This window comes from Cannabis sativa, chromosome 9 (assembly GCF_029168945.1).
Source record: "Cannabis sativa cultivar Pink pepper isolate KNU-18-1 chromosome 9, ASM2916894v1, whole genome shotgun sequence".
Lineage (NCBI taxonomy): Eukaryota > Viridiplantae > Streptophyta > Magnoliopsida > Rosales > Cannabaceae > Cannabis > Cannabis sativa.
Genome location: NC_083609.1, coordinates 12,481,096 through 12,553,184, shown reverse-complemented (window position 1 = coordinate 12,553,184; position 72,089 = coordinate 12,481,096). Strand labels below are relative to the sequence as shown.

The 72,089-nt window shown below is 37.1% G+C and overlaps 3 protein-coding genes across 3 annotated transcripts; 1 reads left to right on the top strand and 2 right to left on the bottom strand.

Moving 5' to 3' along the window:
- Window positions 1–31,518: 31,518 nt before the first annotated feature.
- LOC115722555 (proliferating cell nuclear antigen) lies at window positions 31,519–33,312 on the bottom strand. Its single transcript, XM_030651797.2, has 4 exons — window positions 32,859–33,312; window positions 32,261–32,413; window positions 32,054–32,151; window positions 31,519–31,944 (listed from the first exon to the last, which is right to left on the bottom strand). Exons 1-4 carry the CDS (start codon window positions 33,175–33,177, stop codon window positions 31,720–31,722), a joined length of 795 nt encoding a protein of 264 aa, XP_030507657.2. The 5' UTR covers window positions 33,178–33,312; the 3' UTR covers window positions 31,519–31,719.
- Window positions 33,313–33,465: 153 nt separating this feature from the next.
- Window positions 33,466–38,756, top strand: LOC115722556 (photosynthetic NDH subunit of lumenal location 3, chloroplastic). Its single transcript, XM_030651798.2, has 3 exons — window positions 33,466–33,748; window positions 38,123–38,409; window positions 38,519–38,756. The coding sequence occupies exons 1-3, from the start codon at window positions 33,466–33,468 to the stop codon at window positions 38,615–38,617; spliced, it is 669 nt and encodes a 222-aa protein (XP_030507658.2). The 3' UTR covers window positions 38,618–38,756.
- An 8,836-nt stretch (window positions 38,757–47,592) lies between these two features.
- Window positions 47,593–49,523, bottom strand: LOC115724108 (proliferating cell nuclear antigen). The gene is made up of 4 exons (XM_030653569.2): window positions 48,983–49,523; window positions 48,386–48,538; window positions 48,179–48,276; window positions 47,593–48,071 (listed from the first exon to the last, which is right to left on the bottom strand). The coding sequence occupies exons 1-4, from the start codon at window positions 49,299–49,301 to the stop codon at window positions 47,847–47,849; spliced, it is 795 nt and encodes a 264-aa protein (XP_030509429.1). The 5' UTR covers window positions 49,302–49,523; the 3' UTR covers window positions 47,593–47,846.
- Window positions 49,524–72,089: the final 22,566 nt, after the last annotated feature.

Here is a 72,089-nt window from a genome sequence, read left to right as displayed (position 1 = left end):
CTCAGTGGGGTCGAATCAGGGAGAGGGAGCTCGGTTTTCCCCACCTGCTAGGGGCCGAGGTAGAGGTCCCCGAGGCAGGGCTCGTGGTCGGGGTGATGAGAACCCGCCACAGGCTGCCCAGGCTCCCCGGCCGATCGGGGAGCCCCGAATCGGGAGTTGCGGTTTGCGGAGATGCAAGCCCGGATCGAAGAGCAAGACCTCGAGATTCGAGAGGTTGAGACGAGCGGGGTGCTCCTGCCAGTTCCGGTGCCGGTAGTTCCGGCGGCACCGCCCCTGCCGCCCGTGCCGAGATGGTAGTGGCGGCCCACAGATTGGAACCTTTATATGAGCGGTTCCGGAAGCAAGCACCTCCGGTATTCCTGGGAGGTCCAGATGTGTCGAAAGCCGAGCAGTGGCTTACGGTGATCACCAGAATCTTGAACTTTATGGGTGTCACCGGCAACGACAGAGTGGTGTGCGCCACATTTCAGTTCCAGGAGGATGCCCTGGTATGGTGGGACATGGTGTCTCAGATTCACGATGTCACCACCATGACTTGGGAGAGGCTCCAGGAACTTTTCAACGCGAAGTACTACAACGAGGCGGTTAGAAGCGCCAAGAGAAAGGAATTCGTTCACCTGACCCAGCGGGAGAACATGAGTGTCACTGAGTATACTACTCAGTTTGACCGGTTGGCGAGGTTAGCCTCGGGTATTGTGCCGACCGACTTCAGTAGGAAGGAGAAGTATCTGGACGGGTTGAATCCCAAGATCAGGCATGACCTGATGATTACTACAGACGACAGCACCACCTACGCTCAGATGGTGGAGAAGGCACTGCGAGCTGAGGGCGCAGTGGGGTGTATGTCAGAACCAGCCAGTACTCCGGTTAGTGGCGGAGCTCCTACCCCTCCTGCATCAGGCTTTAGCAGGGGGAGTAGTGGTTCGGCCATTGACCAGAGGAAGAGGGCACCCACTGCTTCCGGCGGCTCGAGTCAGAACAAGAGGTTCCGGGGGAACCAGAACAGAGGGAGTCGTCCTGGTGGTAATGAGACTCGCTTCTCCTATCCCGAGTGCCCTATCTGCAAGAGGCATCATCGGGGAGAGTGCAAGGGGCAGGGATGCTTCCATTGTGGCATGCCCGGGCACTTCAAGAGGGAATGTCCCCAGCTCCGGCCAGAGGCACCGAGAGCTCCAGCGATACCCACTCCAGCCAGGGTATTCGCGATCACGCAGGCTGATGCAGATGCCAGCCCATCAGTTGTTACAGGTCAGATTCTTATTAACGACTCGTTTTATTCAGTGCTGTTTGATTCTGGGGCTACACGTTCTTATGTGGCGGCCAGAGTCTTTAGTAAGTTGGGTAGACCCTTTGATAGATATGAGTCAGGGTTTGGAACCCTGTTACCTGGCGGAGAATTGGTTATCTCCAATAGGTGGATTAGGTCTATGCCGATCAGGATAGATGGTAGAGAGTTAAGCGCTGATCTGATAGAGATGAGCTTAGTCGAATTTGATATTATTTTAGGAATGGATTTCCTATCTAAATATTCGGCGAGCATTGATTGTAAGAGGAAGATGGTGGTCTTCCAACCGGAAAGTGAAGAACCGTTCGTATTTGTGGGTTCGGTTCAGGGATCTCGGATCCCGGTGATCTCGGCTATGTCAGCGAGAGAATTATTGCACGGTGGGTGCTTAGGGTTTCTGGCCGTGGTGGTGGACACCACTCGGCCAGACACCATTCGGCCAGAGGACATCAGTGTGGTTCGGGAATTTCTGGACGTTTTTCCCGAAGAACTTCCAGGGTTACCACCTCAGCGGGAGATTGACTTCGTGATTGACTTGGCACCAGGGGTGGATCCGGTTTCTAAAGCCCCGTATAGGATGGCTCCAGCTGAACTTAAGGAGTTAAAGATTCAGCTCCAGGGGTTGCTTGACATAGGGTTCATTCGGCCCAGTGTGTCACCTTGGGGAGCCCCGGTTTTGTTCGTGAAGAAGAAGGATGGCTCTATGAGGATGTGCATCGACTACAGAGAGTTGAACAAGCTGACGGTGAAGAATAAATATCCATTACCTAGGATCGATGACTTGTTCGATCAGCTTCAGGGGAAGACGGTCTTTTCTAAGATTGATCTCCGTTCGGGTTATCATCAGTTGAGGATCCGAGAGGAGGACATTCCAAAGACGGCTTTCCGCACTAGGTATGGACACTACGAGTTCCTGGTTATGTCATTCGGACTAACCAATGCTCCTGCAGCATTCATGGACCTGATGAACAGAGTATTCAAGGATTTCCTCGATATCTGTGTAATTGTGTTTATCGACGACATCCTCGTGTACTCTCAGTCAGAAGAGGAGCATGAGTTACATCTTCAGATGGTACTGCAACGACTTCGAGAACATAGACTCTACGCCAAGTTCAAGAAATGTGAGTTCTGGTTGTCTCAGGTGTCCTTCCTAGGGCACATAGTGAGTAAAGATGGGATCAAGGTGGATCCCGGGAAGATTGAATCCGTCAGGGATTGGCCGAGACCGAAGACAGTGACAGAGATCAGAAGTTTTTTGGGATTAGCTGGGTATTACCGTAGGTTCGTGGAGGGGTTCTCCAAAATTTCAATGCCCCTAACCGAACTTACAAAGAAGAATCAGCGGTTTATCTGGTCAGATAAATGCGAAGCTAGTTTTCAGGAGCTGAAACAGAGGTTGATTACTGCTCCGGTACTAGCTTTGCCTTCGGACAAGGAGAAGTTCGTGGTCTATTGTGACGCATCCAAACAGGGTTTGGGGTGCGTATTGATGCAAGCCGATCGGGTTATCGCTTACGCCTCCCGTCAGTTAAAGGATTATGAACAGCGATACCCGACTCATGATTTAGAATTGGCCGCAGTGGTTTTTGCACTGAAGATTTGGCGGCATTACTTGTATGGTGAGAAGTGCGAGATCTATACCGACCATAAGAGTCTCAAGTATTTCTTTACTCAGAAAGATTTGAACATGAGACAGAGGCGTTGGTTGGAACTAGTGAAGGATTATGATTGTGAGATTCTTTACCATCCCGGGAAAGCCAATGTAGTGGCCGACGCCCTGAGTAGAAAGGGTCCCGGGCAAGTGGCTAGCATGGTTCAGATCTCACCTCAGCTAGCAGAGGATATGGTCAGGTCCAGCATTGAGTTTGTGGTAGGTCAGCTACACAACTTAACGCTGCAATCTGATCTGTTAGAAAGAATAAAAGTTGCTCAGACGACAGATCCGGAGTTAGTGAAGATCCGAGATGAGGTATTGGCTGGTCAAGCCAAGGACTTTTCAGTGTCAGATAGTGGGATGCTTTTGTATAAAGCCAGGGTTTGCGTCCCGAACAGTGTGGACTTGAGGAACGAGATCTTTGAGGAGGCTCATTCTACTCCATATTCTCTACATCCCGGCACCACCAAGATGTACCAAGATTTGAAACCGTACTTCTGGTGGAACGGTATGAAGAAGAATTTGGTAGAATTCGTATCGAGATGCCTCACGTGTCAGCAGATCAAGGCTGAACATCAGAGACCGACGGGGGTTGTTGCAGCCTCTAACCCTACCAGAATGGAAATGGGAGGATATTACTATGGATTTTGTGGTCGGGTTACCTAGGACCACGGGTATGTATGATTCCATCTGGGTAGTGGTGGACCGATTTACGAAATCTGCTCATTTTGCGGTCGAACGACGTTTACAAAGTGGATCGGTTGGCGAGTTATATGTCGGGGAGATAGTGAGACTTCACGGGGTACCGAAGTCTATTGTTTCGGACAGGGATCCGAAATTCACCTCCAAATTTTGGCAGAGTTTGCAACGGGCAATGGGTACGAAGCTAAAATTCAGTACAGCATTTCATCCTCAGACAGATGGTCAGTCCGAAAGGACAATTCAGATATTGGAGGATATGCTGAGAGCCTGTGTTATGGACTTTGAGGGTTCATGGAGTAAATACCTACCGTTAATAGAGTTCTCGTATAACAACAGTTATCAGAGTACGATAGGGATGGCACCCTACGAACTGTTGTACGGTAGAAAGTGTAGATCCCCTATCCACTGGGATGAGACAGGGGAGAGGAAATATCTAGGTCCAGAATCAGTTCAGCGGACCAACGAGGCAATAGAGAAGATTAAAGCTAGAATGCTTGCCTCCCAGAGCAGACAAAAGAGTTACGCAGATCCGAAACGTCGAGATGTTGAGTTCCGAGTAGGGGACCATGTGTTTTTGCGAGTATCTCCGATGAAGGGGATTAAACGTTTCGGGAAAAGAGGCAAGTTATGCCCTAGATTTACAGGACCTTTCGAGATTCTCGAGAAGATAGGTCAAGTGGCATATCGGTTAGCATTGCCTCCAGCTTTATCAGCAGTGCACAACGTATTTCATGTCTCAATGTTGAGAAAATACGTTTCAGACCCCTCTCATATAATCAGTTATGAGAGCCTTCAGCTTCAGTCAGATATGTCCTATGAGGAACAGCCAGTGCAGATCCTGGATAGAAAGGATAAAGTCCTTCGGAATAAGACCATAGCGTTGGTCAAGGTTCTCTGGAGAAGCAGTAAGGTGGAAGAAGCCACCTGGGAGCTAGAATCAGATATGCGAGCTCAATATCCAGAGTTATTCAGGTTAGATTTCGGGGACGAAATCCTTTTAAGGGGGGGGATAGTTGTAAAGCCCGCTTAGTTAATTTGGAAATTAGCAGTTATTTATGTTAATCAGGAAATTATTTATAGCCATTTAAATAATTTATTATGGAATTCAGATATGCATGTGTATGTTATCAGCAGTTTTATATTTCGTATTTCCGGTGTCCGGTATTTTGGAACGCGGCGTTTGGCTCAGTAGAAATCACAACTTAGTATGTTAGTATTGTGGGGACGGGGTTTTGACATTGGGAATGTCGGGAATGGCCGGGAATTTAGAATGTCCCAAAAAAATACCCCTTTAGTATGTTTTGCATGATTTTATGGTGGAGGGGCAAAATGGTCTTTTTGCCCCATTAGTGTTTTGTTTTGTATGATTTATTAATTGGAAAATAAATGATTATTTATGTGATTATTTGGCTGAAGTAAATGTGTTATATTCCCTTTTTCTAAAATCTCAACACTTAGGCAAATTTTAAAGGAAATTTCAAAAGCTCACACACTCACACAACTCTCTCTCTCTCTCTCTCTTTCGGCCAAACCTTGAGCAGCAAGGAGGGGATTTTCTCCTTGGATTTTGGCTAGTTGTTCATCATCTCTTAGGGTTCATCTCAAGCTAGGTTGGTTCATGTCTCTCCTCCTTTAATTTCTTGAAAAACTATGTGTAAAATGATGATGCATGCATGAGTTTTGATTAATTGTTGCTGCTGTGGTTTTGTTATTTTTCTAGGGTTCAAAGCATGATTATTTTGATGATGATTGAGTTGTTTGATGCTTGTTAGTTAGGATTGTTCAAGCTCTTAATTTGTATGTGAAAAAGTATGATTTTTGAAGGAAAATGTGTGATTATGTTGCTGTGATATTGCTGGGTGTTTCTGTATGTTTTCTGAGGTGATTATATGCTTAGTTAAGTAGAATTAACTAGGCTAGGGTGTATGTTAGTGGGTTTAACCAAGTTTGAGTTCTTGAACTCAAAGCTTGGTCTTTAATGGTGAATTTTGCTTGTGAGGTTTCTGGGTAGGTTTGAGGCCTTGGAATGGTCATTTGGGACCTATGTAGGAGGTCTGGAAAGTTTGGGACCATTTGGGTTCGAATTGGTCAAGTTATGGGAATTTTTGGTTGCTTTGCGAGGAACCGGAATTCGGTTGAGCATCCGGAATTCGGATGGGGGTTCGTATTTTCCCAGAACCGGAATTCGGTTGGGCAACCGGACTTCCGGATGGGGGATTTTTCAGAACCCTAGTTTTCCTCGTTTTTGGGTTTTTAGGGGTATTGCCATGCTTTTTATCGATAGGGAAACTTTTAGTTTCGAGTTTTAGTCCCCGGGAAGTGATTTAGCGTGTCACTTATAGCGTTGTGATTTTTATGGTTTAGGAGCCGATGTCCGCCGTTCAGCTTCAGTTCCAGTCAGGTTGACCGGCACACCTGAAATCGGAATCCAGGTAAGATTAGTATAACAGTATGCATATGTAGATTACATGTTTAGCGTGCATGTAGGAAGCCTGTTAGATTACATTAGATATGTATTTAGGCTTCGAACCATCCAACCCTGTCACGTCGGTACAGGCTGGAGTATGACCAGCAGCCGGAGTATGACCGGTTTGACCGATCAGGCTGACACTTGGTTGGTGGTTCCGTGCTATTGACGTATCCCGTCGGTACAGGCTGGAGTATGACCAGCAGCCGGAGTATGACCGGTTCGACCGATCAGGAGGATATAGTAACACGTCGGTACAGGCTGGAGTATGACCAGCAGCCGGAGTATGACCGGTTCGACCGATCAGGTTGTTACGTGTCAATAGTACCGTCCCCTGAACGTTCAAAACTCAGTACCATGTTGGACATGGCAGTAGTGCTCAGTACCATGTTGGACATGGCAGTAGCGGGACTCAGTATCGTGTTGGACACGGCAGTCAGTTTTATGTATGATATTATTATGCTTTTCTTACTGAGTCTGTCGACTCACAGTTTACGTGCATGTGTAGGTAAAGGCAAGGCAGTTGCTGATGGACCGTGAGCGAGCTTATGGGATTGTACATGTCGGGGCGGTTAGGCCTGGAGCGTACGATCCTCGGGACAGCAGGGCTGAGATTTTTGTAACGGTCGTTAGATGACCTCATTTTGATGTAAAAGTTGAATAGTAAAAACGTTTGTAAATATTTTTATAAATCGGGATCCCGAGACTTTTTGGTAAAATGGTTTATAAGTTTAATGAAAAAGCAAAATTTTAATTAATCACGTTTTTCCATAAACCTCGTTGATTAGCAACGAGCTGCACAGTACGTTTAAAAATCACGTAATACGCCTAAGATAGTTAGGGTGTTACAAGAAATGTCTACAATTAGGTCATTGAAAGAAGAAATTGTAGAAAAATGTGCATTCAAAGCATTGGAGAGCATCAATGCATCTATTTCAACATGGGTGATTGGCTGCTGCAATTGGAGAGCCCAATTTAAACTGTTAAAAATAGCCTTGGCCTCCATTTCATATAAACAAAGTTTCTAATCAAAGGTTTTGAGAATGCAACGACAACATCACCATGAGTATCTCGGATAATAGCACCAACACCTATAATGCCTCTAGCTTGATCTTTTGTTGCATCCACATTCAGCTTTAATTCTCCTGGTGCAGGTGGATGCCAAGGAACCAAAGATTGGATCAGCGAAGGCCTTGAAATAGAGTTACCATTTGTATGGTATTTTGCTTGAGCTTCTTGGTCGTTTCGTAGGTAATTCTCAACAAAAGAAAAAAGTGTTGATGTTGGTCTTGCAGTACCTTGATGGAAAACTTTGTATCTTTCGGACCAAATCGACCACATGATGCAAATTATAAATTCCATATTAGTTTTAGAGTAAATGGTCGAAAGGTGCATCAAGTAGTCTCCTCTATGCATTGAGTTGGCAAAGTTCAAATCAAACATCAAATATGAATGTCGCTAAATAGAACACCCATATTTACATCCAAAGAGTGAATGTCCTATAGATTCTCAAGCTCGGGAACAAAGGGAGCAAGTCAAATCAGTAATTACCTTTCGTCGAACCAAAGAGGTTGCAACAAGGAGAGCATCATTAACTACTTTCCAAGCAAAAATTTTACTTTTTGTGGGAGCTATAAAGACCAAAAGAACTTCCACATAAATTCGTGTGATGTCAAAGAAGAAGAATATGCTGGAGCCTCCAAAGATGCCACTAAATTATAGCTTGTTTTGACTGTATAAACCCATGTATGATCATAGTGCCAAACCAGCAAGTCACTGCTTAGAAACAAAAAAAATTAAGGGCAGGGTCAAAATCCTCTCAACATCCTCAGAAAATGATTTTAGTTTAAAAGTTCTTCACTAAGAGTTTTTTTTTTCTGAAAAATCAGTTTTCTGTGTGTTGCACTTGTGAAAAAGGAAATTGATAAATAAAACAATCTTTTTAGTATTACATTTTTGGAGTGTAGTTATAATAAGAGAAATTTTATTATTTCACCCTAGTAAAATACCCCATATCAAAATTTATACCCTCCATTAATTTGTACAAATTTAGTCCATTAATTACATGAACTTCCCATTTTACCCTTTTTTTAAAAAAAAAAATAAAATTGTTAAAAACTGAAATTGCCTATTTCTCTCTCTCTCTTCCCTCTCTCTAGTGCACCACTCTCTCTCTCTAGAAAAAACTGAAAAAACTTCCCAAAAACTTCCCTCTTTCTCGTCCCACTCTCTCTTCCCTCTTGAATGGTTGTTTCTCGGTGGGCGTTGGAGGAAAACCGAAGCACACCCCAATATCACTCAAGAATATTACACCATTACAATGGGTAAGTTGTGTTTAAAGCATTTTGTTAGACTTTATGTAGTTTAAAATTGTTATATGTGTCGTATTTGTTGGAACTGGTGTTTTTTGGTCTGAAATGGTTCAGATCTGGCATATCTGGTTTTCAGTCGAAATCTAGGTTTTCCAGTTGTAATCGATGATAGGTCGATGGCATATCAATGGTTTGTCGATAATCTGGCAATCAAGGTCAGTGATGACTATTATCGACATGTTGTCGATATCATGTCGATGGAGAACATTCGCAAGTTATTTGAGAAGATCTCGACATTCTATCGATAGTATGTCGAGATCAAGTCGACCAATAGTGTCGACTATATATCGATGCAATGTCGATGTATTTTCAATTTTTGAACTCGATAATTGAAAAAAAAAAAACCATAAATAAAACATAAAATAACATAACATTTCATTAAAAATAACAAAAAATAACATTAAATAAAAGTTCATTAAAAAAAAACAAACATTAAATAAAAGTTCATAAAAAAAACAAACATTAAATAAAACTCACCACAAGCCATAAAATAACAAATTATTAAAATTGTTTGGCTTGTGGGTGAGACTTGCAATACTTGCATAAAGTTCCAGGCTTCACCGGTTTACCGTTAAAGATGCCTAATTTGCAACGACGGCATCCTTCAGGGAACCTTGGTGGTGGAGCCGGCCATACACCAATTTTGCTAAATTGTGCATCAAGTTGTATCAACCTTAACTCGTTCCAATTTCGTTCTTTTTCGAAAGCTCTATCGGCGTCTAGAACTTTCTGCATTTGAGGAGTAATTATGCCAACATCAGGCTCCTGCTTGAGCTCTTCAGGAGTTAGGATTGGGAATTTTCCCTTGTTCTTTCTAGGCGCCATATTTGGAACTTAAGAATAAGAGAATTTTGCCTTTAATTTTTAAGTGTAGAGAGAAGTAGAAGACAAGAGCACTTATGAATTAGAAAGATATTTGCTTTTATAGAGCAGTATACATGTTAGGAATGCAGGAAAATTTAATGGTCATTAAATTTGTAACTGTACAGGTGAAACGCATGAAACGGTGTATTTGTCGACAGAATATCGATACTATGTCAATAATATGTCGACAACATGCAAATTTAATGACACGGCATACTAATTTGTCGATGCTATGTCGACGGTATGTCGATAGCTTATCGACAATACACGTGTCTGACATGCAATCTGGCGGTTGGGAAGAGTTGTTGGGAACGTATGTAAAATTTATTAACATTAAATGTGTAACCGTACAAATGAAACGCATGCAATGTACATTTGTCGAGTGAATATCGATACAATTTCGATAGTATGTCGATAACTGAATGGATTAATTACCATTGTACACGTGTCTGCCATCCTAATTGCGTTGTGGACTCCATATCGATAGCATGTCGATGGTGTGTCGATCATATATCGATGAGGACTGTAACCTACATGTTTTGTAATGTTATCGACATAATGTCGATTAGTTGTCGATGAAACATTTCATACTTTCTGCTGTTGTTTTTATCGACATAATGTCGATCGATATCAGTGGGATGTCGATATTTTGTTTTTTTTTTTTGTAGTTTGGTTTGAAATTGCAGGAAACAAAGTGTTTCTTGTTGTCTCGTACGATGGTGTTTGGTTATGTGAGAATTATAATTGGATTTACAAAGCAGAAGGCAGCTTGACGTTGACAGTTACAACTGACACAACCCTACAAGAACTGCGCCAAATTCTATATGAAGAGTTGGAGGTTGATCCTTTAGCGTATGATTTATGTTGGAAATTATTTTACCAGGATCTTAGATCTACTCACAAGTATGTTGATTAACACCCTAAATATGAACTTCTAAAACGATTATGAAATAAACACATATAAAGTATTAGAAACCTTACATTGGGTGCAGCGGAATAATATGACTCCTTCCGTTCAGACTTCTAACCCTTGTATCCTTTCTGTCGCAGAGTATTATCAAGATCTGAACCTGGATCTCTTTCTCTCCTTCTTTAGTGCTGAAACTCCTTCTTGTTGAATGTCTTTCTTCACGATCTTCCTCACTATGATTGAGGTATCACTTGCTGTGTGTGGGCACTACTCTATCACTAAGTGATTTCGAAATTGAAGAGGGAAGAAAGAGAAGAAGGTGGCGGCTAGGTATAGAGAGAGAAGGTTCAGGTTTTTCTCTGAAGGAAAAAGTAGAAAGTTAAGTGTAAATTTCCTGAAGCCTTCACTATCTATTTATAGCATTCCACTAGGGTTAGGTTTGAATTATTTGGCATTAAAATAATGAAAATATCATATGATAAAGCCTATAAAAGTGGTCGGCCTATACAATATGGATTTGGGCCTCACTTTTTGCAATTTTGCAATTTTATCATTTCTGCATCTCATTTTCTCAAAAACGCCAATTTTAAAATTCAACCATTTAAATGGCAATTCTAACTATTTAATAATTATAAATGATTATTAAATAATATTGTCATTTATCATATTTATTAATTGAACCATACAAAGTATCATAATTAACAAATATGCCCTAAAACTCTTTCTTTACAATTTCGCCCTTACTTAGTGAAAAATTCACAAATAGACATAGTCTAATTTGAGAATTATAATTGATTAATCAAAACCAATTATATGAGTCTTACAAGCAATATTATCTCAACTAGTGGGGGGGACCATGGGTCTATATAACCCAGCTTCCAATAAGCAGATCAAGAATTTATAACCTAAATTCACTGACTTATTAATTCTTCGTTGAATCCACACATAGAACTTAGAACTGAACTCTCAGTATATAGAATGCTCTATATGTTCCACCATATAGACACATCATTAGTTATCCATTGCTATAATCCTAATATGATCAATGATCCTCTATATGAATGATCTACACGGTAAAGGGATTAGATTACTGTTACACCCTACAATGTATTTAATCCTTAAAACACTTAACCCTGTATAAATGATATTTCAGCTTATGTGAAATGAGTACTCCACCATTTATTTTCGTTTGGTCAAGCTCGAAGGAGATCATCCTTTACTTACTATTCGCCAGATAGAAGCTATAGATTCCATGTTTATGTTAGCGCTCCCACTCAATTGCACTACCGTGTTTCCAAAATATACGTATCACCCTGACCCAAAAGTAGGCTTAACTAACAAATCAAAGAACACGAATAGCCTCTTGAGATTGAGCCTAATCATAAAAGGATTAAGATCATTTGATCTAGGATCAACTAGGCGATATTGACTTAAATTACGGTAAGTTTAATAAATCTAAGTCAAAGTTTAATATCGGTCCCTTCCGATGCATACTCCATGCATCCAACCTGAGCTTTACTTTAACCAATGCTCTGGAAAGAACATAGCATTTCTCCAAATGCAAGTAAACTCTGTTGTAGATTATCATATCAGTAAAACCCTGTGTCTGATAAATCTAGGAAACTTTATTCACATAGTCATGTTTACTTTCCAATATGTTGACAACACAAGAAACAGGATCAAGTATGTGAAAAGGGTTTCAGATGAATTCATACATTATGTACATATAATCGTGAAATAAATCATGTGAACCATGCAACAATAAATGTTATTTCAGATCTATATTATTAAGTAAATCTGATTATATTGAAATGAGTTTTATTTAGGGCATAAAACCCAACAAACTCCCCCTTGCACTAATATAAAACAAAAAAGTGCATTTCAAATAATCTCAACACCTTAATATACAAATCAAGTGTAGTAGTAGTAAACTCCTCGTAATAGGATCTGAAAGGTTGAATTAAACACAAACTTTTCTCCACCATTACTCTTCCTTAATCACAAAATCATTGATAATGTGAAATTCCTCTCTCTATATGTCTACTCTTTTTGGGATACTGGATTCTATACCTTTGGCAACTACTTTTGGTTAATCAGGAAATAACACTAGTAGTTAAGGCAATTTATAATGGTGCCAAAAATGTATAGAACTTTCCTTAGACTGAATAAGTACCTTTCCTGCAACTTTAACATTCAGTGCCTTTCTGGTAGACCTAGAGACTTCAGATAGGTTTTTACACTTCTCCAAAATCACTATTCCAACCCCAGAGTAATCACCATCTTATCAGAAAGATTTTCTAGCACAAAGGCAAATTTCGAAATCTGATGTGGTGTAGTCTAAGAGTTTTAAATGCACCCTTATTGGCTAACATATAGTTCCTCTTCTTAATCTTAAGATTTACTTGATTGTCTTCCAATGTTCTTCTCCTGGATTAATCTGATACCTACTCATTACTCCCACTCAACAGCAGGTGTCTGGTCTAAGGCATACTAAAGCATATCTGAGACCTCTCACTGTTGATATAAGAAATTCTTTCATGGCTTTATCTTTTCTGGAATAGTTGAGACTTTTCCTTAGATAAATAAAATCTATACCTAGAAGTCGAGAAGCTTCTATAGATTGCCATTAGAAAGAAAATGCTTCAGCATCTTACTAAAGTAAGTTGCTTGCATTAGAGTAAGTAATTACCAGGTATACCACAAGCCATAGGTTTAGATAAACTCAAACCTATAATACTAGGAACAGGAAGTTTTGTTAAGTCCATTGAATAGACTTATTAACGAAAACTTCTTTTTATGTCCTTGTAATAGAAAACTTTAGGTTACTCCATGTGAATGGATCAAACTATAGTTCTCTTGTCTTTCTTCTTAGTTTCTTATCTTGACAATCCATTACTTGTTTAAACTCACAATGGATTTTAATCACTAGTGTCTTCCAAGTCATAAGAAGGTGAGTTCCTAGAAACTCTCCCACTACGACAAGGTACCGTGAATTATGTCTAAGAAAACTAAATGGTATTGATCTCTTCGGTTGTAACAAGACAACAGAGGCAGTGAGATCATCATATGTCAAATAAGATGATAGAACACTTTTGGAATCAAGAAAAAAATATCTCCTTTATTAGCTACTTTTCAGACTTAGTCATTTTCTTAGAAAAGTAGTATTTGTTTAAACAAACACTTTCTTATCTATTGACTATGGGATGGTCCACCCCTAATCACTTAGAATAGCTAACAAACTATGGTTAACAGTTCTAGCTTTTCTTAAGATTTTGATTAGGTCATCCATGAATCTAGTAATGATTTACATTATGTATACAACCATTACATCATTCTGAAATTGTATTACCATAGAAAGGCTTAGGCAACGACTAGTAACTAATCATCAATATGCAAATCGAAATTTCTGGGGAGGTAAGTTTGGATATAATTCAAAAATCAATTTAATGATCTTTGAACTGCATATCTTCTAACTATTTCTCCACCCCTATCAGTTCGCAAGATCTTTAACCACTTACCTTAATGGTGTTCCATTATTGTTAGAAATCAGAATTTTTTTTAAAACATTTCAAATTTCTTTGCATAAGGTATAATCTAGAGTGATCGTTTTAAGAATACAACGAAAAACTCATATCCACCCCTGAAGGTACATCCATCTTCGAATGAGATGAACAACTTTCAGTGGATATAGGCATATTAACTCTTTGCAGAGATTGATCTTGTCAAAACCACTATGAACAAGATACAAATGCCATAGATTAAATGTGGTTGTGTCTTTTTGATGACTTAGGTTTAGTTACTTGAAAGAGTTCATAGAATAGTGCAAGTGGATTTTGGTCACAGAATATTAAACTCATATTCCATACAGTTTGAAACCATTGATAGAAAGTGGTTATTAAACACTTGTGAAAGTGTAACTGTATTGGAATTAGAAATATAAGAAAATTTCTATTTGGAATCTAAAATTAAAGTCAAAGACTTAAATTTATACCAAATATAATGAGTAATTCTTTCTTGGACCATCACTACTAATTTAAACTCTAAGTCAGATTTGCTTAACAAGTAGGAGATTTCTAAGATTAAGGATTTATATCATTTTGGAATAGAATTTCGGGATTATAATCATATGCGTCATTTAATTTCTGAAGAGAAAAAATAGAATGACACTAAAAGATTTATAGACCATTCATCCAATGATATGTTATTGAGCTGATTCGAAATGAATAAGCTAAGAGGAATTAGGATAATTTCGTTGTTTAAATAAGAATCCAACGATGCTTCGATTAGCGAAAGTCAAAGTAATCTTATTTATACAATCTTCTTGTTTCATATTGTAAAAATACTAGTCTAAGGTGTCATCAATTGATGAACAGCTAGATGTTGCATATACAATATTTATCTTTCGAGATCTAACACTATTATGTATGTCTAATGGTGAAAATCTATTAGGGATTTATCTCATTTGATAAACAAACCAAGTTAGACCAACAATGAAGATGCGAAATTAAACTACAATTTAATAACAGAAAATAACATGGTTCAATATAAATTCATACACAATTCAGAAATTATTAAACATATAGCAAGTAGGAATGACAAGTGAAAATACTAAAAACATACAATCCTAAAAAATTTCCAAGGTTTTCAACAAATTGATATCAGTGTCCCGTTGAGGCGAGAGTCAAAGCTATCATCCATTGAATAGAGTTGTCAGCTCATCTAAAATGTTAAACATTCTAGCAACCTTTTATTCGATCAAGATTGGAATTCAGCGTTGTCCCGTTTAGGCGAGAGTCAAGGCAATTCTATCTTATGAGCTTCTACCATTGTTTCATATTTTGCAAGTCAATGACAAGTGAAAATACTAAAAACATACAATCCTAAAAAATTTCCAAGGTTTTCAACAAATTGATATCAGTGTCCCGTTGAGGCGAGAGTCAAAGCTATCATCCATTGAATAGAGTTGTCAGCTCATCTAAAATGTTAAACATTCTAGCAACCTTTTATTCGATCAAGATTGGAATTCAGCGTTGTCCCGTTTAGGCGAGAGTCAAGGCAATTCTATCTTATGAGCTTCTACCATTGTTTCATATTTTGCAAGTCAAATACAGTCGCCACCATTAGGGTGATCCATACCATATAAAACACTTACAAAGCTACTTATCTTTCGAGATTAAACGGTGCGAACTTGCTAAGGAACGTTCCTCCATTAGGGAGGATTACTCACTAACAAACGCTATGTAAAACCAACAATGGACATCAAATATCTTAATAATAAAGCTCATTCATTTAAATGTATTTTCATTATTATTTATAATAAAATATATTCATTAAATATCGAATTTAGAATTAAAATTCTAAATTATACTTAGAAGGTGATTTAAATAAATTGAATTATTTCCATCTCAGTAGTAATTTTGATATATAAATATTAAGAAAATTATTTAAGTTGTATTAATTTAAATTAATTTGCAACTCAAAATAAATTTTCATGAGAATATATTTATTGTATTTTGAAAAAGAAAGTATAAAAACTTTATATTTTCGAAATACTTAAATAACAATTACTTAGAAAAATACTTCAAGCAAAAATATCACCTATCTAGATTTTCCTTTGACTAATTAATTCAATTTCTAATAATATACTTTAATTCATTTATTTTAAATTAATCAATAAATGAAAAAATCATTGATTTAAGTTGGTCCAAAAATTAATTAAAATAAATAATTAATTTACAAATTAATCTATTTTTCAAGATAAATTCAAAATCATCTTGCATTATGAAATGCTATTTCGAAAATTGATTAATAAAATAAAGAAAAAAATATATTTTGAAAATTATTTAAATTTAGTTGAAAAAATAAATTTCAACTAAAAATAATTTTCTATTTAATTAAGTGTCATGAAAAAGAAATATTTAAGTATCATGATGAAAATCAACTTAGATATTTAATTTTCAATTTAATTAAATGTATTAAATTCAAGAAATAAATAATTAAGTGTAGAGAAGGCTTAATTATTAATCTCTAGTTTAATACTAGGAAAAAATATACTTAAAATAAATTGTACCAAAATTAATTATTTAAATAATTAATTTCACAATGTATAATATTTTCCTATTTAATATTAGAAATAATAAGTATTCTAGAAATAACTATCTAGAAAATATCTTATTTGACTAAGTATCTTTTCTACAAAATTTGAAAAAATATCTTATTTAAGCTGTATTAGAAAAAATCTAGAACTTAAATATTTTCAAATTATAATTTAACTAAATATCAAAAATTAAGTTGTAACCACTTAATTTGAAAATATTCAATTTTAAGTTAATATTTGAAAAAATATCAACTTTAAAAAATATCTAAAGAATCTTAATAACCAATTCCTAAAATTCATCAACTTAATTTTGAAATTTTAAATTCAAAAGATATTCAGATTTAAGCTCATTAGTTATAGATAACTAAATATTAACTTAAAATAGGAATATTTAATGAAAAATTTAAATTAAGCTTCAGAAAGAATCTAGATGGTTATAATTCTATATTTAATTAAATACAAGAAAATACATATAGTTTAGCTTAGAATAAAATTCTTTAAACTATGGTTTTCTTAAATTAATTTCAAAATAAATGAAATTAATTATGTTGCTAATCAATTTTATTAGGTTAAACTAATTTAATTAACCTAGTACAGTTGTTCAAATCAGGCAAATGGGCCTTCACAATTGGGGTGGTTCATGTGAGGGGGTGCTGGGTTCAGTATGTCGTACCCAATTCTATGGCTCCCAACTCTCACACAAGGCCCAAAAGAGAGGAATTTAACCTTAAAATGAACAACTGTTATTAATTGAATAGAACTAAAAAATAAATGTGCCTAAATAAAATCTATTAAAAACTATGATATTTTATTTAGAAACAACAACCTATATGCATCTATAATAAAATTAAACATATAGGCTCACACAGGCACACAATTTGGATGGATCCTATCATGTTGCTAGGTCATACACAGATGAAAGAAGATTGTAAATTTACCTGTTACAAATTATTTACTTGACCAAGAGAGTCATGAGTTAAAATCAGATCATTGGATCTGTCAACAAGTTAACCATGGCTATTTGCAATCAAGCAATAATAGGTTTTAAAAACTTACAAACAAGCTAAAACACATACTCCTACAACAAGGTTAGCTGGATAGTTGGATGTAGGATTTATTTAATTTTCAATAATTAAATTTCGAAAAATAATTAAATAAAAAACAATTTATTTTCGAAAAAATAATAATAAAATAAAATATAATTTATATATTTTCGAAATTAATAAAATAATATTTAAAATTAAACCTACAATTTTGAAAAATTAGGTTTCAACTAACCAAAATATCATTTCAAAATTTGCTAACTATCTTTTAAATTTTTAAAGTTATTTTATAAATTAAATATAAAATAAGAAAAATACATATTTTTCAGATTTTATAATTTAACTTGAAAAAAATAACAAAATTTAAAAGTTAGCAAAATATCTTACTTTTATTTAAAATTACATGATTATAATAATCTTATTTTAAATTTAAATAAGGTCAAATTTTTAATAAAAAAAAATTAATTTAAAAAATATTTAATATCTGACCTTTAAATTTAAAAGATAAGATAAAATAATAAAATTTAAAAATAAGATATAAAATCAAGCAAAAAGATAGATTTTTACTTGTTTTCAAATTCAAATTACACTAATATCTAAAATTAAATTTAAAAAATTCAAATTAATTTATTTCTGATATTAGATTTTAAAATTGAAAAGTAAAAATCAAAATACAAAACTACACAAAAAAATCGGAAGTTAAATCCATGAAATAGCATGAAAAATCGAAGAAAAACGAAAAAAATGCGAGCTGTACGGACAGTATGTTGTGCATACTGCCCGCGCGCGCAGGAGGGAGTGCACTGCCGAGAAACCTCAGCGCAGGGGGAAGTTTGCAGCACGTCCGCGCGCGAAGACGGGGTTTCGGACACCTGTGGGCGTGTTGCTCGGACAGAATCTTGTCCGAACAAGCGTGTGACCGAGGATCACTCGGTTCCGCGCGCGTGGGTGAGTGCTTCATCCCGATTTTTTCCGAAACTTCAAAAAATCATAACTAATTCAAATTAAATCGAAATTGAGTTCTGTAAAAGAATTAAATTGCCTAATTTTTCCATACTATCCAATAAAAATAATTCCAGAAACATAATTTCAATTATTTTTCACAAAAATTCACAAACATCAATCAATCATCAAACAGCACTCAAAACAACATGATACCATCCAAAACATCAAACAAATCATTTTAAGTCCAAATTCTTGCAACCAAATCAATTACCATGGCTCTGAGGCCAGTTGTTGGAAATTATTTTACCAGGATCTTAGATCTACTCACAAGTATGTTGATTAACACCCTAAATATGAACTTCTAAAACGATTATGAAATAAACACATATAAAGTATTAGAAACCTTACATTGGGTGCAGCGGAATAATATGACTCCTTCCGTTCAGATCTCTAACTCTTGTATCCTTTCTGTCGCAGAGTATTATCAAGATCTGAACCTGGATCTCTTTCTCTCCTTCTTTAGTGCTGAAACTCCTTCTTGTTAAATGTCTTTCTTCACGATCTTCCTCACTATGATTGAGGTATCACTTGTTGTGTGTGACTAATCTATCACTAAGTGATTTCGAAATTGAAGAGGGAAGAAAGAGAAGAAGGTGGCGACTAGGTATAGAGAGAGAAGGCTCAGGTTTTTCTCTGAAGGAAAAAGTAGAAAGTTAAGTGTAAATTTCCTGAAGCCTTCACTATCTATTTATAGCATTCCACTAGGGTTAGGTTTGAATTATTTGACATTAAAAAAATGAAAATATCAGATGATAAAGCCTATAAAAGTGGCCGGCCTATACAATATGGATTTGGGCCTCACTTTTTGCAATTTTACAGTTTTATCATTTCTGCATCTCATTTTCTCAAAAACGCTAATTTTCAAATTCAACCATTTAAATGTCAATTCTAACTATTTAATAACTATAAATAATTATTAAATAATATTGTCATTTATCATATTTATTAATTGAACCATACAAAGTATCATAATTAACAAATATGCCCTTAAAACTCTTTCTTTACAATTTCGCCCTTACTTAGTGAAAAATTCACAAATAGACATAGTCTAATTTGAGAATTATAATTGATTAATCAAAACCAATTATATGAGTCTTACAAGCAATATTATCTCAACTAGTGGGGGGACCATGGGTCTATATAACTGAGCTTCCAATAAGCAGATCAAGAATTTATAACCTAAATTCACTGACTTATTAATTCTTCGTTGAATTCACGCATAGAACTTAGAACTGCACTCTCAGTATATAGAATGCTCTATATGTTCCACCATATAGACACATCATTAGTTATCCATTGTTATAATCCTAATATGATCAATGATCGTCTATATGAATGATCTACCCTGTAAAGGGATTAGATTACCGTTACACCCTACAATGTATTTAATCCTTAAAATACTTAACCCCGTATAAATGATATTTCAGCTTATGTGAAATGAGTACTCCACCATTTATTTTCGTTTGGTCAAGCTCGAAGGAGATCATCCTTTACTTACTATTCGCCAAATAGAAGCTATAGATTCCATGTTTATGTTAGCGCTCCCACTCAATTGCACTACCGTGTTCCCAAAATGTACGTATCACCCTGACCCAAAAGTAGGCTTAACTTACAAATCAAAGAACACGAATAGCCTCTTGAGATTGAGCCTAATCATAACAGGATTAAGATCATTTGATCTAGGATCAACTAGGCGATATTGACTTGAATAGATATTACGGTAAGTTTAATAAATCTAAGTCAAAGTTCAATATTGGTCCCTTCCGATGCATACTTTATGCATCCAACCTGAGCTTTACTTTAACCAATGCTCTGGAAAGAACATAGCATTTCTCCAAATGCAAGTAAACTCTGTTGTAGATTATCATATCAGTAAAACCCTGTGTCTGATAAATCTAGGAAACTTTATTCACATAGTCATGTTTACTTTCCAATATGTTGACAACACAATAAACATGATCAAGTATGTGAAAAGGGTTTCAGATGAATTCATACATTATGTACATATAATCATGAAATATATCATGTGAACCATGCAACAATAAATGTTATGTCTGATCTATATTAATAAGTAAATCTGATTATATTGAAATGAGTTTTATTTAGGGCTTAAAATCCAACAATTTAAAGTTGGAGATTTGTTCCTTGTACATGAAGGGACAAATGGTTCCGCCAGAGGTTATTAAGAAAGAACGCCAACTGAGAACGTTCTTAGAGATGAGGGCAACAATGTCAAATACAGAGTTTATGCCATTATTCGTGACCAAGGTGAGAAAAGTTGGGAATTCGGAGCCTACGCCGCCTACTAATCCTCTCCCTCGGAGTGTGGTAGGGTCTTGCGTTCCCGAAACAAATGTTGGGATTGGTGTGAATGAGGAGGTTCCGACCAATGTAGAGCAACAACAAGAAGCGACGGGATTTCATCAGTTTGAGGAGTTCGATACAACCTTCTACAATAACGATCCTATTGTAGATTTGAATATCGACGATGAACATGATTTGTCAGTCGATGAAGCCGTAGTGGGACCTTCCTTGAGGTTAGAGTGTGTACCGAGCAACCACGGTACACAGCGAGAACGACAACCCCGTAGTGAAAATTGCACTACACCTGGAACTAGCAGTAGTCGACAAGGCAGAACTGAAGAACATGCTCCTTCTCGTCATGCAACCTTCTCAACGTTCTCCTCTTTTGAAGTTTGTACCAAGTTTAAAGCTCCAATGTGGACAAAGGAAAATATAATGGAAAATCATGAGCTAACTACTTGTTTACAAAGTAAGGAAACAGGGGTGATAGAGCTTGGTAATTTTTATGAAAACAAGGAAGAACTGAGACAAGTAGTGGGTAGGTTTACACTTAATAACAATTTTGAGTGAATGGTGAAGAAGTCATCCCCTGATGTGTTGTACGTTACATGCAAGGCTCCAGATTGTAAATGGAGATTGAGGGGGAGGAAGAAGAGGCATTCTGACAACTTCGAGGTCACTATTTTTCACAATGAACACACATGTAACCTGAATGCGAGACGTTCAGATCACCGTCAAGCAGCACCATGGGTGGTTGGCCACCTTATTAAGGAGAAGTACACCCAAGATGGAACTAAGTACAAGGCTAAAGACATACAAAGGGACATGTTTGACAACTATGGTATCCAGATGAGTTATGTGAAGGGGTGGAGGTGCAGGGAGATGGGACTTACGTATGCTAGGGGTACGCCTGAGTTTTCATACATGAAGCTTCCTGGATACTTGTACATGCTGGAGTAGAAGAATCCAGGTAACCATTACTGACTTGTCTTTAGAGGATGAGCGGTTTAAGTACTGTTTTATATCACTCGGTGCATGTAGAAGGGGTTTTTCTTCTTGTCATCCTGTTTTGAGTATCGATGGCACCTTCTTGAAGACGAAGTACGGTGGTATAATGTTAGTTGCTGTGGCATACGATGCGAACAACCAATTGTTGCCGGTTGCTTATGGTATCGTTGACAGTGAGAATAACGACTCTTGGACATATTTCTTACAAAAGTTGAGGGTAGCAATTGGCGTGGTTGAGAACTTAGTGTTTGTGCCAGATAGGCATCAAAGCATTGATCATGCTGTTGAACCCGTTTTCCCCGAAGCAGTCCACTGTGCATGCTATAACCACATTGTTATGAACATGAACGCCAAGTTCAAGACTGATGCTTTTCACAACCAAATATATAATGTTGCTTACTCATGGTCGAAGACTGAATGTGATAGAGAGTTCGAGAAGCTTAGAAAGATGAATCCGGCGATTGCTGCATATGTGGAGAGTATAGAGTTTGAGAAGTGGGCTCACCCTTATTGTTTGGGCGATAGATACAACATCATGACCAGCAACGCTGCTGAAAGCTTCAATAGTGTTACAGAAGAGTTCAGGAAATATCCAATAACTACTTTGGTTGAATTTATCAGGTTCACACTGCAATCGTAGTTCGCTGATCGCCTCGAAAATGCTGACAAATGTACAACCCCTTTGGCCACGCTCTTTGAAAAAAAAAACTTGGCGAAAATTCATGAAAATGCAAGGTACATGCGCGTCCAACGAAATGGAGCCAATTTGTATAACGTTGGTAGGGGACCTAACGGTGAAACAGGTGGTGATGTGAACCTAGTTAAAAGAACATGCACCTACAGCGTGTTTACATTATTGAAACTCCCCTGCCTTCATGCATGTGCCGCGGCATTGAAAACGAATATAAGTGTGTACACGCTTTGCTCACCTTATTATTCGAAAGAAACGTGGAAGAAGATTTACGATGACACCATCAATCTTGCTGGTGACGAGGATGATTGGGTTCTCCCAGAACATATCAAGAATAGGAAAGTTGGGGTACCTGTGGAAAAGAAGCCTATAGGTCGTCCAAGGAAAAGCAACGCTGGAAGAAGATGGGAGAACCGTTTCCCGTCTGGTGATAAAAAAGGATTTGTACCTCGAAACTGCAGCCGCTGTGGCAGTTCAGGCCACAACAGAGCAACATGCAAAGCCCGCATTTGAGGCGTAGTATACTTATTCGTTGTAATAACATGTTTTCTATTTCAGGTTCGAAACTGCTTTAAAATAATGTTGAGGTTGAACATTTTTTGTTGTGAATCAAAGACAATGTTAAATATTTTTACAAGACTAAGAATAAGTATGATAAATCTACTATGAAGAACGGAGACACCGTTAGACTTTACAAGACTAAATAAACAGAATACATAACTGTAATTTTAATTACACAAAATATACAATGTCACCATAATTACACATATAATTAGCCGAGATTCTGGTAAAACAAATCAACACACCATCGTTCACGAAACAACTTGATTCGGCCTTGCGTGACATCGGTTAATCCACGTCGCATCATGAGATGCTCCACATACTCGATGCAATAAACGCCACAATCACCACTAAATGCAACATAAAAAATAAAGTTAGTACAATGTAAAGCATATTTTAATACTATAGTATTTTTTTATCGCTATGTACATGATTGTTGCCTTCGGAACTAAGTCGTGAGTGGCTCGACTCGCATGAATTTTCGGAAGCACGGTGATCTCCTTATTAGTTAACGCCATGATCTAGTTATTATGTGGAAAATCCCCGGTTGCATGGATTAGCGAGGGCAACAGTTCTTCCCAAGTCTTCAAGATGGGTGCCATGGCGGACCAATGACAAACGCTGGAATCACAGTCCTACACATTAATTTTCCACAGCTCTATGTCAACTTCAACTGTGACCCAGTGCCTTTGGTCGGGAAGATGCAAAATGAAGTAAATGAACTCATTACCCATCCATCTCGGAAAGAACTGGTACTGTAATTATGGAGAAAATCTAAACAATTAACAAACCATAATAAACTTATAATCATAGTTCAACATTTAAAATCTTACTAAAACAATACCTTATGAACACCTCTGCAGTACTCCAGGATATAATCCTCCCACACAAAGTTTCTCCTCGCACCCCTGTGATTCGTCCATGCACTACTGATCATGGTGGTGACGAATGTAGACAGAATGATACCCTTCTGAGGAAATGTCAGTGGATAGTCGGCGCGTCGCCTCCTCAGCATATGCATTGCTACATCTATATGCTGCATATAAAGGTTAGAGAAATCAGTTAGACAACAACATATATTAATTGCACATTAGTTGTAAAGTAAAGTAAAATTATAAAATACTTTACTTACGTCATTTGTAAGCCATTCCTGTAGTGTCAGCAGCTTCCAAAAGAATGATGGACCGTAATCACCACTTTTCAAATCCCGAAGTCGGTGGTTCGAAATGAGTCCACAACACCACTTTCGGAAAGTATCCAACAATTATTCATCCAGTGGCGCCAGGGGATCAAACGTCGAAGAAGGCCTCTGTTTCTTCTTCATCTCCGTATAGTCACGGAACCATACAGGGGGATTTCTCTTCCTCTTCCGACTCTTAACCTCTGCAGGTTGTGCCTCTATCGCCAAAATTTCACCCTGGGACTCGCTGTCATGTACGTGGATAACACCTGCACCGATGGGAGTAGCTAAAGCTCCCTTATAAAAATCATACCCGTCAGGAAAGACCTCCTCCTCTTGTAGTGGAGGTGATGCAGCTGGTAGTGGGGGTGATGCAATTGGTAGTGGGGTAGATGGATCTGCTGGGGCCTCTGGTGCTGAAGCTGTCGTTGGCGGACAATTCAACATGGCCAATATATTTCTGAGCTGCTCCATAATTACGTTCTGACCACCCTTCAGCTCTACATGGCTGGTCTCATATGCCTTCTTCAGCTCGGCATGACAAACGTACATACCCTTCTGGTCAGCCTCGATCCTATCCAACCTCCCAACTAAATCACTGTACTCGGCACCACGAACGCCTGATGTTGAGGGTCTGAACTAGTGGCCTGAAAAAATATATACCAAAAAAATACGGTAAGCATACGGTAATACCACAATGTAACAAATATCACAGAACAAAAACAATAAAACAATCAAGTTATACAATCATAAAAAAAAAAAAAAAGTTCCAAAAATTGGTACCTGAGTGTCTGGTACCTGAGTATTTGCCTCAGCCTCTGTGTCATCCACACCATCATCAACCAGATTTTCCACACCATCGTAAGAGATGGTCCTCACAAATGCCTCCTCTTTTGTCCGTGGAAGTAGCCCCTTCACCACTTCAAGATTCTGTTTATGGTTCAAAAAATATCATAGTAAAACCATTTAGCATTTATTACAAGCATTTATGTTAAATAATTACTCTGAACAATAAGTGAAATTCATACCCGTATAGAAAATAATGCACTGACTTCTTTCTTCCCAATATCACCCTTGCTCGTCCAGCTAAGCATCCTGGGAAACCGAATCCCATGATTCGTGCCATACCTCTTCCCTACCTCCAAAATGGCCTCATACGCCCAATATTGTACTGCAGGTGCGAAGCCATATGCTGTGTATTTGCACTCATGCTGAACATCCGAACTCAGCTTCTTCTCGTAGTTGGCCTTCTGTTTCAACATGTCTTTTTGAAGCGAGTGCATGAGTCTGGCGAATGAGTGCTTCCCCCAAGGAATCCGAAAGAAGAACTCAAGATCTTCGACATATCTAAGTATGTCAGGCGTAATCAGCATGTTAGCCTCGCGACCCAGAAGCACTGACTCAACAAATAAGCACAAGCCAAGCTTGTACAAGTCTTCCGGGTTCTGACAGTTTGTGAACCTATCTTGGACTGCTTCTGTCTTCACACTATCAGACTGGTTGAAATATTTGTTGATCAATCGGTCTGACCCTGAGCGAGCAGCCTGCGCAGCCTTCTCCTCTTTTGTTGGCCCCGTGGAGAAGTCTAGGCCTGTAATGAGTGCAAACTCAAGCACTCCGAATCTAAGCTCCTTCCGACCAATGTAAAACCGCATCTTCAAATCCTCCTGAGCATCAACCTTCATCTTGTGCAGCATCAGCTGGTGAAATAACACCGAGGAGAATGTCAGGGGAACGGCATTTCTTCGCCGTGTTATTCAAGTTGAACTCCTCAAACCGAGCCTTGACTTTTGCAAAAGTTCTGGTGCCTCTATATGTCACGCGGCCAGTAAAATGCTCGGGTGCTGGAATTATGAGTCTGGGAGTCATCTGAAAAAACAAATAACAAATCAATATTACTGCCAAAAAATTAAAAAAAAAATGGTCTACAAAATATTGACATCCTGTTGATATTCTGTCGACATTATCAAATAGTAAGCACCTACACAATTTTATCGAAAAAATATCGACATCTTGTCGACAACCTATCGATATTAACACACATAGGAAACACAGAAGCAATTAAAACAAATTGTCGACAACATGTCGACAAGAGGTCGATATTCCAAATAAGTGATCACTCCAATTAAGCAATACAAAAGTGTCGACAACATGTCGACATACTCTTGACAAGATCGATATTAACAAACAGAAAGAGATTAACATCATAATTTCGACAACATGTCGACATACTGTCGACAAGAGGTTGATATTAACAAACAGAAAGTAATTAAAATCATATTATCGACAACATCGACATATTGTCGACAAATTATCGACATTATAGGTCAAACTTTTTTATTTTAATAAAGTCGACATCCTATCGATACACCTACGACATCCTATCGATATACATTACTATCACAGACAATTCTAAAGGTAATACTGCATTCAATTTTGCTCGACATTATATCGATAACCTATCGATATCTCATCGATAACTTAGTTTAAACAAACAGACAAAACTGATGAACATGCAGAACAACATCCAAATTCGCATACACAATCTAAAACAATATTATCTGAAGAACATACACAAATTCGCATCCAAATCTATGAAAATTCTAAATTTTAAAAAGAAAAAAACTTACAGTTGGATTGGTGGTGGCGAAGTTTGACTCCGGGTTCCCTCGGTGGTTCGTGGTCGTGGTCGTGGTCGTCGTGGGTCGCCGTGGGTCGTCGTGGATCAACGTGGTTCTCTTCGTCCTCTTCGTCATCGTCGGTCGCCTTTGGGAAATGGAGAGAAACAGATTGAGGGATGATTGAGGGGTGAGGTCAGTTCGTGGGTTCGTGGGTGATTGATGGGTGAGGTCGGCTGGAGATTGGTGGTGGCGAAGGTTGCTGAAGAAGGATGGGTCGACTGGTTCGTGGGTCGCGTGAAGAGAGGAGGACAAAGAGAGAGAGAGAGAGAGAGAGAGAGAGAGAGAGAGAGAGAGAGAGAGAGAGAGAGAGAGAGAGAGAGGGGGGAACGTCTGAGAGAGAGGGAAAGTTTGATTTAGGGGTATTTTAGGAATCTTTTAAAATTAGTGGAATCAATTTGTACAAATTATAAAAGGGTATAAATTTTAATATGAGTTATATTATTAAGGGCAAATAATGAAATTTCCCTATAATAATAAGAGCTGTAAATATAGGTAACGTTTAGTAACATTTTTATTTTTTAATTTAAAAACAGAAAAATGAAAGTAGATATTTTTGTTTTTAAAAATTTGTCTTTAAAGAATAAGATCTCTGGTAAAGAATGTGATCTTTTAGCAGAAAGAATGACGGCTAGAATTAAGAGTTGGAGCTCTAGAAACCTCTCTTTTGCTGGGAGAATTACACTTATTAACTCTGTTCTAGTTGCTATTCAGGCCTATTGGAGTCAGATGATGATACTTCCTAAAAAAGTACTGAGATCTATAGAAGCACATTGCAGGGCATTCCTTTGGAAAGGTCAGGCACTCTTTCATGGGGCTGGGTCTGTTGCTTGGAATAATGTTTGTCAACCTAAAGCTGCAGGTGGTTTAGGAATTAAAAACCTGGAACATTGGAATAAAGCTGCTATTTGTAAATATGTTTGGGCAATTGCTAATAAACAGGAGAATCTCTGGATCATATGGGTCCATAGTGTTTACATCAAGAAGCATGAGTGGTGGGATTACTCTGCCTCGATTCACTCAGGCTGGTACTGGAAGAAGATGGTTGCTCTTAAAGATCAGGTAAAGAGTATGACTATATGCAAAGTATCAAAGTCTTATACTATTGCAGATGGTTATAATCTTTTTCATCCTTCTCCAAACAAACAACACTGGAGTAATGAAGTATGGGGGAGATTCAACACACCGAAACATAGTGTCATCCTTTGGTTGGCTATCCTCAATAGGTTAAAGACCAAAGACAGGTTGCTTCGATATGGAATTCAAGTCCAACCTAGCTGCTGCCTTTGCAATTCAGCTCCTGAAAATGGACAACACCTATTCTTTGATTGCAGGGTATCAAATCATTATTTAACTTTGATTAAACAATGGATGAATTGGAAGGCTCACACCAGTTCCTTGCCACAGTTGATTAAATGGATCGGGAGGGCCAAAATCTCGAATTTTAGAAAGAAGGTGTTGGCAGCAGTTGTTGCTACCCTGGTTTACAGCCTTTGGAAAGCCAAAAATGAACTCATTTGGCAGCAAACACAGGTACATACAGGCAGATTAATTGATGACATACAATGGATTCTCAAGAACTGGATTAACATGTTTTTACCTAGGAAAATCAAGGCTATAGATAGAGATTGGTTTGGTGGTTTGTAAGTGTTTTGTAAAGAAGAAAAATTGCTTGTATATAGAAGCTAGGCCCTTGATTAGGTGCTATTAGTTTGTAAATACCATTTTGTGCAATACAATTCTTTGATTTATCAAAAAAAAAATGGTCTTTAAAAAATAAAAATGTGATCTATAATCGCTTTTGTTTTTAAATTTTAAAAATAGAAAACAAAAGTGTGATTTATAACCATTTTTATTATTCAATTTTAAAAACAAAAAATACAAATTTTAATTTTTTTTAAAATAAAAAAATTATGAATATCATTTATTTTTATTTTTAAATAAATACATAAAATTTATATAAAAAAAAGTCAAATAAATAATATTCATTAGCATCTTAATAAAAAATTGAAATCACAAAACTCATTATCTATAACACAAAACTGACAAAATCATAATAAAATATGAACTAATAATTGTCCAATCTTGATAAAAAAAAAAACATTAAAAAAGTTCTACTTGTTAATAACCTTCACTCATTATCTTCATCGTCGATTTGCTCTCTATATACGATTAGCAATTTCACCACAGACATTAGCTATTTCATGAATTCAATCTCTTGAAATGTTAAACTCAACACTATCATTCAAAGTTTCATGGGTCATTTGTATAGTAGTATCTTATACATCAAAAATGCCTTCATCTCCATCAAAATATGTCTTCTTGCATTCGTCCTTATAAAATTGTGAATCTCACAACAGGAATCACAATGTACTTCTGTATTTTCAGATCATACGAAGGCATTTGCTTTAAAATGAGAAAATGAGCCTTCAATACGCTAAAGCACCACTCGATGACAATTCTCAAAGACTAATGTCGATAATTGAACAACTCCATTTTTCCTAAAGGATTACGATCTGCATATTGATTCAATGGTATATTTTAATATGGGGAAAAAAATCAAGCATATTTGTGTATCCCGAATCAAATAGATAATATTTAGTCCAAAATTGACTGCCAAATGACTGGAGAGAATGACTTTAGCTCCATTCTGAGTCAAATACTATTTAGAATATTTCAAGAGCAATTGTAAGTGGTTAATCCTCATGAAGTTTGCATTCACCACACTTCATCAAAATCTATGTTACATGCTAAAGTGAACTAAATAACATACATTCTTCACAGAAATACTAGCAAGCGTCATAAATTTGTAAATAATTTGCATCAAAATTGACGAACAATATACAATATCAAAATACTATCCAATCATTTTCACAAGCAAATTAAACATATAAATATTGTTTTCTGATGAGAAAGACTTTATTCAGGTTGGTCCAATAAAGATCTGTTTTAAATTTTAAGCTTAGTACCACCAACCAACCTGAATTTCTAGAAGAAAAAGAACATAACAGAACATCTTGAAACCAACATTAACTTACTAATCAAATCTTGATTCTCATGGTTGGTCACTAAAGAAATCTTGTATTGTATGATTCTCAGTTCTCTCACCACATTTCCAATTCATTGAGCTGACTGAACCAGTCAAACCACACAACACAACTTATAATTGTTCTTTAAATCAAAGTCCGCACCTTCTATAAGTCTCACCAAGACAGCCAAGAAGAACAAGGCTCAAATCAAGTCATTCACTCAAAAAGGGTCTCTACTGTGAGCTAAATTTCTCAGGCAATAAATCTCACCAGAACTGGAAGTTTATTTTACCATAAAATACAGTTTAATTATACATTTCTTAAGCAAGAAAGAGTACACAACAACACAAGGACTTATTACAATGGGATATACCAATCAATCTTGTATTGTATATGCCTCAGTTCTCACCATATTTTTAGTTGATAGAGCTCAACCAGTCAAATTACACAACAAAACTTTTACAAACAAATTAACAAACCAGCTCATTTAATAACAATGCAGAATTGGAATCTAGCGGGAAAACAGCAGTCATTGTAGTGATAAATTTAGGTAAAATGTATTGCTAACTAGAATAATGTATACTGTGGCCTCTAAATAATATGTGCCATCAAATTTGTCAGAATTAATAGATTAGATTATAACAACATGAGCATAGAAAGTGTCTCCACAAAATAGCAAGCAAAGTAGGTGTCTCCACAAGTATATACAGCTATGTGAGACCATGTCGTGAACCATGCTTGGTTATAATAGGTTCACATAGAAAACAATGCATACAGATAAATCTTAGTTAAAAAATAATCCTCTACCACAAAACCAATCGAATCAACCAATGACAAAAATCACTAGCATACTCAAAACCCACTATTTTTTTTTAAATTAAGCAACAAAATCTCATTTCAGATATTAAACCCAAAACCAATTTGAAAAATTAAATCCAAAAACCTAATAAAAGCTAAGAATAAATTTTCTCAAACAAAAATCCTAAAATCAAAATAAAATATAAGAAAAAATCATACCTGTAATAGCAAAGATATCTTTCACACTAAGATTCCTTTCTCATGTCATGTTGTTCTCATTTTTTTCATTTTCAAATCTGAGAATGAAGGAATAAGAAAAAATCTGAGAAATAAGGAGAAAGAGAGGCGAGATATATAGAGAGAGAAACAAAGAGAGCAATATACATAGAGAGAGAGACATAAAGAGGAAGAAATATCACCTAGAATAGCTGACGCCATGGAAGACTCATTGAGGAAGAACGAAGATTAAGAGAGCCAAGCAAGAGAAAAAAAAAGTGTTTTTAAAAATTTTTAAAGCATCAAAAATCTATTTTTAAAAACATCAAAAATCTATTTTTAAAATTTACTCCTTTTGATTTTAAATTTTAAAAACAAAAAATGAAATTGATTTTACCGAACACCATTTCTATTTGCCTTTCCAAATTTTTGATTAAAAAATAAAAAACCATTTTTAAAATGGTTACCGAACGTAGCCATAACTCTCCTAGTCTAAAAGCAAATCAACCGTCTTCGAATGGACATTTCCTGTCTTCCCGCACTGGAAGGCCAATTGTGCTGAGACTAAATTTTCCTAAAAGTGAAGATATGCACAAAAACTTTTGTTGGTTTAAACCCTTTTTAGTCAGTGGGGTGTCAATTTAGATGAGTATATAAGCAAACAATAAACATTAAAATAACATTGTTTACACAACAAAAGAAGAAAAAAAACCGTTGAATTTGGAAAATCATCTAAACTACAGATTTAACTATAGTTAAAAAAGTGAATAGCCACCCTAGACGAATTGTACAAGAAAAACTTCTGCTAAACTTTAAACAGTGCAACCAGGGTTAATAGCAAAACTTGCCCTAAACTCAGGGGTTCGTCTCTTCTTCGTCCTCTTCTATCTTAGGAGCCAAGTAGAACCTAACATAACCCATCTCTGCAATCTTGTACTCAACCACAACAGGCAATTCAGAGGACAAGCTGATTGTTACAGTGTTAGACAATGGAGTTGCCTTAGTAAAGGAATTCATATACCTCAGAGCAAACGTTAAAGAAACTGGCTCATTCATCTCTATAACTGTTGCTTCTTCTGGCTGCAATTTCATCAAATCACATAAAGATACATAAGTTGCTGGAAGCATAATCTAAGATCAACCAATTAGAAATAAATGCAACAAAACCATTCAATTGCTTCATCAATACCTTATCAACAGTTGAATTTTGCCTGCAAACTATGTTAGCAGTCCCAATATCTCCTCTCGTGGAGAACTTGACACCCTCCTTGGTGACAGAGATAACAACTGCAAGGCCAAAAAAATAATCAAGTTTAAGAAAAACCCACAAATGAAATAACCAGCAAAACTTGGGTAAGGAATGCATTTTATTATTTGAAAAAAATTTACACCGTACCAGTATCACCTATGCTGCTGAGATCTTTACAAATTCTAGCAAACTCCGATGAAGGCATCCTAACAATAGCATGGTATTCAGCTTCTGGAATCCCAAGATGTTCACTATCAATATCCATTAACTTCATCTCAAAGTCAGCAATTTTGTCCTGAGCTACAATCCAGTATCCGCACAATAAGAAACAAGATAATAAACAAACAAGCAAATTTTATAAAATTGCAGAACATTTACAAAATTTCTTTTTATCTTAACAAAAATTTACAGTAAAGAAAGCTCAAAATCCAGAACATCAAGATTCTCTTTCCAAAATCAATACAACAAAATAAATGAACATATATCCTCCACATTGTTCCTTCTAAGTTCAGTCCTAGTGTTTTCAGCAGAAAAGAGTACATATTTATCCAATAACAAGTAACACTCAGGCAAATCAAAGTTACAGTGATTTAATAATAAACTACAAGAAATAATCTTAAACTAAAACTCGCTAACAAAAATAATTCAATAAAAATGATAACGAGAAATAAAAACTGTAAACCGACCAAAAAAAACAAACACCAAGTCGGAAACAAGATTTAGAACAGAGGAAGAGTTAGCATACTGGGACTTTCGAACATAAAGGTGACAGTGTCACTTCCATCATCGGCCTTAATAGTGATGATGTCATCATTTCCGGCACACTTAAGCATCTTGGACATGTTGTTGAGGTTCATACCCATGGAAAGATTCCTATCGCATCGGTAGTGCTCGAAGCCCTCCGATCTGAGCAGCAGCGCTACCAAGGCCACATGGCTCGAATCCATGGCCTGGAGAGAGAACCCGGTCGCCGAACAATCGAAGTTGGCATCAGTGACGAGGTCCTTGAGAGCCTCCATCACCTTCTTCAGTAGCGAACCCTGAACCAACCGCAACTCCAACATCTTCAGACCTCACTGATTTCTTCGATTGGGAGTATTTCTCAAGTTTTAGGGTTAGGGTTTTAAAATGAAAAAAAAAAATGGAGGGAAAGTATGAATGGAGCACTACCCGGACTCATAGCTGTAATTATGTAAAGTATAGAAAATGACCAAATTACCCTTTATAAGGGATATGTTTCTTGTGGTCACAAGTGGCCTAAGCTTTTTACAAACGGATATAACTGAAATTCTAGTGCCACACTCAGTGAGTGTTTTCTGAAAATTGCATTCTTTTCACTCAATTCTTCCACCATGGCCCGTTTGGCAAACTTGAATGGAGTCTTCGAAACACTGTCGAGGATTCAAATTAGGCTTGCAAGCCTCGAAAGGGCCAAAAAAGGAGTAGAAATAGTTGGGTTTCTAGGGAAGAAGAAGGATGATTGTGAAGAACAACACAGCATGCAAACAACAAGAAGGGTAGCACTAGGCCTTGCCTCCATTGCAGTTGTTGGGAAAACTTGCAATGCAGTCTCTTTCGCTGAAGACAACGGTTTTTGGATAGATGGCCGTATTCCACTTCCTTCTGTCAATAATAGTAAGTATATATAGTACACAAAATCTTTAGCCTAAAATTAACTACGGAATATAACTAATTTATTTTATATATAAAAAAAATTAATAATATTTTAGAATAAATCATTTTTACCTTCTAATTTATTGATATTATTATCGTAGTGTTTTACACCATTACCAAAACAAATAATAAAATAATAAACAATAATAAGAATATATAAGGATAGTAATTTTATTTTACAATAATTTAAATTACATATATAATTTTAAAAAAATTTATTAGTTTATTTTATAATTTGTTTTTAATATTTCAATATATATTCTTTTTACTCTTTAGAATTCATAATTGAGAAAAAAAAATACAACAATAAAGAAATATACATATTATTTTAGTACTCATATTTATTTGATATTTTATGTAATATAGTAAAATGTATATATATTTAATATATTTAAATAATAATTAATTCTTAATAATATGTGCTCTTTATTTTCGAAAATATCCATCCTAGTTGTTTGGGTTTTTGCATATTTTAAAGTCCAACAATTATCTAAACAAATTGTAAGAACAATAAATTATCACAAGATGATTAACTTGATGACTAAAAAAAAAAAACCAAACTTATAACCACAAACCAAAACATAAAATAAATTACCAATCATACAAATTTATAGATGAGTTGAATAGATGGAGATATATGATAAATATATATAGGACAAAAAATACTTATAAATTTACACTTAAGATAAAACACATAATAGAAATTAAACACCTAATATATATATATACTGCAAATTTATATGCACACTTATAATATTTCACTTATGAGGATTGTTTGGCTTGTCACCATGAAAATACTTCTTGTTCTTCTTTTTTTTTATATATTTTTCTGGCAAGAATATCAGTCATCTCCTGAATAGTCTATTACTCCTTTTGAGTATTGTAATTTAATCTGATTGAATCAAATTGAAAAGGAATGATTTTAATCACAAACTACACCATGTAATCTTCACTGAGATCTAACCACATGGCCTTAAGTTTTTGGTAGCAACCCATGAGCTTGTCTATGTGAGCTCTAATATCACTCGTATTAGCATAATTAGTGCGATATGGAGCAAGGTTGGTAAGAATTATGAAGAGTTTTGATGATGATAAAAAGTCTCATAAATAAATACAAATAGTTATTTTAATGATACAATACAAATAGTTAATACATATGTTAATTTTTATATGAATTATTTTTGTGCTAGAATACTATAAGTCATAATGATTATTAATTTATTTTTAATTAGTTGGTTTTAATTTAGTATTAGTATAAAAATAATTAAAAAAATCTAAAACCACTACAAAATAAAATGAAGATAATACTATCTTTATAGGAAGACCCTTCAACTTCCTAATTAGCTTGATCATCATGAAGAGTGAGTTGGATAAGTACACACAATAGAGCCCGTAAAAGATGAGAAAAAATATTAATTTCTAGCCAATTTTTTTTAATACAGTAAAATTTATGGCTTCACAATATTGCTCATGACAATATATAGCTAGTGTATATATATATAAGAATATCAAAAGAGTGTTACAATATATAATAATAATATACACAATAATATATAGATATTATAAATGAAAAGACATTATAAATTTGTTCACATTAATAATATATAGGTATTATAAATATAAACAGGCCCGGCCCTGGGCATAGGCGGGCTAGGCCTGTGCCTAGGACCCACCTATCCCAGGGGCCCAAAAAAAAATATTTCCCTTTTAAAATTATACAATTTTTTTACTGATTTTCAAAAATACCATATTTTGTTCTAAATAAGGGTCCAAAATATGTTTTTTTTTCTATAGCCCACTAAAACTTAGGGCCGGCCCTGAATATAAATAAGAGTTATAAAATGAAAACACTATAAATTTTTGTACACATAATAATATATATTATGCATGATAGTTATATTATAAAATGAGAAGTCACCATAAATTTTTTGACACATTAATAATATAAATATGAATAGGAGTTATAAAAAGAAGATACCATAAATTTTTAGTTAATGAGAGTTTTAAGTAAGAGTTATTTTCTATATTTCTTGAATAATTGTTGAAATAAGAATTATGATTAGTTTTTTGAACTAATGTATAAATAAAATAATTAAATCAAATAAATTTATATTTAAACATAAAAATAGAAAAATATTATTCAAAATATAATATTTTTTTTAGAAATTTGACCAATATTAATTTTAAATAAACATATTGAAAAGAACCATAAAAAATAGTACTTGATTTACTTACTTTTACTTATGCATGAGATTGATGGTGAGAAAAACTTTGAAACTGTTTGAAGGAAGTTTATTGTACCATGTCATATCTTAGAGATTGTGCTTTCTTTTGTCATGCAAAATTTATCAATATAAGCAATCAAAATTGAAGTTGATGATGCACCCAAATGAATTATAAATAATCCACAAAATAGAAAAAAAAAAATAGAATCTTAGATTTATAAGACGCCACATCGTGCTTAGCATTAGGAATATATATAGATAAAATATCGATTAGCATAAACAAATATATATATTTATATAATTTCTTAGTCAGAAAAAAAATCAATAAAGAATTATTAAATAAATATGAAATCTCCTAAAGAAAGAAAGATGTCTAATAATGGTAATGATAGCTTTATTAGAAAATATAAAAATTAAATAAATATATCATCTATCGTAGAAGCTCATCTATATAGGTAATGAACAATATGACAGTAAAATATTGTGTATGCTTCTTTTATAGTCTAATGTTGATATTGATTTATAGCTTTCTTATTTAATTTTATTTTCATAGGACCTCACATTTAAATTAAAAATTAAGTACTATTATACTTATTGTGTAACAGTTAATTATGATTACAAATCAAAGGTCATGAAATAGATATATACATTTTTTTGAGTAAAAATCATAACATTTATTAATTAATAAATTCATTCAAAACAATAGAACGCACTTTAGAGGAACAATCCTCAAACTGAAGCACATAACATGTAGGGAAACAAGAGTCTCTTGCCAAGTAATGAGCCAACTTGTTTGCAAATCGTTTTACAAAACACAAATCAACAAAAGATAAAGCCAAAAGTAAATTTCTAACATCTTGAACCAGAAGACCAAACTGTGAGGACATAAAAATATTGCTTTGAACAGCTTGTACACACACCAAGCTATCTGTTTCCAACACGACATTGTCTCAAGAATGAGTTGTAATCCAACTCAAAACTTCTTTGGTGTCTATGATCTCAGTAATTTTGGGTTGGACACAACCAATCTTTCCCTTCTTGAAAGCTTCTAACATAGTACCATGATGATCTCGAGCTACACAATCCACCCCAAACTTCCCCTCTTGTTCAAATAAAGCCCCATCAACATTAACTTTGATCTTATTTAACTCATGTGCAATTTAGCGCTCACGATTCTGCCCCCATCATTTAAAGGAGACAACGAAAGACCCTTCCTTCATTAAGCGAATTTGTATTGATCAAGCATGTTTCTAGCTGATGTAACAATATTTAAAGCAAGCCAACTCTTCCTTTGCCAAACAAATTCATTATGCGCACGCCAAATAGCCCAACTTACCACCGTTACTTCCTCCATTTCACCTTCTTGCCCCTGGTGAAAATCCCCAACAACCAGCTGCTGAATGTTGCAGCCCCAGCCCCGACGTCCACCATGCTACGATTCCAAGCAGCTTTTGCAAATGAACATTCAACCAACACATGTTGAATAGTTTCTGTACTAGCTTGCACAAAGGGCATTCTGCACTGACGGGAACATGACGCTTTTGAAGTTGAAAACAATCGATAACAAGTGCAGCCATTTTTTTTCTAAAAAATCCTTCAACTTATTTCATTTTTTACTTTTTAAATATTTAAATAAAAAAATAAATAATTAAGTGAAATAATTTAAAATTAAGATTACAAGTATAATAAAATTTAAATTATGAAATTATATGTGTATAATTTTAAATTATAAAAAGTTTTGCTATAACATTTTAAATAATTTAAGTATAAAAAAATAAATTGCTAAAAGATCCTTATATAGTAATAAATTACAAAAAATTAATTAATAATTATAATTAATTTAAATCTAAAATATAATTAATCTTAATTAAAGTTTTATAAAAAAAAAAAATAAATGATTAGGTTACTTTCAGGCTACAAGTTATTTATTATTTATTTTTATTTAATTTCCAAATTAATCACAACCATTTAATAGTAATCCAATGGCTTAAAAAAATGTAATTACAATAAAAATGTAACCATTGAAACCTCTTCCATAAATTTATATATATTGATATTGATTGGTGTAATTGGTTTTTTTCTTCCTGTTTTTGAATGTTAATTATGACAGAAATCGAAAATGAAAACACCGGCACTCGCTCTTTTCTGAAGAAGAGAATCTTCATTGCGGATATAGGGCTCAAAGGAAGAATGTATAGGCTGAGAAAATATGCCTTTGATCTTCTTGCTATGGAAGATTTGATTGGAAAAGACACATTGAACTATGTCCAAAAGTTTATTAAGATCAAGTCAACATTCATGTATTATGATTTCGATAAGGTGATCACTGCTGCACCAGTTGATGACAAGCAACCTCTCCTAGATTTGGCTAACAGATTATTTGATAATGTGGAGAAGGTAATCATCAAATCAAAATAAACACATTATTCATTTTATTTTTGTTTTTGATGGTTCTTCTTTACATTACAGCTTTCTAAGAAATATTTGGTTTGAAATTTGCTTACAGCTTGATGCTGCTGTTAAACAAAGAAACATACTACAGACAGAAACAACTTATAAGGACACAAAGGCTATACTCCAAGAGGTCATGACCCGAATGGCATAGACTTTGTAGATGTGGTTTTGATCATTTGATTTACTATTCAAATGGGGGTTTTATAAAAACTCATTTCATACAACCCCTTTGTTTTTTATTTTTTAAGTCCTTACTTTATATAATATTATCCTTTATTTAATTGACAAAACTGGATAGGTGTTCAAAGTTTCCACAAACACTATCAAGCAAGAAAGTGATGACAGTTTTCATTGTAACTTGAAACATCAATACCAGAAAAATGAGCAGAGAGACTCACCATGAAGTGGTGGTGAAAGATGATGGAAAACTTGAAACACTAATGACTAACATGAAAAGGGTAACTTTTTACTCTTTACTAAACTATAATTTTCTTGATCTCATCCCAACTACTAACAAATGCGCATTCTTTTAGACTTGTTTAATGACATGTTTAGATTCAGTAGCAGATAGTAAAGAAAATGAAGACTAGGAAAGTGATTCCATCATTAGTCACTAATTAATTCACGTGTCTACTTTTATGAAATTTGGATAAATAAATATTTAAATTGAAGAACGATGAATGTATCTTTTTAATTATTAGTTCTCATTTATAACATTACTCATTGTGTTATTCATTTCATTATGAATTAGTAAATATTGCCAAAGTGCTCTATGTGCTTCATTTGTGTATGCAAATTACAAGTATCCCACAATAGTGCCCGTGTTGAATTTACAACATGAACTTAATAAAATCTAAACATATAAATTAATTTACCAATCAAACAACGTATTATGGACAAAATCATCCTATTTATAATTAACATATATTAAGTAAATTAGTTAAAAACTTATCAAACAAGCTTAACAAATTGGATTGACATATCTAATTGAGCTTAAACCTACAAACAGTACAAACAGAAATCGCAGTCGTTATAAGTAGAGAAGATATATATTTCGATAAGTTTATAAGTAGACATTTATAATTGAAAAGCTATAAATTTCGATAAAGTTTATAACTAGTGGTTTTATTAGCATGATGTTCATGACACCTAAGTATATTATTGCCTGTTCAATTAAAGTCAACTCCAATTAATTATTATCATTTAAAAAAAAAAGGTCATAAATTTATCCAAATCCCTCTATTTTGTTATACCATTTTGGATATTGTGTTTTCTAAAAATTACAGATTAAACCCTCTATTTTGTTAAATGATAAAATAGACCTTATATTTTTAAAAATAATAAAAATAGGACTCTGAGCTTAATTTTTGACAACCTTTTTTAATATAACCAACTTGAAGACAATTTCTAAGACAAACAAATACAGAAAATATAAATATTTTTGTCATAATACATTTAGATTGGATTATTATTAAATTTTATTTTGACAAAAAATCAATTCAGGGTCCTATTTGTACCATTTTAAAAAAATCTATTTTGTCATTTAACAAAACAGATGGTCCAATTGGTAACTTTTACAAAACACAGGGTCCAAAATGGTATTTACCCTTAAAAAAGTATGATAATTATGGTGTAATTTTTAACGATTAATTTGAATCATTAGATTAAATCAATGCCTATAAATAACTATCTTTATTGATAGATAAATACTCAATCCCTGCTATAATAGCCTTATATATATATTCATAGACTCCCATACATATATATACATACATGGGCTCATCACATTTAGGTAAGGATATATAGAAATAAATATTTACACTAACCTAACTTGTGTATTGGATAATTGCGCTATTGATGAAACCTCAGAAAATGATTTTTTTTTTATAGAAAATACAAAGCTATCATAAATTAAAAGTGTAAGTTATTTACAATAGCAGAGTAAATTGATAGAGGAAAATTCTCCAACCGAGAACAAGCCTCATCCAGCTCTAGAGCATGTTGATGTCGCCCAATTAATTACACTGCGGTCGCGGTAGTAAACGGGTTATATGTCGTATTCACAGGGAGGAAAATACACTCAAAAAGACAATTAGTAATTTTACGAGAACAAAATAAGAACCTTGAATGTGATGAGAATATTGAGAAAATGATTTTTAAAAATTGTACACGTAATTAAAATGAGAAGTGATCAGAAAATGATTATAGAAGACACAAATTTTTTACATGCAATTATATTTTCCTAATAAAATTGATTCTTTAACCTCAACTATGATTCTACACCATTAATTAGTTGGAAAATATGTATAATTAAGCTCACTAGAAAAATATGTTCTCTAATTAAATTAATACTACTTCTAAAAATACTATCATATTATATAATTTAAATCGACAAAATACCACCGGCAGAATGCAGTAAAAATCATATAATATAATAAACACTCTAATAATTAATAGCCTAACTTACATAAGAAAAGCATGACTGAACTTATATAAAAGGTACTATTAAATTTAAAGTGCAATTTAGAAGAAGATAAATTTAATATAACAAATGTGAAAATGAAGAACAAAGAGAATCAATATATTAGAAGAATAAAAATTGCATGAACTTACACTTGAGTCTTGCCAAAGAAATTAGCCTAGAAAAAGCATTGTCTTTACACCAAAATTAATAAAGCAAAATAAAAAAGAAGGAATGAAAAGACACAATTTTGGTATAATAACTGTTGGAAATTATTTTATCAGGATCTTAGATCTACTCACAAGTATGTTGATTAACACCCTAAATATGAACTTCTAAAACGATTATGAAATAAATACATATAAAGTATTAGAAACCTTACATTGGGTGCAGCGGAATTAAATGTCTCCTTCCGTTCAGATATCTAGCCCTTGATTCCTTTCTGTAGCAGAGCATTATCAATATCTGAACCTGGACCTCTTTCTCTCCTTCTTTAGTGCTGAAACTCCTTCTTGTTGAATGTCTTTCTTCACGATCTTCCTCACTATGATTCAGGTATCACTTGCTGTGTGTGGGCACTACTCTAACACTAAGAAATTTCGAAATTGAAGAGGGAAGAAAGAGAAGAAGGTGGCGGCTAGGTATAGAGAGAGAAGGCTCAGGTTTTTCTCTGAAGGAAAAAGTAGAAAGTTTAGTGTAAATTTCCTGAAGCCTTCACTATCTATTTATAGCATTCCACTAGGGTTAGGTTTGAATTATTTGGCATTAAAATAATGAAAATATCAGTTTGAAAAACCATCCCAAGTGGCCGACCATGTTGTGTAATGGGCCTTACTTGGATTTTGCAGTTTTCACAATTTTTATTTCTATTTTCTCAAAAACGCCAATTTTTAAATTCAACCATTTAAATACCAATTCTAACTATTTAATAACTATAAATAATTATTAAATAATATTGTCATTTATCATATTTATTAACTGAACCATACAAAGTATCATAATTAACAAATATGCCCCTAAAACTCTTTCTTTACAATTTCGCCCTTACTTAGTGAAAAAATTCACAAATAGACATAGTCTAATTTGAGAATTATAATTGATTAATCAAAACCAATTATATGAGTCTTACAAGAAATATTATCTCAACTAGTGGGGGGACCATGGGTCTATATAACCGAGCTTCCAATAAGCAGATCAAGAATTTATAACCTAAATTCACTGACTTATTAATTCTTCGTTGAATCCACGCATAGAACTTAGAATTGCACTCTCAGTATATAGAATGCTCTATATGTTCCGCCATATAGACACATCATTAGTTATCCATTGTTATAATCCTAATTTGATCAATGATCCTCTATATGAATGATCTACACTGTAAAGGGATTAGATTACCGTCACACCCTACAATGTATTTTATCCTTAAAACACTTAACCCCGTATAAATGATATTTCAGCTTATGTGAAATGAGTACTCCACCATTTATTTTCGTTTGGTCAAGCTCGAAGGAGATCATCCTTTACTTACTATTCGCCAGATAGAAGCTATAGATTCCATGTTTATGTTAGCGCTCCCACTCAATTGCACTACCGTGTTCCCAAAATGTACGTATCACCCTGACCCAAAAGTAGGCTTAACTAACAAATCAAAGAACACGAATAGCCTCTTGAGATTAAGCCTAATCATAACAGGATTAAGATCATTTGATCTAGGATCAACTAGGTGATATTGACTTGAATAGATATTACGGTAAGTTTAATAAATCTAAGTCAAAGTTCAATATCGGTCCCTTCCGATGCATACTCCATGCATCCAACCTGAGCTTTACTTTAACCAATGCTCTGGAAAGAACATAGCATTTCTCCAAATGCAAGTAAATTTTGTTGTAGATTATCATATCAGTAAAACCCTATGTCTGATAAATCTAGGAATCTTTATTCACATAGTCATGTTTACTTTCCAATGTGTTGACGACACAATAAACATGATCAAGTATGTGAAAAGGGTTTCAGATGAATTCATACATTATGTACATATAATCATGAAATAAATCATGTGAACCATGCAACATTAAATGTTATTTCTGATCTATATTAATAAGTAAATCTGATTATATTGAAATGAGTTTTATTTAGGGCATAAAACCCAACAATAACTACTAGTTAAAATTTGATTATTTTCTTAGTGTCAAATGGGTCTCTATTTATAGAGGCAAGCAAGCCTCAGCAAAAAAAAAATAACTAGGTAAATAAATGGCAGTAAAAATGGGTAAGTGGAGAGAGTGGTATGCTCCATGATGCTGGCAGTCCATGACTTTGGGTCGTGTGAGTTAATCCAATGGGAAATTATAGTAAATGGCCCCAAATCATAAGAGTATGTTAGTTTATGTTCTCATTTCAAAAAAAAATATAGCAAATGGCCCTAAATCATAAGACTATGTTAGTAAATGTCCTCATTTCAAAATTATTATTTTTTTTATATTTTTTTTAGAATTAGAAGCAAATTATTTAAACATTAATGGTATATCTATATTAGTTTTGTTAAAATCTTTTTTATTTTAAAGTTATGTCAATTTTTTTAATTTTTTATGAGTTGTTTTGGGTTGTTGGTATATAGATTTTGTTGTACGGTATATTTCTATTTTGTTGTATGGTATATTATTATTCTTAGATGATATTTATTTTTTATTATGATATGTATAATAGTGGTATATAATTTTATTAGCATAATAAAAATATTTTAATGTATGTATATAATTTTATTGTCATGCTACATATATTTAACTATTATTTTTATATTTTTTGATTGTATAATTATTTATTTTAAATAATATTTAATTAGTTTTTATTTTATTATATACAATGGTCATGGTATATATATTTTAATTGTGGTATATAATTTGGTTAGTATAGTATACATACATATATATGTATTAGTAATCTATATTTTTATTATTATTATTTTTTGTATATATGTTTTGGTGTATGGTATAGGTATTTTTTGTTATACGGTATATAATTTTTTTAAATAATATTTAAGTTTTATTTTCTATTGTACTTTTGTTGACATGATATATAATTTTATTAGCATTCTATATATTTTTATTTTTATTTGTTGTTATTATTATATATATTTTTATTGTAAGGTATATATTTTATGTTATATGGTATATAAGTTTTATTGTATAGTATATCATTTTATTTTAGATAATGCATGTTTAGTTTTTATTTTAGTATACATAAAGGTGATATATAATTTTGTTAATATGATATATATAATTTTTTTTTAATAATATTAAATTATTTTGTTTTATTTTTTATTGTAGGTATATACGTTTTATTGTACGGTATATGATTTTTGTTGTCTATAATATATTATTTATTTAATATGATATTTAGTTTCTATTTTATTATATATAAATTTTTTGGTATGTATTCATATTTTAATGGTGGTATATATAATTTTGTTAGGATGATATATATATTTTTTTGAGTATTAATTTAGTATTTCCTTAGCTATAACGTTCCAGAGTCATGCAGAACAGACACTAACCGTCCTCCAATAACTATTAATTAATTGGACCTTCAAGGAACGAGTAGAGTACAAAAACAAAAGATTCGAGTAACCCTCCGAGCTATGGATATTCAAAAAAAGGCTTAGTAGACGGGTATCCCCTAGATATCGAACGAACTAGCCACTCGTTATTGTAGCAAGGCGTCGTGGGTCTTGCGAGCTTCTGGGTGCTATAATATAATTATATTATAGTATAGTATATCCATGAGCGGCAGAACTGGCACGGTACAGGTTCATTGTCCCCCTTTCCCGATCGTGCTAACTTTGGCTCTCACAGTCGAAATAATCTCCATTAGGACCAGGCCTTGCCTTCTTGCAATATAGTAAATCAAGAAGGTGGTAAGACCCTTGCAGAGTTCCCCAACAGTATAGAGCTTGGGAAGCTCGGCCCGAAAAAAGTAAGCAGCCCCCTATGTTGTAAGCGTAAGGGGGAGCAAGTCGAGTCTCCTCGGATCTCACATCAGCAACTGCTCCTTTTTTAGGTTGCAATAGAAGGGGGGCTTAGCTCTGGATCCCCCCTGCTTGCAGAAATGAATGGATCAGAAGGGGGGCTGGGTATTTCCGTGCCGGGCGGGAGGTGAAGGCCATAAGATAAGATTGCCCTCCCGGTAAGGAAGAGAGGAAAAAGGTGCTATCCAAAACCTCTGTCTGCCTAGTTGTTCTTCGTCACCGGATTCCCTTCTCTAGTCGGATTCAAGGTTATAATTTCTTTGTGGTATATAATTTTATTTCTACGGTATATTAATTTTCTGTACTACGATATATCTAATACTGCTGTATATATTTAAATGATCTAATATATTTATTTATTTTTGTTACAATATAATAATATGCAATACTAAAAAAATTATGTAACTTAATTTTGTTATTATATATATTTTTTTAAACAAATATGTGATAAATCTATTTTTATAATTTTTATTAGCTAATTTATTAGATTTGGTCATTTTCTTAATTTTTTTAAAAAATTGATATTTACTAACTTAGTTACCAAATTTAAAGTTATTTTGCATCTCAACCCTAATGGAATTGACCTGCTAAAATAAAGGAAAGAGTTGCTGAACACAATAGAATTTGTTGGACTGGATGGAGATTAATGGGGTTGGTCATCAATTGGAGAATGGAAACCCAAAGCTAATTAGCTTGATGATTTTTCTTCTCTGGCTATTGGAATGTATATTGACCACGAACAAAGAATTGGAAGTTTGATTAATATGGGAAATTTACATGGTATACTAATTTTTGCCTTTTATTTTATAAAAATACTGTCAGACGTTATTTTTTACTTTTTTATTGTATTTTTTATAAATTTCATACTGCAGTATACTGTGTTAAGTTTTCACTAGTGCTCTACTGGCGTTTTATAGTTTTTCTACTGTTATTTTGAATTGTTCTGTTCTGTGTTCTACTGGTGTTTTATAGAAACACAGTATTTTTGAAAATATTTCCGTGTGACAGTATTTTTGTAAAAGTTAACTCAAATTCTAGTATTTTTGTAAATTTCCCTTAATATATTGACTTGATTGGAGAGAAAAAGTTTTGCAAAATGGTTGGGCTTAGACCAATTAAATTGGGCTTGCTATTGATCCTCTCTTTCAACTTTAACAATTTCCACAACAAATCTAAAAATTAACACAAAATTAGATTAAATAAATACTTTCAAGTAACAGTTATCCATGAAGATAGATAATTTAAATCTATTTATTTATCCAATTACACGTAATAATATGCAATTTTATACCATAATCACATGTCGAACCAAACAAGGAGCAACCACATTAACTGAATGTTTGACATATGTTATAATGACCCTAGGAAAAAAGGATAGAAGACTAGAAATATCTACATTTAGGTCATTGAAAGAAGAAATTGTGGAAAAATGTGCATTCAAAGCATTGGAGAGCATCAATGCAACTGTTTCAACATCAGTGATTGGCTGCTACAATTGGAGAGCCCAATTTAAACTGTAAAAACTAGCATTGGCCTCCATTTCATGTAAACAAAATTTCCAATCAAAGGTTTTGAGAATGCAACGACAACATTACCATGAGTATCTCGGATAATAGCACCAACACCTATAATGCCTATAGCTTGATTTTTTGTTGCATCCACATTCAGTTTTAATTCCCTTGGTGCACGTGGATGCCAATGAACTGAAGATTGGATTAGCAAAGGCCTTGAAACAGAGTTACCATTTGTATGGTATTTTGCTTGAGCTTCTTGGTGGTTTCGTAAGTAATTCTCAAAAAAAAAAAGTGTTGCTACTGGTCTTGCAGTACCTCCATGGACAACTTTGTATCTTTCGGACCAAATCGACCACATGGTGCAATTTATAAATTCCATATTAGTTTTAGAGTGAAAGGTCGAAAGGTGCATCAAGTAGTCTCCTCTATGCATTGAGTTGGCAAGATTCAAATCAAACATCAAATCTGAATGTCTAAATAGAACACGCATATTTACATTTAAAGAGTGAATGTCCTATAGATTCTCAAGCTCGGGAACAAAGGGAGCAAGTTGAATCAGTAATTACCTTTCGTCGAACTAAAAAGGTTGCAACATGGAGAGCATCATGAACTACTTTCCAAGCAAAAATCTTTACTTTTTGTGGCAATTATAAAGACCAAAAGAACTTCCACCAAAATTGTGAGATGTCGATGGAGAAGAATCTGCTGCAGCCTCCAAAGATGCAGCTAAATGATAGCCTGTATTGACTGGATAAACCCATGTATGATCATAATGCCAAACCAGCAAGTCACTGCTTGGAAAAAAAAAACTTAAGGGCAGGGTCAAAATCCTCTCAACATCCTCAGAAAATGATTTTAGTTTAAAAGTTTTTAACTAATAGTTTTTTTCTGAAAAAAATCGGTTTTCCCTATGTTGCACTTATGAAAAAGGAAATTCATAAACAAAACAATCTTTTTAGTATTATATTTTTGGAGTGTAGTTATAATCATAAGAGGGCTGTAAATATAACTCTCCTAGTCTAAAAGCAACTAAGCCGTTTTCAAATGGACATTTCCTGTCTTCCCGCACTGGAAGGCCAATTGTGCTGAGACTAAATTTTCCTACAAGTGAAGATATGCACAAAAACTTTTGTTGGTTTAAACCCTTTTTAGTCATTTGGGTGTCAATTTAGATGAGTATATAAACAAACAATAAACATTAAAATAACATTATTTACACAACAAAAGAAGAAAAAACCAGATGAATTTGGAAAATCATCTAAACTACAGATTTAACTATAGTTAAAAAAGTGAATAACCACCCTAGATGAATTGTACAAGAAAACCTTCTGCTAAACTTTAAACAGTGCAACCAGGGTTAATAGCAAAACTTGCCCTAAACTCAGGGGTTTGTCTCTTCTTCGTCCTCTTCTATCTTAGGAGCCAAGTAGAACCTAACATAACCCATCTCTGCAATCTTGTACTCAACCACAACAGGCAATTCAGAGGACAAGCTGATTGTTACTGTGTTAGACAATGGAGTTGCCTTAGTAAAGGAATTCATATACCTCAGAGCAAACGTTAAAGAAACTGGCTCATTCATCTCTATAACTGTTGCTTCTTCTGGCTGCAATTTCATCAAATCACATAAAGATACATGAGTTGCTGGAAGCATAATCTATCATCCAATTAGAAATAAAATGCAACAAAACCATTCAATTGCTTCATCAATACCTTATCAACAGTAGAATTTTGCCGGCAAACTATGTTAGCAGTCCCAATATCTCCTCTCGTGGAGAACTTGACACCCTCCTTGGTGACAGAGATAACAACTGCAAGGCCAAAAAAATAATCAAGTTTAAGAAAAACCCACAAATGAAATAACCAGCAAAACTTGGGTAAGGAATGCATTTTATTATTTGAAAAAAATTTACACCGTACCAGTATCACCAATGCTGCTGAGATCTTTACAAATTCTAGCAAACTCCGATGAAGGCATCCTAACAATAGCATGGTATTCAGCTTCTGGAATCCCAAGATGTTCACTATCAATATCCATTAACTTCATCTCAAAGTCAGCAATTTTGTCCTGAGCTGCAATCCAGTATACACACAATAAGAAACAAGATAATAAAAACAAGCAAAATTTATAAAATTGCAGAACATTTACAAAATTTCTTTTTATCTTAACAAAAATTTACAGTAAAGAAAGCCCAAAATCCAGATCATCAAGATTCTCTTTCCAAAACTCAATACAACAAAGTAAATGAACATATATCCTCCACATTGTTCCTTCTAAGTTCAGTCCTAGTGTTTTCAGCAGAACAGAGTACATTTTATCCAATAACAAGTAACACTCAGGCAAATCAAAGTTACAGTGATTTAATAATAAACTACAAGAAATCATCTTAAACTAAAAATCGCTAACAAAAATAATTCAATAAAAATGATAACGAGAAATAAAAACTGTAAACCGACCAAAAAGAAACAAACACCAAGTCCGAAACAAGATTTAGAACAGAGGAAGAGTTAGCATACTGGGACTTTCGAACATAAATGTGACAGTGTCACTTCCATCGTCGGCCTTAATAGTGATGATGTCATCATTTCCGGCACACTTAAGCATCTTGGACATGTTGTTGAGGTTCATACCCATGGAAAGATTCCTATCGCATCGGTAGTGCTCGAAGCCCTCCGATCTGAGCAGCAGCGCTACCAAGGCCACATGGCTCGAATCCATGGCCTGGAGAGAGAACCCGGTCGCCGAACAATCGAAGTTGGCATCAGTGACGAGGTCCTTGAGAGCCTCCATCACCTTCTTCAGTAGCGAACCCTGAACCAACCGCAACTCCAACATCTTCAGACCTCACTGATTTCTTCGATTGGGAGATTTTCTCAAGTTTTAGGGTTAGGGTTTTAAAATGAAGAAAAAAAAATGGAGGGAAAGTGTGAACGGGTTGGTTCGGTCGGTTCGGATCGGATTTTATTATGTAAATAAATAAATAGAAAAAAGGTAATTTGCAGTCAATTTTTAAGTTTAGTACGATCTTAATCCTTATATTTGAAAAATTCTTTGCTCAGCTTTCCTTCCATTAATTTTTGACTCTTAACCACGGAGTGTTATAAATTTGAACCATGACCTTAAACATTATACCAATTAAGTTATGAATATTTATTGTTTATAATACACTTAAATTTTACTTAAATAAAAGCCTAATGATTTTTTTTATTTTTTTTATTTTGGGCTCCCGAAAAGTGTGGGCCCTAGGCACGGGCCTAGCCCGCCTATACCTAGGGCCGGCCCTGCTCTTAACGACCAAATTTTATTAAGCTACTTAATATTAATAATTAAAAAATAAAAAAAAATAATTTAAAAACATGAAAATTAAACAAAAATTAAAAATAAATTATAATTTTCCTTTTTTTTTATTTTTCTTTTCCTTTTTTTCTACTTCTTTTGAATTGAAAAAAAAAAAACACAAAACCCTAACTCTTCATCCATCCCATCTACCTCCCAGTGTTCATTGGATCACATTCAATAAATTTGGACCCAACCGATCCAATCCTATTATTTATTAGATATTAAATTTGGTCATCCGATCCAATCCAATCGAATTGAGTCATCCAATCCGATCTAATGGATTTATTGGATTGGATTGGTTCCAATCATTAGATGCATCGACTGGTTTTTTATTGGATTGGATTGGATCCATCCAATCTATTTTAGCTATCATTGAAGTAAATTTCATTAAAAATATATATATAAAACATAATTTAAAAAACTTTATAATCCAACATAGATAATAAACATACATAATTTAATCTCATGTGTTAAATGTATATTAAATTAATTAATATATATTTTTAAATAAAACATATTAAGTATATAAAATTATAAATGTATTTTAAAAATATATAAATATAATTGGATGATAATGAGTAATTTGCGGCATAACCTCTTTAAGTGGTCAGGTTTTTACAACTAACTCCCAATTCTAAAATTTTGGTGGTAAAACACCCTAAACTCGTGTTCTGTTAGCATTTTAATGTTTTCATCCATTTTTAGCTGTCAACTGCCATGGTGGAATGTCCACGTGGCACAATTTTATTGGTCCACATAAATAAATATTTACAAAAAATAAAAAAATTAATTATTTTAAAAATAAAAAATAAAAAATTATTTTTCTTTAAAAATTAAAAAAATAAAAATTAAAAAAAAAAACCTAATTCTTTTTCTTTTTCTTTTCTTTTCTTTATTCTTCTTCTTCTATCGTGACGCACTCCTCCTCCTCCTCCTTCTTCTTCTTCTTCTTCTTCTTCTTCTTCTTCTTCTTCTTCTTCTTCTTCTTCTTCTTCTTCTTCTTCTAGCATCACCACCATCAACCTCAACAAAACCACAACTGCCCACCACCACCACCTCAAATTCAAAATGTGTATATATATTGATGAACAAAAACCCTAAATTGTATAATTAGCATTTGTGTGAAAATGCGAAAATGTACTAGTAAGTAGCTTAGCCATAATCCACTATAATAGAGAATACATTACATATTGTAGCTTAATTTTCATATCTTCAAATTCCCTCCAATATTTGTCACCCACACAGAGAGACACATCCCCCAATAAAAATAAAATTATAATAATTAAAAAGAGAGAGAGAGAACGAAAATGAGCTTGGGGAAACTTACTTCTTGCTCATAGTATCAGATGAAGCGTCCATTGATAAATCGGAGACAGATTTTGTTGGAAATATTTTATGTAACGCCCTAATGCTAAGGCACACTACAGTGCTTTTTCAATTATAGTGCAATCTTTGCTAATCAAAGAATTTTCTCGAAAAACGTGTCAAATTAAAACTTTTACATTAAATATTAAACTTTGTAATATTATAAAATATTTATAAGTGCCGGGATCCCATTTTTCAAACTTTGTAAAATTAACATTCCAAAATATACTTTTATTACAGGTCGCACAGCGACTATCAAAATACAATCCCTAGATGTCCCGAGACCGAACACTCCAGGTCGCGCTTCTTTGACATGTACAATCCCACCCGAGCTCAGGTTCACTCCTGTTCAGCCTTCGCCTTTCCTTTACCTACACATGGAAGCAGAACTGTGAGTCAACAGACTAAGTAAGAAATGCATATAACATATCACATAATTTCCGACCTGTAAATAGGCGCCCATACACCTATTTACAGAGCTTAACAGATGAGTATGAACGTTCAACACTAGGGTACAACCACTATACCACATACACAATGCATCTCACTGTACGAGTGTTGGTAGGGTTTACTCTGTACCCTGAGTACCACTGAGTGATATACCACACACCTTAGCACTTTCCCGTACCCTGTTGATATCACTGTATCGTACTCACAACAACAATACTCACTATACCAATGCACTCTATAACATATTCATACAAGTGTTGGTAGTGCAAATCATAATTTAAGCATGCATATACAAACACATATACATACATTCAGATAATCACATCACATACTATATTCAGTTCTTAGCTGTTTTCCGAATTCAAGTGTGCTGGCTGACCTGAACGGAAATCTCGTGCTAGATGGATGCCCTAATCACATTTTGAAACCGGGTAAGTCACATGATTATAACCCTAATCCCGGGAAACCCAAAACCAAAACTCAAGGTTCTGCTATGCTCTTAATGGGTTATTCTAACTCTGGAAATGGGGAAACACCCAACCGAGGCATCGAAAAGGCAAAAATTGAGAAAATGAAAGGCCCGGGGAACCCTGCGAAAACCGGCTAGCCAGTTTGCACCAGGTTTCCCAAAACCTTTCATTTGTTGCTCAACTCTCCACCAATTGCCATGAAACCTTCCAGAGTACCTAATTAGGCCATAAACAATAAATTCCAGCCAGTATTTCACAGAACAAACCATTTAAAATCAAGTTTCCATTAAAGCTCAAAGCTTTGAACTCAAACCTCAAAATTGCATAAAACTCAAACCAATCAACAAAACCAGCTGCTAGGAACTTAAATCAACTCAAATGAACCCTAAAATTCAAACCCTAAGCATAAGCAAACCTAACAGCCCCTGAAACTCAATTTCACATACTCAACCTAAACTTAAATTCAAGAACTAGGGCAAGGAGTTGCTAGAGCTTACCTTGGTTTGATTCCCCCTTGAATTCCTTGATGAAAACACCACAAATCAACAGCAAAACCTCCTGGTTTGCTTCAGCCGAAAGAGAGAAAGAGAGAAAGAGCTTGATCTTGATTTTTTTTTACTTTTCCTTTATTTTCTAAAAATGAGAAAATTAATTTCTCAACCTAAGCTTGGCTAAAAAAATTAAAAGGCCATGTGTCACACACCAAGGCAGCCACCCAATCCCTTATTTAAATTACCATTTTGCCTTTTAGGTTATAACTTGGGTATTTCTAAAGCTAGGGGTAAAATGGTCAAATTTCATAACCCCGCTCAATCCCGATATTTTATTTCCTCTAAAATATTTCCCACTAAGAAATAAGGTTCTAAACTTACCCATGTGATCAAACTAGCCATCCATCGCATTTTCCGTTGTCGCCGAGCAAAAATTACAAAAATTGCATATTTCACATATAAGCTAAATAATACCCTTAGAGTTTAATAAAATCTCCAGAATTGAGAAATTATAACTCTAATATTTATTTCTAAATATTGGGGTCCACAATTAAATAAATTCACAAATAATAATAAAATAATAAAAATTAGTGCTAATTGCCTTTACTAATCCAAATTACTAGCGCGGTCATTACAATTTTCCCCCCTTTAATAGGATTTTGTCCTCGAAATCTAACCTGAATAGCTCTGGATGTTGAGTCCTCGTATCCGACTCTAATTCCCAGGTGGCTTCTTCCACCTTACTGTTCCTCCAGAGCACCTTAACCAGTGCAATAGTCTTGTTCCGAAGAACTTTTTCCTTTCTATCCAAAATCTGTACAGGTTGCTCTTCATAGGATAAGTCTGGCTACAGTTCAAGGGCTTCATAACTCAAGACATGAGTCAGGTTGTTGGAATTTATTTTACCAGGATCTTAGATCTACTCACAAGTATGTTTATTAACACCCTAAATATGAACTTTCTAAAACGATGAAATAAACACATATAAAGTTTAGGAAACCTTACATTGGGTGCAGCGGAATATAATGACTCCTTCCGTTCAGATATCTAGCCCTTGATTCCTTTCTGTAGCAGAGCATTATCAATATCTGAACCTGGATCTCTTTCTCTGAATCTTTGATGCTGAAACCTCCTTCTTGCTGAAAGTCTTTCTTCACGATCTTCCTCACTATGATTGAGGTATCACTTGCTGTGTGTCGGCACTACTCATACACTAAGGATTTTCGAAATTTAAGAGGAAGAGAGAGAGAGTGGGTTCGGCCAAAGATAGGGAGAGAGAAGGCTCAGGTTTTTCTGATTCAGAAAGTGTCAGAAGAAGTGTGTTTTTTTTTTCTGAAGCCTTCACTATCTATTTATAGCATTCCACTAGGGTTAGGTTTGAATTATTTGGCATTAAAATAATGAAAATATCAGAGGGAAAAACCCTACAAAAGTGGCCGGCCCTACAAAGTGGATTTGGGCCTCACTTTTTGCAATTTTGCAGTTTTATCTTTTCTGCATCTGATTTTCTCAAAAACGCCAATTTTCAAATTCAACCATTTAAATGCCAATTCTAACTATTTAATAACTATAAATAATTATTAAATAATATTTTCATTTATCATATTTATTAATTGAACCATACAAAGTATCATAATTAACAAATATGCCCCTAAAACTCTTTCTTTACAATTTCGCTCTTACTTAGTGAAAAATTCACAAATAGACATAGTCTAATTTGAGAATTATAATTGATTAATCAAAACCAATTATATGAGTCTTACAAGCAATATTATCTCAACTAGTGCGGGGACCATGGGTCTATATAACCGAGCTTCCAATAAGTAGATCAAGAATTTAGCACTAAAATTCACTAACTTATTAATTCTTCGTTGAATCCACGCATAGAATTTAGAATTGCACTCTCAGTATATAGAATGCTCTATATGTTCCACCATATAGACACATCATTAGTTATCCATTGTTATAATCCTAATTTGATCACTGATCCTCTATATGAATGATCTACACTGTAAAGGGATTAAATTACCGTTACACCCTACAATGTATTTATTCCTTAAAACACTTGACCCCGTATAAATGATATTTCAGCTTATGTGAAATGAGTACTCCACCATTTATGTTCGTTTGGTCAAGCTCGAAGGAGATCATCCTTTGCTTACTATTCGCCAGATAGAAGCTATAGATTCCATGTTTATGATAGCACTCCCACTCAATTGCACTACCGTGTTCCCAAAATGTACGTTTCACCCTGACCTAAAAGTAGGCTTAACTAACAAATCAAAGAACACGAATAGCCTTTCAAGATTGAGCCTAATCATATCAGGATTAAGATCATTTGATCTAGAATCAACTAGGCGATATTGACTTGAATAGATATTACGGTAAGTTTAATAAATCTAAGTCAAAGTTCAATATCGGTCCCTTCCGATGCATACTCCATGCATCCAACCTGAGCCTTACTTTAACCAATGCTCTGGAAAGAACATAGCACTTCTCCAAATGCAAGTAAACTCTATTGTAGATTATCATATCAGTAAAACCCTATGTTTGATAAATCTAGGAAACTTTATTAACATAGTCATGTTTACTTTCCAATGTGTTGACGGCACAATAAACAGGATCAAGTATGTGAAAAGGGTTTCAGATGAATTTATACATTATGTACATATAATCATGAAATAAATCATGTGAACCATGCAACATTAAATGTTATTTCTGATCTATATTAATAAGTAAATCTGATTATATTGAAATGAGTTTTATTTAGGGCATAAAACCCAACAAACTCCCACTTGCACTAATATAAAACAAAAAGTGCGTTTCAAATAATCTCAACACCTTGATATACAAATCAAGTGTAGTAGTAGTAAACTTCTCGTAATAGGACCTGAAAGGTTGAATTAAACACAACCTTTTCTCCACCATTACTCTTCCTTTAATCACAAAATCATTGATAATGTGAAATTCCTCTCTATATGTCTACTCTCTTGGGATACTGGATTCTATATCTTTGGCAACTACTTTTGGTTAATCAGGAAATTACCAATAGTAGTTTAAGGAAATTTGGAATGATGCCAAAAATGTATAGAACTTTCCTTAGACTGAATAAGTATCTTTCCTGCAACCTTAACATTCAGTCTCTCTCTGGTAGACCTAGAGACTTCAGATAGGTTTTTACACTTCTCCAAAATTACTATTCCACCCCCAGAGTGACCACCATCTTATCAGAAAGATTTACTAGCACAAAGGCAAATTTCAAAATCTGATATGGTGTAGTCTAAGAGTTTTAAACACACCCTTATAGACTAACAGATAGTTCCTCTTCTTAATCTTAGGATTTACTTGATTGTCTTCCAATGTTCTTCTCCTGGATTAATCTGATACCTACTCATTACTCCCACTCAACAGCAGGTGTCTGGTCTAAGGCATACAAAAGCATATCTAAGACCTCTCACTGTTGATATAAGAAATTCTTTCATGGCTTTGTCTTTTCTGGAATAGTTGAGACTTTTCCTTAGATAAATAAAATCTATGTCTAAGAAGTTGTGAAGCTTCTATAGATTGCCATTAGAAAGAAAATGCTTCAGCATCTTACTAAAGTAAGTTGCTTGCATTAGAGTAAGTAATTACCAGGTATACCACAAGCCATAGGTTTAGATAAACTCAAACCTATAATACTAGGAACAGGAAGTTTGTTAAGTCCATTGAATAGACTTATAAACGAAAATTTCCTTTTATGTCCTTGTAATAGAAAACTTTAGGTTACTCCATGTGAATGGATTAAACCATAGTTCTATTGGCTTTCTTCTTAGTTTCTTATCTTGACAATCCATTACTTGTTTAAACTCACAATGGATTTTAATCACTAGTGTCTCCCAAGTCATAAGAAGGTGAGTTCCTAGAAACTCTCCCACTACGACAAGGTACCGTGAATTATGTCGAAGAAAACTAAATGGTATTGATCTCTTCGGTTGTGATAAGACAACAGAGGCAGTGGGATCATCATATGTTATATAAGATGATAGAACACTTTTGGAATCAAGAATTAAATATCTCCTTTATTTGCTACTTGTTTTCAGACTTAGTCATTATCTTAGAAAAGTAGTATTTGTTTGAACAAACACTTTCTTATCTATTGACAATGGGATGGTCCACCCCTAATCACTTAGAATAGCTAACAAACCATGGTTAACAGTTCTAGCTTTTCTTCCAGACGCACCTGATGGCCGGTGCCATGCTTCCTATTCAGGACTACTTTGTTAATTTTCTTGTTTTTGTCGGCCTTGCGCCATACCAACTCATTCCCCAAGCTTATCGCCTGCTTTCAGGCTTATTTATTTTTTATGCCGCCCGCGGATGGGGATCTCCCCGCCCGGCAGAAATTTTGTATTTTTATGAACTTGTATCCGTCCCCAAGAAAGGGGACAAACTTAAGGACAGTTTTTATGGGTTCCGGATCCATCCTGCTAACGAAGGGGTGGTTCCGTATAATAAGCAGACTCACGTCAAGGAGTATCGCCATCGCTTTTTCTTTTCCTTCGGGTTCAGGGCAGTGGACCACCCGGAGCTTCTTACTGAGTGGGTGAGGATCCCCCCTATCAGCGGACGGCCCCCACACAGACCTTCCTCCGGAGGGCTCAGGCCTTTGCCTCCTATGACCGAGCCGATCTTGACGTCGGGGGTTTGGTCACCACGGAAAACTGCAGGAAGGCCAAACTTATCCTTCCGCATCAATCTGTGGAGGACTCTAACCTTTCCCGGGTTATCTGTCCCAATGTGAGGGCGCCAGTCGCGGAGAAGACCTTCCGGGACGAGATAATCACCACGGCAGAGAAGAAATACCAAGACTATCTCTACCGGAAGGCCCAGGAGAAGGCATACTCTCAGGCCCAGGCGGCCTCTGGGAGGGGGCTTCGCGTGGGGAGTCCGGTGGTAAGAAGAAGCCAGGTGATTGCCGGGAAGTCCGAGGCTGAATTTTTTGACAAGATTCTTCAAGAAGAGGTTGGAGATCGTCCCGCCGGGAGGCCCCTTCGCATTGAGGATTCTTCTAAGAGAAGGGCTCCCAGGCCACAGCCTTCAGTTCCGGAGCCAAACTCAGGGGCTCCTGGTGCCAGCACTTCCGGTGCCGGCAGTAAGTCTCCTTTTATAATTCATTATGTTCCTTCCGTTGGCGAATACGCCAGTCGTAGGCCTTTAGGATGCCCTCGACCCGGTGGGGGGATCGTTTGAAGGAATTTTATTTTTCAAACTTAGGAGATTTCCTAGGTCGGTCCCGGATGGGTTCTGGTCCTCCGGAACCTGTTCCCTTAGGTCCTTCAGCTTACATTACATCCAGCTGGTTCCGGCCGTCGGACAGCTATCTCGGAGATGATGCTGCCAGCATTAAAGTTTAGGACTTTGCTAGGGCCGAATTAGGAAGTCCGGGTAGGAGTAGTTTATTTGATGTATCTTGTGTAAGTGGTTTCCCACGGATGTCTAACACTTGCCTATTTTTGTAAACAGGTATCTCCATGGACGCCATCTTGGACCAGCTTGCCGGAGTTCACACTCCCGTGGCTCCTCCGGCCTTTACCTCTTCCCCAATAGCCCCTGCCTTAAAGGTCTCTTCCAGCGCTCCCCCTGACACTATTGATTTAGTGGACGACGAGGAGGTGCTTCCGGGAGAAGGCCAAGGAAAGCAATGGGGCTTTTTTGAGGAAGTCGTCGAGGGTGCGGGAGAGCTCCGGGCTCTTCCGGAGGAGGCTGAAGAAGGTGAAGAGGAGCCTGAGGTGGCTCTGATTCGTAAGCGCAAGGGCAAGATGGTTGCCAAGGACGAGCCCAAGCGGCCTCGGAGAGCTGACACTCCTGCCCATGGTCTCGACGGCGGGGTCTCCCCCATGGAAGAACATCCTGCTCCTCCCAACATTGTGTTGACTCCAGTTCCTGGGGACGAGGTGAGGCAAGAGCTCCGGATATCCAAGCATAACTATGCCATGGACGAGTACTCCCGGGGGTATGCCGAGGTGGAAGCCCTTAGGAGGGTCTTGCGGGTTGAGGTACAGGAGAGTATCAACAACCCGGAGTACCAGGATCCGTGGGACCTTAACTTGGACCCCCTGTCAGACTGGTTCCGTCGCTTCCTTGGGCCCACCCTGGCTCCCTTCGCTGCGGAGATGACTGGCGAGTTTGCTTCTCAGCTTACCCGGTGCGCGCCTAAGCGGTTCGCAACCTGCGCCTCCCTGAATTCTATCTTCCAGGTCCAGGACCTCAGTCACTCCCTTACCGTGGTAAGTACTTCGCAATTTTGCTTTTCCCTTCATTTTTCTTCTTGGGAATTTTTTTCTTACACTTGTGTTATTGTTCAGCTTGCTGCTGAGGCTGGCCGCCTCTCCAAGAACATCATAAATCACGGCTTCGTTCTGTCTAACTTTGGGGACATGAACGACGTCAGGAAGGTCCTTTAAGACCTTACTGCGGAGAGGCAGCTCTACCAGGAGGCTGCTGAGCGCCGGGAGGCGGCTGCCAAGGCCAATGAGGAGGAGGCCAAACAGAGGGAGGCTCAAGCGGAGGCCATGATCCGGGACGAGGCCCAACAGAGGGACAGGCTGGAGGCCCAACATCAGGAGGAGCTGAGGGCACAAAGCGAGGCTGCTGATAAGGCCAAGCGGGAACTCCGGGAGGCCAGGGAAGCTTTGGACGAAATGGTTGCCAAGGTGAGATCTTTAGAGGAAACTCACCAGGCGAACTTAGAGTCCAAGGCCGCTCTAGCCGCGGAGCTGAAGGAGCTCAGGGACTTCAAGGAGCAATCCATCAAGAAGGCAAAAAGAGCCGAGCTCCTTTCTCCTGTTTCCTGCGCCCGGTGTCCAAAGCGCTTCGATGATGGGGTCTACATGGCTTGGTCTACCAACGACCAAAATATCAAGCTTACCTTCTATCCCAAACCTGAGGAAATGATTGCCAAATTCTGGGAGAAGAAGAAGAAGCTTGATGCCATGGTAGAGGCACGTCTCGGACCTCGCCTTCCTCCGCGCATTGACTGAGCTGCTTTGTGATTGACCCAGTATAACCAAGATTCCACCCGCTTCTTTTATTATTTCTTTTTCTTTGTACATATTCGCTGCTGCCTTTGAACAATATATATAAGTAGCAGTTTTTATTCGAAGGGGAGACAATATTTTTTAAGGCCTATCCCCGGGCCATTTGTATGTATATGACCTGCCCTTTGGGTCAGGATATTTTATATGTGATCTTTCTTTTGCCACATATTTCTCTTTTTAACCTGTCCTTTGGATCAGGATGTTTATACTTATGCTTTTTATATTTGTGCATACTTTTTGACCTGCCCTTTGGGTCAGGATATTTTACTTAGTTTGTTTTTCTGTCTGTCCGTGCGGTATACCCTAGTACCCCCCTGAGTGGCATAGAAACTTTGTTTTTAAGGCACTCAGTTTTATTTAGCATGTAGAGGAGGTATACATTTGGACGGTACAAGCTCTTTGAACAAAGTCTAAGTTTTATTTCGCTACTGGTAATATCTTCTGAGGTGATCGGCATTCCAGGCTCTTGGCACGGTGGTTCCGTCCATTCTTTTTAATTTGTAAGTGCCGGAGCCGATCTCGTCCTCGATCTCATATGGTCCTTCCCAATTTGGCCCAAGTACCCCCACTCTTGGTTCCTGGGTGGCTGGGAAGACCCTTCTTAGGACCATATCCCCAATATCGAATTTTCTGTTTTTAACCTTAGAGTTAAAATACTTGGTCACCTTCTTTTGATAAGCAGCCATTCGTATTTGAGACTCATCCCGGAGTTCCTCGACTTGATCCAAAGCTTCTTGAAGCAGTGCCTGATTCGTGGCAGGATCGTAAGTCGTCCTCCTGTGGGATGGGAATAATGTTTCTACCGGGACCATTGCTTCACAACCGTACGCCATTGAAAAAGGCGAGTGACCGGTCGTGGTTCTGGGGGTCGTCCGGTAGGCCCATAATACCCTTGGCAATTCTTCAGGCCAGTTGTTTTTGCAGGCCAGCAGCTTCTTCTTCAAGGTGACCTTTAGGATTTTATTGACTGCTTCCGCCTGACCGTTTGTTTGAGGCCTGGCTACCGCGGAGAAACTTTTCACTACTCCGTGTTGGTTACAGAAGTCAGTAAATTCTTCGCAATCAAATTGCTTTCCATTGTCAGAGACTATTTTGTGAGGCAAGCCATATCGACACACTATGTTTTTGATAACAAAGTTTAATGCCTTCTTGGCAGTTATTGTCTTCATAGGCTCAGCCTCCGTCCATTTGGTGAAGTAGTCTACTGCTACTATTGCATACTTTACCCCTCCTTTTCCTCTTGGCAGGGACCCGATAAGATCTATTCCCCAAACCGCGAAGGGCCAGGGACTGGTCATCAGGGTGATCTCATTTGGAGGGGCTCTCGGTATGTTCGCGTACCTTTGGCACGAGTCACACTTTTGGACATAGTCTATACAATCTTTTTTCATTGTTGGCCAGAAGTACCCTTGCCTCAATATTTTCTTTGAGAGGCTGGGTCCTCTCGTATGATCTCCACAGAACCCTTCGTGGACCTCTAGCATGATTTGTCTAGCTTCAGGGTCCGATACACACCTTAGATAGGGCATGCTGAGTCCTCTCCGGTAGAGAATTTGATCCATCATCACATAACGATGAGCCTGATACTGAATCTTCTGAGACAGTGCCCTCTCTTGGGGCAACTCACATGTTGTTATGTATTTTATGATGGGGACCATCCAGCTGGGTTCTTGCCCAACCGTTAGTGTGGTCTCTTTTATTTTGATGCTTAGTTCTGCCAAGCGTTCCACTGGTACTACCCCCAGCTCTTCGATTTCGCTGTCCGAGGCTAACTTAGCCAGACAGTCCGCGTGAGCGTTCTTCTCTCGGGGGATTCTTTCTATTTTGTAGTCCGTGAACTCGTGGAGCAGTTCTCGGACTATTGTCACGTATGCGGCCATCCGCTCGCCGCGGGTTTGGTATTCTCCGGATACCTGGTTTACGACCAGTTGGGAGTCACTGTAGACTTCCACTCTTTTGGCTCCTACAGCTTTTGCCAATTTCAGCCCTGCTATCAGGGCTTTATATTCGGCCTCATTGTTTGAAGCTGTGAAGTCAAATCGGAGGGCCGCCTGGAGTCGCAGTCCAGTTGGTGATATCATAGCCACTCCGGCTCCAGAACCGTTCTCATTAGAAGCTCCGTCTACAAATACCCTCCAGGTGGGGATTGGCGGTACCGGCGTATTTGTTGTTGCCTCGGCTTCGTTGCATTCAGTAATGAAGTCTGCCAAGGCTTGGCCTTTTATAGAAATCCGGGGGACGTAGTGCAAGTCGAATTGACTTAGCTCCATTGCCCACTTGAGGAGCCTTCCGGACGCTTCAGGTTTTTGGAGAACTTGTCGGAGTGGGTGGTTGGTCAGAATCTTGATCGGATGGGCTTGGAAGTATGGCCTTAACTTCCTTGACGCCATCAGGAGACAAAATACTAGTTTTTCAATGACCGGGTATCTCGTTTCTGCCCCTATCATGCGCTTACCGACATAGTACACGGGATGCTGAGTTTTTTCTTCTTCCCGGACCAGAGCAGCGCTGACCGCGTGTTCGGAGACGGCCAAATAAAGGAACAAGTCTTCTCCGAGGACGGGTTTTGATAGGATAGGAGGCTTGGCCATGTGGTCTTTTAGCTTTCTGAATGCCTCCTCGCACTCATCCGACCATTCGAACTTTTGGCATTTCTTTAGCATGTTGAAGAAGGGTATACCCCCTTATCGGTCCTGAAGCTAGTGCACTCCTGGTCTGTCGTATGCATTTTTATTTGATTGTACCCAGCATAGGCATCCATGAAGGATAACAGCTTGAATCCGGAAGGGGCGTCTACCATCTGGTCGATCCTGGGCAGCGGGAAACAGTCCTTTGGACAAGCTTTGTTTAGATCGGTGAAGTCTATACAAACTCGCCAAGTTCCGTTCGGCTTGGGCACCAGGACTGGGTTGGCCAGCCACTCCGGATAGTACACCGTCGCGGATCATGCCGTTAGTCAAAAGTTTGTCCACCTCTTTCTCTAGAGCTTCGGCTTTCACCGAGTCGAGCGGGCGTCTCTTTTGCTGTACAGGAGACATGTCCGGATTGACATTGAGTACATGTGTGATGACATGAGGGCTTATTCCAGTCATGTCTTCTTGGCGCCATGCAAAGATGTCGATGGCGCCCTTCAGTGTTTTTATTATTTTGTCCTTTTCCTCCGGATCCAGATTTTTTCCTAACCGGAGTACTTTGGTGGAGTCGACGTCGCACACTGGTATTTCTTCGACGTCCTCCATTGGTTCCACGATTCTTTCGGACCCTACGCGAGGATCCAACTCATCCTCTTCAGCCATCTCTGGCTCAGCGGACTCCTGGACCATAAGTACGGGCAGGTGGGTTGCAACATTATAACATTGCCTTGCTTCCCCCTGATTTCCCCTCACAGTCCCGACTCCGGCCTCCTGGGTAGGAAATTTTAGGCACAGATGTCGGATTTTAGTGACTGCACCAAAGTCCACTAGGGCCGGTCGGCCAAGGATCGCGTTGTAGGCTGTTGGACAGTCCACCACCACGAAGGTGCAGTATTTAAATGTGCTTTGGGGAGTGTCCGGGCACAGGGTGACCGGGAGCCTCACTTTTCCCATTGGGATAAGTGTCGTCCCGTTAAACCCTTTGAGCTGGGATCCACTAGGCGAGAGGTCACGGTCGGTCAAGCCTATCGCGGTGAAGGCTTCTTTGAAGAGCAGGTTCACGGAACTCCCATTGTCAATTAAGACTCTAGCCACCACTTTATTGGCGATGGGGGTCTCTATGACCAACGGGTCGTGATGAGGGAAGCGCACCGTCTTGGCGTCTTCTTCCGTGAACATGATGGGTTGGTCCATCAGCCGAGGCCTTTGAGCTGGGAGTTGAGTAACTTCCGATATCTCATTGTGTTTTGCGGCCTCGGCGTATCGCTTTCGCTCCTTGCGAGTATTCCCTCCGATATGGGGACCTCCGGAGATCATGGCTACCCGTCATTAGGCCGGGGCGGTAGTCCGGGGATATGCTGGGCGTCACCTGCGGGGGCAGCTAGAGCCAATACTCCTGCTGTACCCCCTGGTGTTCCCGGAGGCATACCCCCAGCCACCTGACCCGGATTAAGGTGGGGCAACCTATTCTTGATCCACTCATAGAGGTGGCCCAATCGGATTAGATTTTCGATCTCGTCCTTGAGATTCTTACACTCATTGGTGCTATGACCAATGTCGTTGTGGTACTCGCATCTTTTGCTCAGATCTCTCCGGGAGCTGTCTTTGTACAACGGCTGCGGTCTCCGGTAGTGTGTATTTTGCCTAGTGGCGAAGTACACACGTTCCTGGGAGTCTGATAGCTCCGTGTATTGAGTATATTGGGGGGTGTACCCCTTTTTCTGGCGCTTCTCTCCCGTCCGGGTGCTGCCTTTGGAGGACCTTTTACTCCTTGATCCCTGGGAAGGGCCTGTTAAGCAAGCAGCCGGGGCAGCATGTGAAGGAGCTTGCCCATTTACTCCGGACGGGTTGCCAAAATGAGAAGATGCTGGTGCCAAAGCTTGGCTCTGGCTATACCCGGGGGTAGCAGAGAATTGTATGCCACTTGCTTGTGGAGTTGTGGTCGGGGCAGTACCCGAGGGCGATACTCCGGGCATGTATCCTGCTATCTCGGTGGGATAGTAGCCTCCATAAGCCACGATTTGGGCTTCTTCGAGGTTGATATATTTTTGGACTCTCTTCTGGAAGTCCTGGAGGCTAGCAGCCCCTTCTTGCTGCAACTCATTCCAGAAGGGAGTCCCAGTACGGATTCCTGCTTGGAGAAGTGCAACCTGTTGTCCGTCATCAACCTTCTTGGTTTTCGAGGCTTCCTCTTGGAACCTCTTGATGTAATTCTTCAAGGTCTCAGTGGGCAGTTGCTTGATATTAGTCAAGGCACTGACCTCCAGGTTGACCTTTCTTGCGGTGACAAACTGTCTCCGGAAGTTGGTCTGTAGCTTGTTCCAACAGCCAACGGATCCTGGTTCTAGCTTTTTGAACCATTCCTCCGCGGACCCACTTAGAGTGAGTGGGAAGCACAGACTCTTGGCGTCGTTGCTGACCCTCATGACCGTCATGACACGGTTGAACCGTGACAGGTGGTCGCTGGGATCAGAGTTCCCGGTATACGCTACCATTTCGGGCATCTTGAAGTTTTTAGGGAGCTCCGCCTCTAGGATGTGCTTGGCACATGGCTCTCGATCCTCGCTGTCCGAATCGGAGTCGTCTCCCTTCTGTCTCCGAGAGACTCGGGCAATGTCTTTTCGGAGTATGGCGAGTTCCGCCATAATTCCTTCATTCAACGTACCCGAGGAGACCACGGGCCCGTATCTTTTTCGGTCAAGGTGATCCCGAAGGTCACCTTGGTTCCCATTGATCTGATTTCTCAGATCAACGGGAGGACATCTCTGTCCTCTTCTCCCTCTACCCCCGGGTTCTTGGTGTACAGAAATGCTTTTTCGGTCCCCTCGATCCTGAGGGCCAAGACTCCTTTTTTGGGGTTTGCCCCTCTGCGGACCTTTCCCTTTAGGGAAATCTGAGCGGACCTTTCGCGGATCCTGCACCTTTTTCTTTCTCCCAGGGGTAGAAGTAGGATTTTTTTTTTGATTCCCCTTAGCAGGATATCTTATAGGGCTAGGCTCTCTAGATTTCTGCTGCTGGGAATTAGGCGAAGATGTTGCTGGTTCCCTGTTGAGTCCAGCGGTCATTGCCTTGCGGTGCACGTGAATGCCGGCTGCTTCCATGGCTTTTTGCATGGCTAGCATCACTTCCTGCATTTTCTGGTTTTGCGCTTTCTGAGCTTCGATCTCGGCTTCGTGATCGATAGCTTTTTGTCTAAGAAGCACCAGTTCTAAGTAACTTCCTTCGTCATAGGCATACTCGTCGAGGTTTCCCTCGTAGTCCTCATCGGGGACTATTTCTTCTTCCTCGGACTCCTCTGTTGCTCTTGAGGCTACATCTTCCTCGTTTGGGTCTTGAGCGTCTTCTAGAGGGCGAGCTGACGAGTACTTCTTGTCTCCACCATATTTGTGAAGTCAAATGCTTGTTTTGTAACAGCTTCCTTCAGCTCTCAATGAAAGCACCAAAATGTTGACCGAGGTTTTCGGCAACTAATAAAATATGATTATACTATTGAGCTGTAAGAAAGTGAGAGAAGGATTTTTACGTGGTTGGGGCGTTAATGAGCCTTAGTCCACGAGTCTTTGTTATTAATGGATGTATTTAATACAAATTCTATATTTGAGAGAATGTCACCCTTATAAACACAGAGAATGTTCTTGGTGAGTATTTACTCTTCTTGCTCATATGCAACCCAAGATTCTCGATCCCATTTAATGAGCTTTGAGGGGGTATTTATAGTGTTTTGGTGGGGTAATCCCTAGAATTGTTCTTACAAGTGTATCTGCAAGTATCCATAAAGTTGGGTATTCCCAATGAATATACCATGAGTAATGCATGGTCAAATCCCTAGGTGCCGTAGGGTTTTTATGAGGAATGTCCTTTTTGCCTTGTGATTGATGTGACTCTTCGCAGTGTAGCCGTCGCTAGACTTAAATGATCATTACTGTGGCGCTGCTGGTTGGAGGTTGTGCCGTCAGACTTTATTGCATGTTGTAGTCCCAACACGCTTCCTCCCATGCAGCATTAAATGCGACTTGATTGCTCAGGAGAAGCCTGACACCTCACGGAGAGGCTTTATGCTATGCGAGCTTCCGGGAGCACCTTGCACTCCGGGTGCCTCCTCCGGGACCTATGCCCAGGGTGCTTCCTTGTGGCATACAAAGACTTAGCAATTTATAAGTTATCTGATCCACGTGTCCCTGTTTGGTTGGTCCACGTATATTGGGTGAAATCAGGGGCAACACTTACATTGGGTGCAGCGGAATATAATGACTCCTTCCGTTCAGATATCTAGCCCTTGATTCCTTTCTGTAGCAGAGCATTATCAATATCTGAACCTAGATCTCTTTCTCTGAATCTTTGATGCTGAAACCTCCTTCTTGCTGAAAGTCTTTCTTCACGATCTTCCTCACTATGATTGAGGTATCACTTGCTGTGTGTGGGCACTACTCATACACTAAGGATTTTCGAAATTTAAGAGGAAGAGAGAGAGAGTGGGTTCGGCCAAAGATAGGGAGAGAGAAGGCTCAGGTTTTTCTGATTCAGAAAGTGTCAGAAGAAGTGTGTTTTTTTTTTCTGAAGCCTTCACTATCTATTTATAGCATTCCACTAGGGTTAGGTTTGAATTATTTGGCATTAAAATAATGAAAATATCAGAGGGAAAAACCCTACAAAAGTGGCCGGCCCTACAAAGTGGATTTGGGCCTCACTTTTTGCAATTTTGCAGTTTTATCTTTTCTGCATCTCATTTTCTCAAAAACGCCAATTTTCAAATTCAACCATTTAAATGCCAATTCTAACTATTTAATAACTATAAATAATTATTAAATAATATTGTCATTTATCATATTTATTAATTGAACCATACAAAGTATCATAATTAACAAATATGCCCCTAAAACTCTTTCTTTACAATTTCGCCCTTACTTAGTGAAAAATTCACAAATAGACATAGTCTAATTTGAGAATTATAATTGATTAATCAAAACCAATTAGTGCGGGGACCATGGGTCTATATAACCGAGCTTCCAATAAGTAGATCAAGAATTTAGCACTAAAATTCACTAACTTATTAATTCTTCGTTGAATCCACGCATAGAACTTAGAATTGCACTCTCAGTATATAGAATGCTCTATATGTTCCACCATATAGACACATCATTAGTTATCCATTGTTATAATCCTAATTTGATCAACGATCCTCTATATGAATGATCTACACTGTAAAGGGATTAAATTACTGTTACACCCTACAATGTATTTATTCCTTAAAACACTTGACCCCGTATAAATGATATTTCAGCTTATGTGAAATGAGTACTCCACCATTTATGTTCGTTTGGTCAAGCTCGAAGGAGATCATCCTTTGCTTACTATTCGCCAGATAGAAGCTATAGATTCCATGTTTATGATAGCACTCCCACTCAATTGCACTACCGTGTTCCCAAAATGTACGTTTCACCCTGACCTAAAAGTAGGCTTAACTAACAAATCAAAGAACACGAATAGCCTTTCAAGATTGAGCCTAATCATATCAGGATTAAGATCATTTGATCTAGAATCAACTAGGCGATATTGACTTGAATAGATATTACGGTAAGTTTAATAAATCTAAGTCAAAGTTCAATATCGGTCCCTTCCGATGCATACTCCATGCATCCAACCTGAGCCTTACTTTAACCAATGCTCTGGAAAGAACATAGCACTTCTCCAAATGCAAGTAAACTCTGTTGTAGATTATCATATCAGTAAAACCCTATGTCTGATAAATCTAGGAAACTTTATTCACATAGTCATGTTTACTTTCCAATGTGTTGACGGCACAATAAACAGGATCAAGTATGTGAAAAGGGTTTCAGATGAATTTATACATTATGTACATATAATCATGAAATAAATCATGTGAACCATGCAACATTAAATGTTATTTCTGATCTATATTAATAAGTAAATCTGATTATATTGAAATGAGTTTTATTTAGGGCATAAAACCCAACAGGTCTGACACGTATTTCCTCAACGTAGAAATGTGAAATACGTCATGAACAGCCGATAACGCTGGTGGTAAGGCTAGCTGATACGCTACCTGCCCGACCTTCTCAAGTATCTGAAATGGCCCAATGAACCTAGGGCTTAACTTACCCTTCTTCCTGAAGCGCCTAATACCCTTCATTGGTGAAACCCGCAGGAAAACATGTTCCCCTGCCTGAAACGTAACATCTCTGCGCTTCGGATCAGCATAACTTTTCTGTCTGCTTTGAGCAACAAGCATCCGAGCCTTGATCTTATCAATAGCTTCACTAGTCCTCTGTACTAACTCTGGACCCAAGTACTTCCTTTCTCCCGTCTCGTCCCAATGAATAGGAGAACGACATTTTCTACCATATAACATCTCATAGGGAGCCATCCCTATTGTACTCTGGTAGCTATTGTTGTAGGAGAATTCAATTAAAGGCAAGTACTTACTCCATGAACCTTCAAAGTCCATGACACAAGCTCGCAGCAAGTCTTTCAAAATCTGAATAGTTCTTTCTGACTGACCATCAGTCTGAGGGTGAAAGGCTGTACTAAACTTTAAGTTGGTACCCATAGCCTTCTGAAGACTCACCCAAAATTTCGATGTAAACTTTGGATCCCTATCTGACACAATAGATTTAGGGGCTCCATGGAGACGAACTATCTCCTTCACATACAATTCAGCGTACTCATCCACTGAATATGTAACTTTCACTGGTAGAAAGTGAGCTGATTTTGTGAATCTGTCCACTATGACCCATACTGAATCATACATTCCCATAGTTTTAGGTAATCCAGTTACAAAATCCATTGCAATGTCCTCCCACTTCCATTCACGAAGGACTAAAGGTTGCAGTAACCCTGCCGGCCTCTGATGTTCAGTTTTAATCTGCTGGCAGGTTAAACACTTGGACACATAGTCCACCACATCTTTTTTCATCCCATACCACCAGAAGTAGGGTTTTAAATCCTGATACATTTTGGTGGTTCCCGGATGCAATGAATAAGGTGTGGTATGAGCTTCATCCAGTATCTCTTTCTTAAGCTCATTAACATCAGGAACACAAACCCGAGCTTTGTACAACAACATTCCACTGATTGAGACTGAAAAGTCTTTAGGCCAACCAACTATTACTTCATCTCGAACCTTAACTAGCTCAGGATCTTCTAGTTGTGCCTTTCTGATTCTCTCCAACAAATCAGATTGGAGTGTCAAATTATGAAGTTTCCCAACCACGAACTCAATCCCTGCACTAACCATTTCAGAAGCTAGTTGAGGGGCTATCATAACCGTGGTACAAACTTGCCCGGGACCTTTTCTGCTTAGAGCATCGGCCACAACATTGGCTTTCCTGAGGTGATACAGAATTTCACAATCGTAGTCCTTAACCAATTCCAACCACCTTCTCTGCCTCATATTCAAATCTTTCTGGGTGAAAAAGTATTTGAGACTCTTATGATCAGTATAAATCTCGCACTTCTCACCGTAAAGATAATGTCGCCATATCTTTAAAGCAAAAACCACAGCAGCTAGTTCTAAATCATGAGTTGGATAACGCTGCTCATAATCTTTCAGTTGACGAGAGGCATAGGCTATGACTCTGTCAGCTTGCATCAGAACACATCCCAGACCATGTCTGGATGCATCACAATAAACCACAAATTTCTCTTGATCTGATGGCAAAGCTAACACCGGAGCTGTTATCAAACGTTGCTTTAACTCCTGGAAACTTGTTTCACACTTATCTGACCACACAAATTTCTGATTTTTCTTGGTCAATTCGGTTAGGGGCATAGAAATTTTAGAAAATCCTTCGACGAAACGTCGATAATACCCTGCTAAACCGAGAAAACTTCGAACTTCCGTCACAGACTTTGGCCTCGGCCAATTCTTCACTGATTCTACCTTGTTTGGATCAACCATAATCCCATTCTTCCCAACAATATGACCCAGAAAGGACACCTCGGACAACCAGAATTCGCACTTTTTAAACTTTGCATACAACTTGTGATCCCTAAGCCGCTGCAATACCATTCGAAGATGATGCTCGTGCTCCTCTTCTGACTGAGAGTATACAAGAATGTCATCGATAAACACTATAACACAGTTATCGAGGAAATCCTTGAATACTCTATTCGTGAGATCCATAAAGGCTGCAGGAGCATTGGTCAATCCGAATGACATTACCAGAAACTCATAGTGCTCATACCTGGTTCTAAAAGCAGTCTTCGGTATGTCCTTCTCTCGAATTCTGAGTTGATGATAACCAGACCGTAAATCAATCTTCGAAAACACTGTCTTTCCCTTAAGCTGATCGAACAGATCGTCGATTCTGGGCAACGGGTACTTGTTCTTAATCGTCAGCTTGTTTAGTTCCCGATAATCAATACACATTCTGAGGGAACCATCTTTCTTTTTTACAAAAAGAACCGGAGCTCCCCAGGGCGATACACTGGGTCGAATAAACCCAATGTCAAGCATCCCCTGAAGTTGCAGCTTAAGCTCCTTGAGTTCTACTGGAGCCATCCTGTATGGAGCTTTAGAAACAGGTTCGACTCCAGGTGCCAGATCAATTACAAAATCAATCTCTCGCTGTGGCGGCAATCCCGGCAACTCCTCGGGAAACACGTCGAGAAAATCTTTCACCACCCTGACTACCTCAGGCCCAAATGTTTCAGGTCTGCTGGAGTCAAATACCACTGCTAGAAATCCTACACAGCCACTGTATAGTAAATCCCTAGCCCTTAGTACAGAAATAACCAGGATCCGAGACCCCTGAACTAATCCAACATAAACAAATGGATCTTCACCTTCTGGCTGAAAAGTCACCATTTTTTGCTTACAATCTATACTGGTCGAATACTTGGATAGAAAATCCATTCCCAATATAATGTCAAACTCAGTTAATTTCAATTCTATGAGATCAGTGCTCAACTCCCTATCTTCAATCCTAATCGGCATAGACCTAATGCGCCTATTAGAGATAATCAATTCCCTGCTAGGCATTAGGGTTCCAAACCCTCTTTTAAAAATATCACAAGGCCTACCCAAAAGATCAATTACTCTTGTAGCTACATATGAGCGCGTAGCTCCCGAATCAAATAATATTGTAAAAAATAAGTTGTTGACGGGAAGCTGACCTGTCACAACCGAAGGACTGGCTGCAGCATCAGCTTGGGTAATAGCAAACACTCGAGCAGGAACTGATTTCACCTCAGCTTTCGGCTCCTCTTTCTTTGCATGGGGGCAGTCTTTCTTGAAATGCCCCACCATGCCACACAGAAAGCATGTCTTCCGGTTACATTCTCCCGGATGATGTTTCTTGCACCGTGGACACTCGGGGTAAGAGAAACCCTGGCGTCCACCTTTGCCTTGGTTCCCACGGAACCGCTTACTTTGCCCTGAGCCACCAGAAGCTGGGGTGACTTTCCTTTTTTGATCAGTGGTGGAGTCACCACTCTCCCTACCATAAACAGGAGTAGGAACAGTGGGGTTCCACCAACACTAAGAGTCACCCGGAGCTCCTGAAGAAATTTCAACGCACCCACGGCTCTCAAAGCCTTTTCGACCATTTCTGCATACGTAGTTGCCTCGGTGGTAGTAATCACCAGATCGTGTCGAATCTTCGCACTCAAACCAGCCAGATATTTTTCTTTCTTGCTGAAGTCAGTTGGCACAATTCCTGCTGCGAGCTTGGCCAGACGGTCAAACTTTGTCGTATACTCCGTAACCGACATTCCCTCAGTTTGAACCAATTCAGTAAACTCTTTCTGCTTTGCACTGCGGACTGCTTCGTTGTAA

Excerpts from the sequence above, each read along its gene's own strand:
- LOC115722556 (XM_030651798.2), top strand. The coding sequence starts at position 33,466 with ATGGCCCGTTTGGCAAACTTGAATGGAGTCTTCGAAACACTGTCGAGG. Across the intron at positions 33,749-38,122 it reads ACTTCCTTCTGTCAATAATA|AAATCGAAAATGAAAACACC; the intron begins GTAAGTATATAT and ends TAATTATGACAG. Across the intron at positions 38,410-38,518 it reads TATTTGATAATGTGGAGAAG|CTTGATGCTGCTGTTAAACA; the intron begins GTAATCATCAAA and ends ATTTGCTTACAG.
- LOC115722555 (XM_030651797.2), bottom strand. The coding sequence starts at position 33,177 with ATGTTGGAGTTGCGGTTGGTTCAGGGTTCGCTACTGAAGAAGGTGATG. Across the intron at positions 32,152-32,260 it reads CAGCAGCATAGGTGATACTG|TTGTTATCTCTGTCACCAAG; the intron begins GTACGGTGTAAA and ends TTGGCCTTGCAG. Across the intron at positions 31,945-32,053 it reads AAAATTCAACTGTTGATAAG|CCAGAAGAAGCAACAGTTAT; the intron begins GTATTGATGAAG and ends ATGAAATTGCAG.
- LOC115724108 (XM_030653569.2), bottom strand. The coding sequence starts at position 49,301 with ATGTTGGAGTTGCGGTTGGTTCAGGGTTCGCTACTGAAGAAGGTGATG. Across the intron at positions 48,277-48,385 it reads CAGCAGCATTGGTGATACTG|TTGTTATCTCTGTCACCAAG; the intron begins GTACGGTGTAAA and ends TTGGCCTTGCAG. Across the intron at positions 48,072-48,178 it reads AAAATTCTACTGTTGATAAG|CCAGAAGAAGCAACAGTTAT; the intron begins GTATTGATGAAG and ends ATGAAATTGCAG.